At 42.3% G+C, this 63,469-nt stretch overlaps 1 protein-coding gene across 2 annotated transcripts; it reads left to right on the top strand.

Moving 5' to 3' along the window:
- The first annotated feature begins 44,208 nt into the window (after window positions 1–44,208).
- pwwp2a (PWWP domain containing 2A) lies at window positions 44,209–62,996 on the top strand. Of its 2 annotated transcripts, XM_068043364.1 has the most exons (4): window positions 44,436–44,524; window positions 45,481–45,599; window positions 55,761–57,437; window positions 62,910–62,996. In XM_068043364.1, the coding sequence occupies exons 2-3, from the start codon at window positions 45,553–45,555 to the stop codon at window positions 57,421–57,423; spliced, it is 1,710 nt and encodes a 569-aa protein (XP_067899465.1). In that variant the 5' UTR covers window positions 44,436–44,524; window positions 45,481–45,552; the 3' UTR covers window positions 57,424–57,437; window positions 62,910–62,996. The 2 variants fall into 2 exon arrangements, with proteins under 2 accessions (XP_067899464.1, XP_067899465.1); XM_068043363.1 differs by lacking the exon at window positions 45,481–45,599 and having other exon boundaries at window positions 44,209–44,524.
- Window positions 62,997–63,469: the final 473 nt, after the last annotated feature.

Below are 63,469 nucleotides of genomic sequence, written 5' to 3'. Positions count from 1 at the left end.
GGATAAAATAAGACACCAAGATTGTGAGTATTGTGGTTCAACCTGAGTCAGTGCCAGTTATCGAGATGAGCTAACAAATTGTTTTTCTTTCAATCCTCTGGGGAACCAACTTCAATGCCTAGTGTCACATACATTGGAAGTGCAATGATGCAACAATCATAGACTAACTCTGAAGAGTTATGAAAAACAGACTTTGTCTATTAAAACTGAACCTTTATTTTAAAGAGTCAACAATGGTCCAAAATGGTTGCTGAAGGGAAAGAGATTGGCCATTTGTATATTCAAACTGCCTGACAAAGACAAAGGACAATTCTTCAAAGCTAAGAGGTGTCAATTGAACCCATCCTATACCCATTCTAAAACATTCCAGAATTGAATGTCTTCTTCTGCAACAAAGAAGATGTGAAGTAACCACGTCGTGGACCATTGTGTGATCAAGATACCAAAGTGCCTCCTAACAGGAGGTGAGCAATAACAGCTTTACCTTAAAAAAAACAGCCAGAGAAAGAGTGGAACAACATTCTAACAGCATATGTTCCAGCCAAGCCAGAAAGCACATGCCCTGCTGCAGAATCCGACATCTACATTATACAGGATGACGAGGCATCCTCCTCTGGGCAATGGGACCTGAATTAACATATGCAAATGAATAAAATTAATAAATTAACATGCACTTACCTGGGCCCTTACAGGCCCGTCACGATCTTCAGAGCGAAGGCTGGCACTCTCACGCCTTCGGATTCCTTCTGGGGAAATGAGGCACAACACCAGTGGGGAGGGGTAGGAGGTAGGTTTATCAATGCAGGGTGGGGGAGACGGGGTCAAATTAACATCATGGGTGTAGAGGATGGTAGGAAGGGTTGTGGTTTAAACTTTGTGCAGTTTGTGGGGGAGAAGGTCAGATGGTAAAGTTAAGTGTTTTGAGGGAGGGGAAAGGGAAAATAATTAATTTAATTGTTATGGGGGGGAGGGGCAAAAGAAATGTGTTTATGTAATTTTATTGAATAATTCTTTAAATATTTAAATAAACCGGTAGGGCTGACAGCCCTTTAAAAATAACATCAGCGCCTGTGCACAGGCAGCTGACACCATTGACGGGGATGGACAGCCTGCCCCCGCCACACGATTGGGGGGAAGGGCGGCCCGCCGGGCTATTTAAATGAGCTGTCGCGCTTGAAATCGTTGCGGCTCTTTGGCGTGCAGCCCGTGAGGGCTCGCCGCTGTTATAATGAGACATTTTCCTAGCAAGGAGGAGTTGAAGCCACATATAAACTGTGTGGTGGAAATTCATCCTTCTGAGGATGTAGTGCTAATTGAGCAACATTGAATTGGCAGCCTGTTTAACATTTCTTTTAACATTTAACATTTTCTTTTCCTATGACGAAAATTACTCTACCATTCAAGACAAATTTCTAGCCCTGTATCTTCAAACTACCTTTTTATATATTGAAACATAAGAACACAAGAACGGAAGAAATAGGAGCTGGAGCAGGCCATTTGGCCCTTCATGCCTGCTCCACCATTCATCGAGATCATAGAGTCATAGAGAGATACAGCACCGAAACAGGCCCTTCGGCCCACCAAGTCTGTGCCAACCATCAACCCACCCATTTATACTAATCCTACATTAATCCCATTTTTCCCTCTCACATCCCCACCTTCCCTCAATTCTCCTACCACCTGCCTACACTAAGGGCAATTTTTTTTTACAATGGCCAATTTATCTATCAACCTATCATGGCTGATCTTCGACCTCAGCTCCACCTTCCCCAGATCCACCTTCACGCACTATCCCCATATTGTTTAATTCCCTTAGTACCCAAAAATCTATTGACCTCTTTCTTGAATATACTCAATATCTGAGCATCCACAGCTCTCCTGGATACAGAATTCCAAAGATTCACATCCTTTTGAGTGAAGAAATGTCTCCTCATCTCAGTCCTAAATAGCTGACCCCTTATTCTGAGACTGTGACCCTTTGTTTTAGATTCCCCAGCCAGGGGAAACATTTTCTCATTATCTATCCTGCCATCCACTTAAGAACTTTATATGTTTCATTTAAATAACCTTTCAATCTTCTAAACTCCAGAGAATAAAGGCCTAGTTTACATTCTAATTAATAAATAAACTTAATAATTGAATTTTTTTTGCCAGTTTTCTGATTTCCCCCCTTTTCTGAAGAAGTTGACCCCTTGCTCGGACTTGGTTCTGATGTTGCTGATAGTCCAAGAGTACCTTATCAAAATTGCCATTATAACGCATAAGCCTTCTCAATGAGTGTTGGCAGGTAATTCAAATGGAGGGGGCATCGTAGCCTACCACAATTCTGACCTTGCCTAACATCCACAGAAATCCACTTCCACCAGGGATTGCTGGGTCACAATTAGAAGCAGAAACCCAGGTCAGTTTCGTCTCTCCAAACTCTGAGGTATTGTGTAACTATTTTTAGCAGCCCTACCACTGCTCTCGCTTAATGTTTAATGATTTAAAAGATTATGCAAACTTTTCCTATTGCCATCTTGAATAAGATAATTTTTGGTCTGCGACACAATTTTTTAGGGGAGGGTTAAATTGAATGCATTTTGATTTGAGTATTATTTTCTTGAATCCCGCTTTTGCACAAAGAACCAGCCACGGTTTTGGGGGCCAAATCATACAAGCACATAGGAGGTGGTAATGTGACTACAGACAGATGGAAAGCTGCTGTTGCAATTTATAAATATACTGAAAATCTGGAAAAAAAATTAGATTTTTTCCCACACATAGCATGGTACAGTGAAAAGTAGAACCATACTCTCTAACCAACATAATGTGCTTTAAATAGGAATATCTTATACCGAGCTGAGTTATCAACATACCCAGTTCATATTAAGTATCATCTCGTCTCAGTGGTAGCAAATGCAGCAGCCAATTTGCTAGTCCCCGCTGCCACTCCCTCTACACTCCTCCCACCCACATTCCCACCCCCCCAACAACTGGTCTACTCTTGGGCCACTATCAGAAGGGCAAATGGCCTGACCTTGATCTTCTTCAAATGGGTGAGCTGCCTGTGGAAGCATGACAGACATGGGTAGCTCACCCAAATGATATTAGTGAGGCCCGAGGCCAAATTTTAGACTGGTCTCAGGCTTCCTGTTTGGAGGCGCATGCCCTATGACTGGTACCACAGCTACAGTAATTGTTTATCTTTATAGACCAGAGTTACCACAGAGTTGCCAATTATATTTATGGTTGTTGTGTGTTGCAAATCTAGGTAAATTTCTGTGCGAGGAAATTCAAATGAAGTAATAATCCAATAGTTTCTTAAAATGCAGATCGTATTATATTCATATCAAATAGAGTGATAAAATGTATGTGTTTTGACAAATATTTAATTAATTGCACCTGGTCTTTCTCAATACTGCAAGAGGTTTAAAACAAAGAGCAAATTATCTGAAATACAACAGGACACAAACCAAAGGCCTGAATAAACTTGAAATACTCGTATATAGTGAAAGGATCAGTATTTGTGTTCCAGCAAAATTCAGGATTCCCACCATCATTATAATTATTTATTCCCTTCCTTTGTAGAACCATTGCTAGGTATGAGTTCAAGTTCAGGACGTCTATGTTTCCCTTCCTCCACACCCTCCAAGAATATTAATAGTATGGAAAAAGTAAATTCTCAAAATTACTGTAATTTAAACTGTGTAAATAGAAAAAGAAAGAAAATCTTGCACATATATAGCACCTTTCATGACCTCTGGGCTTGATAGGGTAGATGCTGAGAGGCTGTTTCCCCTGGTTGGTGAATCTAGAACTAGGGAGTCATAGCACAGGATAAGATGTAATCATTTCGGACTGAGATTAGGAGATATTTCTTCACAGAGAGTGTGAATCCTTAGAATTCTCTACACTGGAGGGCTGTGAATGCTAAGTGTCATGGTCCTGCAGTTTTTTTTTTCTGGGAATATGCGGTTTGCCTTTAAGGCTTGCAAAGGATCAGTATTGCTTTAAGAACCGGCAAGCCTTAGAAGTTAAAGGAAGGTGCATTTTCGTTGCTTTTGGAACAGCCATTTGGAGACTGCGATTCAAAGGGCGCATTCTTGATACCATAGAAACAGCTACTGGGAGTGAGTCTCATGCGATATATTTGTTACAATTCAGTTTTTGAACTGGCTATGGTTGACGACATTTTGTTCTAACAGACAGACACAGATACAGCTGTGGTGTCAGCACCTGGAAAAAGAGCTTTCAGCCATTTAAACTGAGGGAATAGGAATTTTAGTCTGTTTATTATTATCTCTCAAAATTCTAAAAAAGTCAAGCCAAATCAGAGATCTCTGGTAATTTAAATTGATGAAAGGGAAGTTAGACTGTGACAATCTTTTATCCCTCAAAAGCTCTAAAGTCAGATTTATTCTATCGAAAGTGTTCGCAAGTTGTTAATTGTTGAAACTCATCACTGAAGAAGGAAGCATCACCTGCTGCTGAAGTTAGACTACGGACTGTTCTATGTGGAAGAATTTTTTTTCCCCATCAGATGGCTGCGAGGACTTTGAGCAACATTCTGTGAGGACTTCAAGCAACATTGGACTGTAAACATTGGTCTTTTTCCGAATGGCAGGCAGTGACTAGTGGGGTACCGCAGGGATTGGTGCTAGGACCCCAGCTATTCACAATATATATTAATGATTTAGATGAGGGAACTAAATCTAATATCTCCAAATTTGCAGATGACACAAAACTGGGTGGGACGGTGAGTTGTGAGGAGGATGCAGAGAGGCTTCAGGGTGATTTGGACAAGTTAAGTGAGTGGGCTAATGCATGGCAGATGTAGTATAATGTGGATAAATGTGAGGTTATCCACTTTTGTAGCAAAAACAGGAAGGCAGATCTGAACGGCTATAAACTGAGAGAGGGGAATATGCAACGAGACCTGGGTGTTCTCGTACACCAGTCGCTGAAGGTAAGCATGCAGGTACAATAGGTGGTAAAAAAGGCAAATGATATGTTGGCCTTCATAGCGAGAGGATTCGAGTACAGGAGCAGGGGTGTCTTGCTGCAACTATACAGGGCCTTGGTGAGGCCATACCTGGAATATTGTGTGCAGTTTTGGTCTCCTTATCTGAGGATGGATGCTCTTGCTATACCGGGAGTGCAGTGAAGATTTACCAGACCGATTCCTGGGATGGCGGGACTGACAGATGAGGAGAGATTGAGTCAGTTAGGATTATATTTGCTGGAGTTCAGAAGAGTGAGGGGGGATCTCATAGAAACCTATAAAATTCTACCAGGACGTGACAGGGTAGATGCAGGAAGGATGTTCCCAGTGGTGGGGGAGTCCAGAACCAGGGGTCATAGTCTAAGGATACGGGGTAAACCTTTCAGGACTGAGATGAGGAGAAATTTCTTCACCCAGAGAGTGGTGAGCCTGTGGAATTCGCTACCACAGAAAGCAGTTGAGGCCAAAACATTGTATGTTTTCAAGAAAGAGTTAGATATAGTTCTTGGGGCGAAAGGGATCAAAGGATATGGGGAGAAAGCGGGAATAGGTTATTGAGTTGGATGATCAGCCATGATCATAATGAATGGCAGAGCAGGCTCGAAGGGCCGAATGGCCTACTCCTGCTCCTATTTTCTATGTTTCTATGTAAATTTGCAAGGACTCTAATTTTTTCTATTTTAAATGATATTTATATCTTCATAGTGTTTAAGAATTTGGTTCTTCTAATTCAAGGGTAAATTTGTTGATTTAAAGACACCTGGTTTGGTTAGCCTCATTTGGGAGATGGTACAATTTTGCTGGGTCTTTCTCTAATTTGGAAAGTTTTAAATGATATGTTAGGTGATGTGTGGAGCAACAGGATTGAATTATCAGAGCATTTCTGCCACCACAATCAGAATCAGATATTTTGATTGGGGGCTTCAACTGGAGCAGTCGGTCGTAACATAAGTTGTTCAGTATGTTCAAGACTGAGATTGATAGATTTTTGGGAACTAAGGGAATCAAGGGATATGGGGAAAGGGAGAGAAAGTGGAGTTGATGTAGAAGATCAGCCATGAATTTATTTAAAGGTGGAGCAGGCTTGAAGGGCAGTATGGCTTACTTCTGTTCCTATTTCTTTTGTTCTCAGGACATCACAACACGGTTTACAGCCAATGAAGTACTTCTGAAGCATAGTCACAGTAGTAATGTAAAAACACAGCAGCCAATTTACACAAATCACATAAATAGCAATGTGATAATGACTAGATAATCTTCTTTGGCAATGTTTGTTGAGGGATAAATATTGGCTAGGACACTGGGGAGAACTCCCCTGCTTTTCTTTGAAATAGTGCCAGATAGAATAGTGAAAGCAGAAATCCTGGAACTAATAACAACTTGGATTTATATAGTGCCTTTAATGTAGAAAAACGTTCCAAGGTGCTTCACCGAGGTGGAAAAAAAGGTACCTGAGCCAAAGAAGAATTTAGAAGGGTGACCACAATTTTGGCCAAAGAGGTGGGTTTTAAAGAACTACTAACTATTTAAGAACCAATTTAATGCTGCAACGAGGAGACTTTAGGGTTATTCGAGATAGATGAAATGGGCCAAATGACCTTCCTCATCTGTAATTGTCTTCTGATCTTCAGGTTCATTTTTTGTGTCATTAAGGGTTACTGATCTATGTAGAAGGGCAAGAAAGCATTGTTTATGAGGGTTTTTGAAGTTGAATTTGCCCATTGTGGCTGAAATCAGTCATGGCAAATGACCACCTGATCATGTGCTGATCTTCAGAAACTTAACCATGCGGAAATCCTCTCTTGGTGGTACTACAGCTTTAAGAAGACTACAAATCCACCATGGGAAGTAGGGGGAGGAAAGTATCTTTATGATTGTGTTAAAAAAAAACACAATGAAGGGCTTGGGAAGTGACAAAGAACAAACAAATAAATGGATTATTTCCAAATTAAAGAAATGTTGGAAATCCAGTGTGTAGTAGAGAAAAACAATAAATATTTGCTCATGTAGCTATCTGGGAATAATACATTTTGATGAGGGGTACACAAAGTTGTCTGCATCATAGGCATGTTTTGTACAGTGGTAGGCAAATGCTATCTCAAACATTTTAGCTGCACCTATATCTTTCAGCATCAGTAAGCTATGTAATAATTTTACTTCATTAATCGTGTGATATCTTGTCTTACAGCCATGGAGGAATTGCAGTTGCATTTAAGCTGCATTGGGACTGTGGTAAACATCAGAAATTACATTCCAAGTCCTGTGAGCAACATCACAGATAATTTAGCGATTAATTTTAATTATGCTGCATGAATCATTAATTACAAAGCTGTAAATGAAATGAAGGGCAGTAGCAATAACAATAAAAGGGTTTTTAATGCACAGCTGTTTTAACCAGAACAGATTTTATTTATTTTTTTATTTAGAGATACAGCACTGAAACAAGCCCTTCAGCCCACCGAGTCTGTGCCGACCATCAACCACCCATTTATACTAATCCTACACTAATTCCATATTCATACCACATCCCCACCTGTCCCTATATTACCCTACCACCTACCTATACTAGGGGCAATTTATAATGGCCAATTTACCTATCAACCTGCAAGTCTTTGGCATGTGGGAGGAAACCGGAGCACCCGGAGGAAACCCACACAGGCACAGGGAGAACTTGCAAACTCCACACAGGCAGTACCCAGAATTGAACCCGGGTCGCTGGAGCTGTGAGGCTGCGGTGCTAACCACTGCGCCACTGTGCCGCCCAGATCTGTCTGTGCCATCTCAGACAGATGCCAAAATACCTGGAACACATATGTTACCGAGTTAATATATTACACATGCCACTGTTAATGGGACATGATATTAAAAATAACATTCAAATTATTAAGATAAAAATATGCCATTAATAAAAAGCAAAACATATCTATCAGATTATACCACTGTACCATTGAAGTATTACAGATTCTTCCACTACCTCGTGATGCAGGTACTAAGTATAAAGAAAGCACAAGAATGCAAAGCAGCTCCAGCAACCAAGGTACTGTGAAGACTGACCTGTTACATCCATTTCCAAAGTACTGCCAAGATTGAACTGTCATATTCCCTTACTATCAATAGTGCCAACAACAATTTGTTTGTGCAAAGCAGATTAAATTACTCATTCTGTTAAGAACATTTTCTAGTTTTTATATAAAAGAAAAACCTGATTTGATAACTTCTGAATAACTGTTCTACTAAATATTCTTAGTGCAAAAGAGGTCTTTATAAAGCAACAATTCATTATTTTGATCCCCCCGCCCTCCGTTAATCTGCTTCCATGATCCCTCAGCTAAGATAGCAGTTACAGGTTCCGAAGAAGGGTCACTGACCCGAAACGTTAACTCTGCTTCTCTTTCCACAGATGCTGCCAGACCTGCTGAGTGGCTCCAGCATTTCTTGTTTTTATAGCAGTAACATGACTTGCTTCAAGGCCTCCGGGACAGTCAACGGTTCAGAGAAGGGGATGGTTCAGTGTGTGGGAAATGTCCAGTAGGAACGGATGACACTTTTTTTGGGGTTCAGAGGAGCACTCCTGTCTCTCCTGGTCACACAACAGAAAGTGTTAAATGTGCCTTACAGAAAAATTCACTGCCATTGGTGCAGCCCTCATTTCAAACTGTTTTCTAAAAGGGTATCTTCCATGTTATGTTAATGAAATCCATTGTATTCTGCACTTTACTTATCATCTGCTCAATCTCTGCTGACAAAGCATCTCCCCTAGCCAAGGCATAAAGCTGGTATCTGATGTCTTGTTTCACCGACACAGTACACATTTGCGGGCAATCAGTAGACCCAACATAAACAGCCTTATTTTGACATTTGGGCAATAGATAAGGACCAGATCATCCATAATACCTGAAATTAGTTATATGAGGCAGAATATTTTAAAATTAAGATGCCAAAAAACACCTCTCATTTAACCCAGAACTTTCTCACCCTTGGGTATTTCTATAGATTTTAAGTCAATAGTCTTTAATGTATGCACTATTCCTGTTAAACATTAATCAGCTTGCACTTCCAAATCTGCAGGCTTAGACCTGTTTTTAAATTTCTCTGGAGCTCAGTTTGATCAGTTACCATTGACTGAGGGAAGAGCTGATTCATCACTGGTGCTACAGCGTCAGCAGTTTATTCCTGTGCCTGTGTGGCTCTAAGCTAATGAGTCATTTTGTTGCAGAGGAGCAGAGTACTGTATATGGAATCACAGAATCATTACAGTGCAGAAGAAGGCCATTCGGCCCACTGTGTCAGCACTGGCTCTCTATAAGAGCAATTCCCTCAGTTCCATTCCCCTGCCTTCTCCCCATAACCCTGCACAGTCTTCCTTTTCATATAACTGTCTAACTCTCTTTTGAATGCTTCAATTGAACCTACCTCCACTATGTTCTCAGGCAGTGCATTCCAGACCGCTGCGTGAAAACGTTTATCCTCATGCCACTTTTGCTTCTCTTACCAAATACTTTAAATCTGTGCCCTCTCGTTCTCAATCTTTTCACGGGTGGAAAAAGTTTCTCCCTATCAACTCTGTCCAGACCCCTCATGATTTTGAATATCTCTATCAAATCACCTCTCAGCCTTCTCCAAGAAAACAGTCTTAACTGCTCGAGGGGTCAAGTGGCCTACTCCTGCTCCTAATTCGTATGTTCGTATGTTCTCCAATCTATCTTCATAACTGAAATTCCTCATCCCTGGAACCATTCTCGTGAATCTTTTCTGTACTCTCTTCAATGTCCTCACGTCTTTCCTCAAGTGCGGTGCCAAGAACGGGATGCAATACTCCACCTGAGGCTGAACTAGTGTCTTATACAAGTTCAATATAACTTCCTTGCTCTTGTACTCTATGCCCCTATTAATAAAGCCCAGGACATTGTATGCTTTATTGACCGCTCTCTCAGCCTGTCCTGCCACCTTCGATGACTTATGCACATATACACCCAGGTCCCTCTGCTCCTGCACTCCCTTTTAGAATTGTACCCTTTATTCTATATTGTCTCTCCATGTTCTTCTGATCAAAATGAATCACTCCACATTTCTCTGCACTGAATTTCATCTGCCACCTGTCTGCCCATTCCAGCAATTTGTCTTTGTCCTTTTGAAGTTCTACACTATCCTCCTCACAGTTCACAATGCTTCCAAGTTTTGTATCATCTGCAAACTTTGAAATTGTGCCCTGTACACCAACGTCTAGGTCATTAATATATATCAGGAAAAGCACTGATTCCCGGGGAGCTCCTCTACAAACCTTCCTCCAGGCTCAAAAACATCCATTAACCACTATGGAGCAAGACTATACGTTAGTTTTCTCTGCACAGAACTGTACCCACAGCGACCATAAGGACAGCTGATGTTGGAAATGAGAATCTCATACTAGCACAGTATGGATGTCTTTCTAATTCTGGAGCTAAGACACAGAAATAACGATAGAGGAATTGTTAACTCTGCACTAGTTGGGTCACACTTGATTTGAGAATGCTTGATGCTGACTGTGAGTATCCAAAATAAAGTGTCCCATTTCTCCAAATCTGACATCAGCTATCTCGATGAGAACAGATCTATCACTAAAATTCACCCAAAACGTACTTAAACCAGATATAGACAAACAGAAGAAACCTCTCAGCTGATGTTATTTACTTTAATTGTGGCTAACGGAAAATGTAAGCATATAATTTTTAATATTCTCAAGCAAAGTATGACAACATTTTATTTGCTACTACTCAAACACTTCTATGATATGTCCATTGTGCACTTTATGGACTATGCAATACATTAACAGAAGTAGGCAAGCATGTCATTACATTGGCCAACTCTAATATGATCACAATCTGAATATGAACATTTCACTCAACTTTTTTTCTAGTGACAAGACATTGGAGTAGAATTTGACTTTGCACAAAATTGTAAATCAGGTTATACCAGATTTATAGCTGGTTTAACATCTCTCCCGATCATTGACTTCAATGGATAAATTCATTCTGGTCTTAAATTATTGTTTGGGCCACTTGCTATTTGCCATTTTTCTCCATTGACATTGGGTTGAATTCCACATCACCCCAAAGAGCAGGATGGTGGCAGGGTGGTGGGGGGGGGGGGGGAGGGGCTGGCGTAAAATGGAGTGGGAGGCTCCTGGAACCCTTCCCGACCCGCTCCCGCCTCCTCTGCCACTTTACGCAAGGCGGCGGTGGTGAAAAACGGCTCGCCTCCACACAGACAAAAGCAGGCAACTCACGAATGTCCCGGGGGGGCCCTCATGATCGGCCTGATGGAGGGCTGCACCCGCTACCCTAATCACCCCCAAAACCCAACATGCACCCCCCGTCCCCCCAACCAACCACCCTTGCCTCACTAGGGCCTGACCGATTACCCCGGCGAGGCAACCAAAACATACCTGCCTTCCAGACTCCACGGATCTTTACTTCTAGTTGGACTGTAATCCCAGCAGTGGCTACCGCTCCCTATGGTGCTGCTGGGTCTAGGAGCTGCCGTCCCGCTGATTGGCCGGCAGCTCCATTAGGCGGGACTTCCCCTACCTCAAGCGGGTGGAAGTCCCGTCTCAGAACAATTGAAGCCAAGGTACCTGCAAAATATGGGTTGGATCCCCAGGCGAGGCGGAAGCGGGTTTGCCATCAACTTATCAGTTGGTGGCCGGCTCCCATCCACCTCTGGTTAAATCCCGGCCATCGTATCATGCATGCCTGAATTTTTCTTTATATATCAGTAAGTTTACAGAACATTTCAGACAGATTTTGTGAGCAGTAAATTTATCAAAAATAAAAAAGGCAGTTATACAACATTAATTACCATTTACTGAAAGCACATCAGTATGCCGAGATAATCTTTTAATTGTAGGACTGCTTGTGAAGCGATTAAAATAGATTCTTGCTTCATAAAATACCCTGGTATAAGACACTGCTTGGCACATTCCCAACATGGTGCCCCACCAGTTCTTATTTATCAGTTATTCTACATTTGTATTTTTCAAGGTCAACATAACTTTACTGAGGTTCAGTGCCCAAAACGAAATGCAGTACTCCAAATAGGCACAGTAATGTAGTGGTTACATTACCGAATATAAGTGTTCCATTTCCCAGTGACAACATCCCTTACTTTGATGTGCCCAGAAGCTCACTGGGTTCTTTGTAGGAGATATCTTCAATGTCATGAGTCATTTTTATCGCTTGTAACAGGAGCTGCTCTGTTTGGAATTGTGCTTTACAGTTTTCTGTATCTGTTATTTGGAGGCCAGTGCCTGATTCGGGTTTAGATCAGAAAATGGAGATGTCTAAACTGAGGAAAGTTAAAGCCAGATAAGTAGCCAGCAGCAATGATCTGATCAAAGCTTTTCCAAGCTTAGAGCCTTCAAAGCAGTATCCTTGTGGTCCAAAACACCAACCTCTGTAGAGTGAATGGTACTGGCCCAAGACATCTGCAAGTCACCCCTGTAACTCACAACATTGGAGCAGCTCTGAGTGCAAATGCAAAATCAACTCAATGGGAAGAATAATAAAGGTGAATGAATCATCAGATTAAAGCTGTTCCCTGCAAGGCAAACGATGTTTTCAATTTTCTGTGTTATTTTTAAATAACACATGTACTTCTGCACTGAAGATGCACTCAGTGGAATTTCCTATTCCTAATAATGTAAATAGAAGCCAAAAAACATCAGCTGATGCTAATTGGTTCAAAATGTAGTATCATGCTCTGTATCTTCCCCTTCTCCACACTCTCTCATACACACATAGGGGGCAGGATTTTCAGGTCCCACTGAGGTCGAGAACGGAGGCGGACAGGGCCCGAAAATACCCATACTGGCCATTTTGAGGTAGGCAGGTTTGGGGCCCAGAAAGGCTGCTTGCCCCCATGTGGTGGGCAGCCAATTAGGTGCATTAAGATCCTTGTTAATGACAGTTAAAGGAGGCCAACTGGGGTTTTCCAGTCAGCCTTCAGTTTTCTGACATGATGGGGTTAGTTCAAATGCCTGGAGGCAGGCACTCAGCTGCAGAACAGGGTGCCAGCCTTCCAGGAAAGTCTACAGGCCCTTCCTGCCTACCTGGGTGCTGGTGCAGCCAAATATTGCCCCGGTAAACAAATTCTAACCTTCACCACCCCCACAGTGGTGGCCTGGTTGCTTTTTCTATTTTTGTTTGAATTTTTAAAAAAAGTTGATGAGAGGCCACCTTCATGTTGAACCACCCTCTTTACTGCAGCCGGCTGTTTCTCTGAAGCGGGAAGGCCTCCAGCTTCGAGAGCCCACCTGCCATCCTTAATTAGACAGGGAACCTGGCTCCATGCCAATTAAGGGGCTGCCCTGGTCAAAATCCTGAGCGACTATTTCCTCCTGGGGCAGATTTGGGAAACAGTCCTGGCTCCTGTATCCTAACCCTAAAGTGAAAATTCAGCCCAGAATTTTGACAGATTAGGGTGGAATATTACATATATTGTATGCTTGCCATGCACATTGGAGGTGCGATGATACAACATTCACGGACGACCTCTGAAGAGTTATTAAATAACAGACAATGTCTTTAAAAAAATTAGCCTTTATTTTAAAAAGTGCACAATGGTCCAAAATGGCCATCGAAGAAAAAGGGGATTAGCCTTTTGTGTATCCAAACAGTCTGAAAAAGACAAAGGGCAAATCTTCAAAGCCAAAAGGTGTTAATGAAACCATATTACACAGATCCTAAAAAAAAATTCCAGAATTGAATGTCTTCTTCTAAAATTAAGGAGGTGTGAAGTAGTCACGTCCTGGGCCATGCGTGATCACAATGGGAAAGAAAGCAAAGAGATTCCTCACTGGAGGTGAGAGGTGACACAGTTTTACCTTAAAACAAAGACAGCCAGAGAGACAGAGACTGACCAACAAGGTGAGGCTGCCTGTAACAGCTGGCATTCCAGTAAGCCAGAAAGCATATGGTCTGCTGAAAAAAATCCGACATCTACATTATACAGCAGAGAGAGCTGGAAGTGACTGATCCATGGTTATGACCAGGTGAGAAATGTGTCGAGAGGTCTTTTGCTATCTTCACCTGGTCTTATTGTAACAGGATTTAATTTTAAACACACTGTGTTTTGAGTTTCCCCTTTGTGAATCCTTGTTCACAGTTTTCTAATTATAAGGCAAAGAAATGAGCACAAACAGGCTTTCTTTGGTTTAAAGAAGAAAGATTAAATTTATTAAATCTTAAACTTAAATTCTAATACGGTTCACACCTACAGATATATGACACACCCACGCTAGCATGCACATGTGAAATAAACATGCAGATAGGGACAGAAAAGAGCAGAAGAAAAGATAAGTAGAACAGTTTGAGGCAATATCTTGTTACTGTTTCTCGAGCCCACTGTAGTCCTTGATTGAAGATATGGTCTTGCGTTTCATCGGGGCCCAGTAGTCTTCTTAAAACCTTGTTCACGTAGGAAACCTTTCTCTCTTTGAGTTCATGTGTTTTCACAAGATACAGTTCCGTGGGAAGAGATGAAGGCAGGCAGACAGGAGAGGAGATGTTCTCAGTCCATGAGCATATGGCGTTCTCTTCAAATCCTTTGTTGGGAGTTCAAATTCAAAAAACTCCAAGATTGCCCAGCAGGTTCATCATGTAACTAGCTCCTTATATGGAACAGTCTCTTCAAAATCCTTTGTTGGAAGTTCAAATTCTCTGCAACAGCCAGTTAGTCATGTGACTAAAACTGGTCTGACCACTTCTGTGTATTGGGGAAGTAACTGCTGGGTCCCCATTGTTTCAACGTTGTCTGATACTATGCAAATGTCCTTCCAGTCGGGGCTTGCAATTTTAAGTTTTTGTTCATGTAGCGAAATAATGTGTGCCTCAGTCTTGGCAGGTGGGGGGTTTGCCTTGTTGGCCAGGGGCTGCGAGAAATACAGAGTCTGTTACAAACTGCTGGATTGTTTGTGAACTATAGTAACCTGGAGCTCAGACACTGGCCTGTGCTGGTAAAAACTAGTTTGAACTAATTAATTTATGTGACAAGACAAAGGAGAGATCACAGGAAAAGAGCCTTATTTGGACACGGTGTGATACCGGGGTCTTCAGGCCTGGGCCAATAAGGAGAAGATACGAACGAGGTGAGCAGGCTTAAACCAACCGGAAAGAGACAGCATAGTTTTGAAGAGATAGAGAAAGAGAATAAGAATAGAGAATCTTGGGTATAGAGCCAGCGAGAAACTCCGGAGACCAACCATCGTGGAAGTGGAAGACCCTGCGTGAGCAACGCGGCGACGATGTAAAAGAGAGAGAGAACGGAACGCCTGGCCAGCGTCAGCTCTCCCCTTTTTCGGGTATTATCCTTTGTTTTCTGTGACTAGGTCAGGGAAAGGTCAGAGGAACGTAGTGGGTGTGTTTATCAATTCTAGCTAGCTTTGTTATTAACTGTATAACCCAGTTTGAGTTGCATGCTTTTGTCTAACTAAGTGTATAAGCCTTATTCTTACATTGTACAACAACGTGAATAAAGTAAATTGATAGTTAAAGAAAGGACTGAGTTTCCTCCTCTTTGTACTAAGCCATTAACTGTAGCCAGTGGATTAGGTGGAGGGTGGCTCTCCTGTAACCCGATATCCCAAACACCCAGCCTGAGCCTGAATTAAGAGGACTTAGTCCCACATGACGGCCAGGATCAAGTGGGTGAAGGGAATAAAGAGGCCAAGGGGGAGATGACTCTGCGCCACGGTTTACAGCCTGACACCCACCATCTTCAACAGAACCTTCAATCAAGAGAGAAATCTACAATCATATAAGGCCTGCAACCATCTAGAACTCGTGTCTCAAGAGAATTCAACAGGTTTATCGTAACCTTTCTCCACACTAAAAGTCACAGTCCTCTTTCCCTTCTCCATCTGTTTCTTCATGTGCGTGTGTGTGCGTGTGTGTGCGCGTGAACGAGTGTGTGTGTGTGTGTGTGTGTGTGTGTATGTGTGTGTGCGAGCGCGTGCATGCGCAAACAAAAGTGTGAGTGGATGTGGTTGCGACAATTTTGGGTTAAGGCGTATTGATCAATAAACAATTGACTTTCTGTTTATAAAACCTACAAGAAAACCTGTCGCTGTCTGTTTATTCGAAAAATAAAACAACAAGGGGCTAAACTTTTAATACAAATGCACTTGCTGCAGTCAGGTGGGGAGATGAACAGTGGGAACCACCCACGTCACATCACGTGGCCATAACAATGCCACTATTCCCTTGCTAAAGTAAATATTTTGCTTTGCAGTGAATCAAGAAATATTACTGTGCCTCAGGAGTATCTGCGTATGATTTTTCACAATTCTGGGTACTGCCTGTGTGGAGTTTGCACGTTCTCCCTGTGTCTGCGTGGGTTTTCTCCGGGTGCCCCGGTTTCCTCCCACACGCCAAAGACTTGCAGGTTGATAGGTAAATTGGCCATCATAAATTGCCCCTAGTATAGATAGGTGGTAGGGAAATATCGGGACAGGTGGGAATGTGGTAGGAATATGGAATTAGTGTAGGATTAGTATAAATGGGTGGTTGATGGTCGGCACAGACTCGGTGGGCCGAAGGGCCTGTTTCAGTGCTGTATCTCTAAAACTAAAAACTAAAAAACTAAAACTTGTAAACTTGTAATTCTATAGTGCATTTCATGATGGACTTCATCCTAGGGCCTTAAAAGAGGTGGCGAGTGAGATAGTTGATGTGTTGGTTTTGATTTTCCAAAATTCCCAAGATTCGGGAAAGGTTCCGTTAGATTGGAAAATAGCCAATGTAACTCCTTTATTCAAAAAGGGAGGAGATAGAAAGCAAGAAACTACAGGCCAGTTAGCTTAACAACTGTCATAGGGAAAATATTAGAAACTATTATTAAAGACCTTATAGCAGGGCACTTAGAAAAATTCAAGGTAATCAGACAGAGTCAGCATGGTTTTGTGAAAGGGAAATCATGTTTAACCAATTTATTGGAGTTCTTTGAAGAAGTAACATGTGCAGTAGGTAAAGGGGAACAGGTGGATGTATTGTACTTAGATTTCCAGAAGGTATTTGATAAGGTGCCACATCAAAGGTTATTGCGGAAAATAAAAGTTCATGGTGTAGGGGTAACATTTTGGCATGGATAGAAGATTGTCTAGCTAACAGGAAACAGAGAGTAGACATAAATGGGTCATTTTCTGATTGGCAAGATGTAACGAGTGGTGTGCCACAGGGATCAGTGCTGGGGCCTCAAATTGTACAATTTATATAAATGATTTGGATGAAGGGATCGAAGATATCGTTGCTAAATTTGCTGATGACACAAAGAAAGGTAGGAAAAAAAGTTGTGAAGAGGACATAAGGAGGCTACAAAGGGATACAGATAGGTTTAGTGAGCGGGCTAAGATCTGGCAAATGGAGTATAATGTGGGAAAATGTAAAATTGTCCATTTTGGCAGGAAGAATAAAAAAGAAGCATATTATCTAAATGGTGAGAGATTGCAGAGCTCTGAGATGCAGAGGGATCTGGGTGTCCTAGTGAATGAATCGCAAAGGTTAGTGTGCAGGTATCGCAAGTAATTAGGAAAGCTAATAGAATGTTATCGTTTATTGCAAGAGAAATTGAATATAAATGTAGGGAGGTTATGCTTCAGCTATACAGGGTGCTGGTGAGACCACATCTGGAGTACTGTGTACGGTATTGGTCTCATTATTTAACGCAGGAGGTAAATGCGTTGGAAGCAGTTCAGAGAATGTTTACTAGACTAATACCTGGAATGGGCGGGTTGTCTTTTGAGGAAAGGTTGAACATGCTAGGCTTATATCTGCTGGAGTTTAGAAGAGTAAGAGGCTACTTGATTGAAACATATAAGATTCTGAGGGGTCTTGACAAGGTGGATGTGGAAAGGATATTTCCTCATGTGGGAGAATCTAGAACTAGGGGTCACTGTTTAAAAATAAGGTGTCACCCATTTAAGACAGAGATGGAGAAATTTTTTCTCTCAGAGGTTGTGAGTTTTTGGAACTCTCTTCCTCAAAAGGCGGTTGAAGCAGAATCTTTGAATATTTTTAAGGCAGAGGTAGCTAGGTTCTTGATAAGCAAGGGGTGAAAGCTTATTGGGGGTAGGCGGGAATGTGGAGTTGAGGTTACAATCAGATCAGCCATGATCTTATTGAATGGCGGAGCAGACCCGAGGGGCTGAGTGGCCTACTCCTGCTCCTAATTTGTATGTTTGTATGTATGTTCATGACCTCAGGACATCCCAAAGTACTTCAGAGACAATGAAGTACTTTTGAAGTGGAGTCACTGTTGTAAATTAGGAAAGTGCAAGAACCAATTTGCACATAGCAAGGTCCCACAAACAGGAATAAGGTGAGTAGAAAATCTGTTTCACTGATGTTAGTTGAGAGATATATATTGGTCAGCACACTGGAAGAATTGCCCTGCTCTTCTCTTAATACTGCCATGGGATCTTTTACATACACCTGACTAAACAGATAGGACCTTAGTTAGCGTCTCATGAAAAAGACAACACCACCTCAATACTGCAATGAAGTGTCAGCCTAGATTATATGCTCAATCTCTGGAATAAGTTTGAACTCACAACTTTCTGACACAGAGGAACTGACGTAAGGTCAAAGGAACAGACAACAACAAAATATATTCATATAGCACCTATAACAGTCTCATGCGAAGCAGTTGAGAAGAATAGCTCGTTTCTGTGCTGTAAAATTCTATGTAAACTTTCATATTCAATATATCTTATAACAACAACTTGCATTGATACAGTCTTATACTATAGTAAAACCTTCCAAGGTTCTTCATAGGAGTGCTATGAAACAAAATTTGATACCAAACCACATAAGGAGATATTAGGGTAGATGACCAAATGCTTATTGAGAAAGGTAGGTTTTAGGACAGTGTTAAAGGAAGAAAGAGAAGTAGAGCAGCAGGGTGATTTAGGGAGGGAATTCCAGAGTCTAGGGTCCAGGCAGCTGAAGGCACAATCATAATGGTAGACTGATGAAAATCGGGGATGCTGAAAAGGCCAGCATTGGGGGAATGCAGAGATAATGGAGGGTTCTATGGCTGGAAGAGGTTACAATAATGCAGAGGGATGAGGCTATGGAGGGATTTTAAAACAAGGCTGAGATTTTTTTAAATGAGGCATTGGCAAATGGGGAGCCAATGTAGATCAGTAAGAACAAGAGTGATGGTTGAACATGACTTGGTGCGGGTTTTGGGTAAGTTCAAGTTTATGGAGGATGGAGAATGGGAGGCTGGTCAGAAGAGTATTGGAATTGTCAAGTCTGGAGGTAACAAAGGCATGGATGAGAATTTCAGCAGCAGATGAGCTGAGGCATGCATGGCGATGAGCAATGTTATGGAGGTGAAAGTAAGCAGTTTTGGTGATGTAATAGATGAGAAGCTCATCTCAGGGTCAACTAGGATGCCAAGGCTGCAAACGGTCTGATTCCGCTTCAGACAGTGACCAGGGAGAGAGATGAAATTGGTGGCTAGGGAACGGAGTTTGTGGTGGGGAACAAAGACAATGGGCTAAAAATTTGTCTGTTTAGTGCCCCTTTAAAGAAAGAAAAATTTGCATTTATATAGCGCCTTCCACAACCACTGGATATCTCAAAATGCTTTATAGCCAATGAAGTACTTCTTGAAGTGTAGTCATTGTTGTAATGCAGGAAACACAGCAGCCAGTACGCAAAGCAAACTCCCACAAACAGCAAAGTGATAATGACCAGATAATCTGTTTTTGTGGTGCTGATGGAGAGAAAAATATTGACCAGGACTCTGGGAATACCTGCCCTGCTTTGAAATAGTGCCATGGGATCTTTTATCTCCACCCAAGCAAACAGATGGGGCGTCAGTTTAACATCTCATCTGAAAGACGGCACCTCCGACAGTGCAGTGCTCCCTCAATACTGCACCAGAATGTCAGCCTTGAATTTTGCACTCAAGCCCTGGAGTGGGACTTGAACTCAGCACCTTGTAGCTCAGTGGTGAGAGTGCCACTAACTGAGCCACAGCTGACACTACAGTGCTATCTAGACTATGTCAATTCCCTGGGGGTAGACGGTGCTGCAGGCCATTACCTGCATGTTTCTCATTAATATAATTGAAGAAATCCATGTTTGCCCCCAGGAAATCTACATGGGTTATATGGAACCACTTTGAAGTTGCACTATGCAAATGAATTTTTAGCCCTAAGGCTTTGATCTTCCCAATATTTTATTGGAGAAAATTTCTGCTTATCTAGGACTGGATGTTGGACAAACAGCCTGATAAATCAGAGATAGTAGAGGGATCAAGAGGGGTAGTGGTGAGCTAGAGCTGGGAGATGTCAGCATATGACAACACCCATCTCAGAGACACAAGGGATTTAGAGGACACCATGTGCAAACAGTTCATTGGGTGCAATCATATTCAAGCATAATCAGGTCTGTTATTCTTTCTAGCCTATGAAAGTAGGGGGTGAGGAAGGAAGAATCATTACATTTTCAATTATGGCAGTTTGATTTGTGGCAGGTTTCCTGAGGAACAGACAGCAGACTCTATTTGGTCTGAAATGTCATTGTGTCATTGCATGTCAGATCACGTGATATCAACTCACTGTTTTGTTGTGATGAATAGCACATCTTGTATATAATGTTAAAATAATGGCTATATTCAGCAGTACAAACTGATCCTATTGTCTTGCGACATGACTACAGGCACTGTGAGATCAATTTGGGTTCCATTTATACATAATGACTAAAAGTTTTTGTTAATTATTATTTGTATTGCATTGCATTTGGCACTAAATGAGTGCTAAAATAGGGTTGCATATGTTACAGAATCTTCTTGTAAAATCATGCTAATTGGCATGCTAAAAATATATTATAGAGGCAATTAAAGGAGAACCTCTTAAAATAAACCCAGTAATTTACTCTGGATTCATTCTACGAGCACCACACACAAAGAATTAGCACAATTATTAGTTTGGCTGATTTGAATGTGTAGTTCACTTGACACAGTATTAATAAACTGATTATTTGACTTTCAACTGTATATGATCAGGACTGTATGCTTGCACATGGCTGGTCAGTCTTCTTGAAGTCAAGGAGACCCAGTGAATTTTATCAATATATTTTCTAGTGTTTTACATTGATTTGGGAATACAATGATAAATTCCATTGGACTGTCTGACATTGTAGAAATTTGTGGGCTCTGGATTGTTGTGTGTGTACACCTTTAAGAGGTGTGGCCACAAGATCATTTTAGTCCTGTAAGAGCTATGATGTAACACGCCATGTGATTCTGAGTGTTAGTCTTGAAGATACACCTGTACTGTAAACATCTCAATGTAATTGCTGCTTTCTCAGTAATCAATAAAGAACCCACAATATTGCATTACTGATCCCACCTTGAGTGATCAATCTTTGTGTAGACTGTACAAAAACAGAGATTTATGGAACACGCAACATGTTGGCATCAGTGAGATTCTGAAGACCCAAAGACAAAAATGGTGTTAAGATTCTGAAGAGAGCACTTTTCTTTTACTCTTGGAAGATCAGACCACGATGCAAGCTTTTTTTTCTCTCAAATCTGCTCAGCAATGATCTGGATCTCCAACCCCCCCACTCATCCAGCCTTCTTACCTTCGAAGCAGTTCAGTCAGCAGCATCTAAATAAGCTCCTTTTCATTTTAGACTGTGAGGTCAGGTAGCTGCAACTCCGGTTGACTCGATTGAAATGGAAATTCCCAGGTCAGTTTTTCACATCAGGAGCAACTTGAGAAAGTCAGGGTGAGCGAACGTTGTACAGGGGTGACAGACTGTGTTACTTTTGTGAGGTGCGTCAGACGGTTCAGCATCATCATGGCAGTAGGCCACTGGGTTGAGGACAGAATTGGTATATTTTCAGTACAGGGAGCACTGCGATCTGTCAGCAAACAGCGGAACAGGCGATAGTCAAGGCACAGAATGGAAGAAATTCCTTGGTTGTTGTTCCGTCAGGAACAATCGCTATTTCTATTTCTTGAGGGAAAATCGCCATTACACTTTTGGGCCTTTGATTTTTCTTCACACCAAATCCACCCTTCATCAGCGGGGCTAATCCAAAAGCGTGCAAATTTGGCAACAGCGCCACAGCCTCCAGGCCTGATCATCAGTGGTATTGCAACAAGTCTCCACAAGCAACTGACAGTACCACAATCTCCAAACCAGTGGAACCGCAACCACTTTTTTTCCCATTGCGAAAGACAGCACCACACCATCCAAGTCTGTTCAGAAGTGGTACTGCAAGTCTTTCTGTTATTTTCTTCTGTAGGTGCAACAACAGAGTCATTGCAATCATGGCAACACCCTTCCCTTCCATTAATTCACAGAATCACAGAATCATTACAGTGCAGAAGGAGGCCATTCGGCATCTCTCCACATCATCTCTCCGAAAGGAATTTACTCAGTTCCATTCCCCCGCCCTCTCCCGTAACCCTGCATATTCTTCCTTTTCATATAACAGTCTAATTCCCTTTTGAATGTTTTAATTGAACCTGCCTCCATCACACTCTCAGGCAGCACATTCCAAACCTGAATCACTCTCTGTGTGAAAACGTTTTTCCTCATGTCACTTTTGCTTCTCTTACCAAATACATTTAATCTGTACCCTCTCATTCTCAATCCTTTCACAAGTGGGAACAGTTTCTATCTATCTTCTCTGTCCAGACCCCTTGTGATTTTGAATACCTCTATCAAATCACCTCTCAGCCTTCTCTTCTCCAAGGAAAACAGCCCCAACTTCTCTAATCTATCTTCATAACTGAAGTTCCTCATCCCTGGAACCATTCTCGTGGATCTTTTCTGTACTCTCTCCGATGTCCTCATGTCTTTCCTAAAGTGCAACACCCAGAACTGGAAGCAATACTCCAGCTGAGGCTGAATTAGTGTCTTATACTAATATATAATTGGAAAGCATCTGACCTGCTTTCAGAATTTCTTCTTTTCAAGCAGAGAGTTAAGCTTTGTTTCGACAATTTAGCTATTATTGATCCACAGAAGCAAGCAATTGGCAATGAAGGTCTATATCGTCTCAACATATCTGGTCTTAATGATGAAGAGCAGAAGGATACCATAAAGATTTGGTCCACTCTAGAAAACCAATTACACCTCAGGCTCAATTATTGAGTGTACCGACTCGAATTCATGTCTTTCAGACAACAGCCTAGCGAATCCATAGAACAGTTTGTCAGTTGTTGTTGTGCAAAAGGCTGAGAGTGTGGCTTTACTGACACCAAACTGATCACATCATCGAGCTTGTCATTGCATCCACACCCATGGAACTGAACCAACAGGATCTTTTGGACAAACCCAAAGATTACACAGTTGACGCCTTATTGAAGGATGTCTGCAAATTTGAGTCCATCATCGTGGGTCAGCAAAGCCTTCAATCTTTATGTGTTACGAAGACCATCAGTGCATTGAACAGGATTTCCAAATCCAAGTCACCATGCGCAAGGTGCGGACTTTTACATTCGCCTAAAGCCTGTCCAGCACTTAAATCCATATACAAAGCATACTGTGTCAGAGTCTACTGGAAGAGTCAATGTCACAAAGTCAAGACAGTCACTGTGGACAAGAGTCATGAACACAAATAGTCAAACTGCAGGACAGCTCCCCGCCCTGACAAGGTCGCAATTCTCTCTCACAACACAACCAATTTATCCACAAAGATTGGGGTGACACTAACACTACTGACCCTGAAGATCAGGGCATAAGCACAAGACAGCTCGCAGAACAGACATTCCATGTTGTCGGTGTTTCTGAGCACATTGATTTGATTTTTACTCTGCTAGAAGCATTTGCATCCATTCGTATTTCTGGAAAAGAGGGCACACACTTGCTCCAGGCAAAAGTAGACACAGTTGCTAGTGGAAACATTTTACACATAGGCATCTTAAAATGCATGCATCCAGGTAAATGGCATTCCAAGTTAACTCCAACCAACACTCAGCTAAATGCTTACAATGGGTCTGCAATCCCATTACTTAGATCCATTACGATTAAGTGCTGTTTTAATGATTCTGATTGGATACCCAACTCTCCGATGTTGTTCAAACAAATGGACCTGCTATTGCTGGACTACAGACATGCAGGGATCTGACCCTGGTGACTATCCATGATATTGGCCACTGCCCGAGACTGAACCAACTCTGAAAGATGCAGCAATTCTGTACATTGAAGATCTTATGTCGATGTACCCCGACTGCTTTGACAAAATAGGCAGCTTCAAAGGGGATGCTACACTGCACCTCCGAGAGGACGCTACACCCACAATTGACCTGCCCCAGAAGTGTAGCATCCATATACAGGCCAAGCTCCAGACTGAATTAGACAAGATGGAGGCAGATGGCATCATCCATCATGTCCAAGACCACACTGACTGGTGCAGCTCCCTCACCTGTGTGGTGAAAAAGGGACGGCCCCTAACATGTGTGCCTGGACCCCCACTGGCTGAATCGTGCCCTGAAAAGGTGCCAGCACAAGATTCCGAGCCTTGAGCAGCTGAACCCCCAATTTGCAGGTACCCGCTTTTTCTCTAAACTTGACGCGAAGAATGGCTAATGGTACATTCTCCCAGGAAATCACTACCTTCCGTACTCCTGTCGGCAGGTACTGTTTTCAACGCCTTCCCTTTGGCTTATCCATTAGCCTGGATGTGTTCCAACAGCACATGGACTATTATCACGGGTCAGGTGCCTAGTTGCGTATGCATCGCTGATGACCTCACCATGCTGGGCAGGACCAGAGCGGAGCACGATCGCAACCTGCATGCCCTGCTGCGTGCAGAGCGAAGGGAGGGCCTGGTTTACAACAGTCAAAAGTGTCCGATTCATGTCTATCAAATTAACATTTACAGCTCCATCTACTCCGACCAGGGCATCTGACCAGATTCTGGCAAATTGGACGATGTCCGCGTGATGCCTGTTCCACAAGACAAAGAGGGCCTCCAGTGATGCTTAGGTCTCTTCAATATCCTCTCCCCATTTATTGCAGGGTTTGCACAAAAGGCGGAACCACTAAGACATCTCCTGAAGAAGGACACCCCCTTTCTCTGGCATGAAGTCCATTAATACGCCTTTGGCCAACTGAAGACCTCATTGACTGAGAGTACTTCAATTCTGCAGTTCTATGACCCCGCACAGATCACCACGCTGGAGGTGGATGCCTCACAGAAGGGCTTGGGTGCCTGCTTACTTCAGAAGGGGCGACCAGTCACCTTCGCATCCAAAGCCTTGTCACAAGCCCAAGCCAACAATTCAAATACTGAGAGGGAGACTCTGACCCTTGTTTTCATCATCACACGCTTCTATATGTACCTTTTCAGCAAATGCTTTGTGGTGGAAACTGACCACAAGGCTTGAGAGATGATCTGACGTAAGCCATTGATGAGAGCACCCCCACGTATCCAGCAACTTCTGTGAAGATACAAGGCTACAACTGTGAAGTGAAACACAAACCAGGCAAACTGATGAATACCTCTGACACACTGAAACGGCTGCTCAACCCGGAAAATACTGAAGATGCTTCAGTTGAATTGCAAGTCAACTTTGTCACCACCAAGTTACAGGATGTAAAGTCTATCGACCTAATCCACTTCGCACAGTGGAAGTATGACCACCTGCGAGCAGAAACGGCGGCAGACCCCATCTTCCAGGAGCTCTGGAAAACCATTATGCAAGGCTGGCCGGACTCCACTCAAGACGTTGTCGAGTCCATTAGGTCATTCTGGGGGCCTTCAGGGATGAGCTGGGCATCGCACATGGTGTCATCTTCAAGGGCAGTCAAGTCCTGATCCCCATGTCACTACGTGCAGATATCCTCCAGCAGTTTCACCAGTCGCACAAGGGCATTGAACGCACCAGGCAATTGGCCAGGGACACTGTGTATTGGCCAGGGCTTCACAATGACATCACATCCACTGTCCAAGCCTACCAGCTGTATCAGACTCACCAGCCAAGGCAGCGTAGAGAGCCCCTCATCCCCCACGAGGTTCCTGCAGCCCCATGGGTCAAGATCGCCACCAATTTGTTCCATGTTCACACCACTGACTACCTTGCTGTTACGGATTACTTCTTCAAATATCCAATCGTCTGCTGCCTACATGACTCATCGAGCTCCATGGTCGTGAGCACTCCCAGTGCTACTTTCAGTCTGTTTGGAGAACCAGAGGAGATGATCTCCAATAATGGCGCTTAGTACACTGGTGGACTGTTCCATGACATATGCCTGAAATAGGGTGTTAAGCACATTGTATTATCACTCCACTACCCACGCTCTAATAGCCTTGCAGGAACATATGATCCACACTGTCATCATTAATTCACAAGTGCCAGTAGATGGGTCAGGATCTACCTATTGCCATGCTCCAGCTCCATGCTGCTCCGCTGAGCTCTATCCTTCCGTCCCCCGCTGAACTCATGTTTGGGCGGCAGGTTCATACAGATATTCCTAGTTTTCACCGATCTGTATATCCTGAAGATAGAAATGTTCTTCTACAGCAAGGAAGGAAAATGAAAGAAATGCATGACAATCACGCTGGAAGTGAGCTTCCCAAATTAGCTATATGTCGCGTGTTCCTTGAACTTCTGTGTTTGTATGGACTGTACACAAAGGCTGAGCACTCAAAATGGGATCAATAATGCAATATTATGGGCTCTTTATCGATTACTGATAGAGCAGCAATTACATTGAGATGGTAACTGTACAGGTGTATCTTCAAGCCTGACTGACACTCAGAATCACATGGTGTGTTACATCATAGCTCTTACATGACTAAAATGATCTTGTGGCCACACCTCTTAAAGGTGTACACACAAAACATGGACAACCTGTGGCAAGTACACAGCCCGAATATGATCATTATTACACATTAGAAATAATCAATACAATTTGAGCATTTTATCAATCACAAACATAGGATTGATGTTTAGAAACAATTTTGTCAAAAAATTGCATTTAATTTTTTTTAACTACTGCTTGCCAAATCAGCCCCAAATCTTGGAATTCTGGCAAAATTGGCACTGCACTTGCTCATAGTGAAGTTCACAAGGTATTTTGCAATAATGAAGCCATCTTATAACTTGAACAGGTTACAAGCACAGGAAAATCTTTCCCAAAGAGCTTAGCCTGTAAGATGCTTTGCTAGAGACGCAAAATCCAGTGAGGTAGCACCTCTGAAAGGCCTACAGCTTGCCATAAAATGGGGCACTGTGATAGTGGCAGAAAAGTGGAGGTGGACAACATGACTCTCTTTGATGTTGACCAGCTGCTACAGAAAGTGTACCAACTAAGGGGGCTCCATTGTAGGTCCAGATAATTCACTGCTGTAAAAGCAAAGGTGCTAACTGAAAAGAGGGAAGTCACCGTCTGATTCAATGCAGTCATCCAGCTCCCAGAGGGATGGCATTGGTAGCTAAAGAATAAAGTTTGTGTCAGGGATCAAAGATAATGACTTTGATCTTCCCAATATTTTGTTGGAGGAAATGTCTGCTTATCGAGGACTGGATGTCAGACAATCAGCATAATAAATCAGAGACAGTGAAGGAGTCGAGAGAGGCGGTGGTGAGATAGAGTTGTGTGTTGTCAGCATAGGACAACACCCAGATTACAGTGTGTCTCAGTAGTGGCTGTAAATGAGGAAGACGTGTGCTGTAATCAAAAGCTATGTGAAGGTTAGTGTGCACATTTCTTGTGAGGCCCAACAAGCAAGGTGCAACACACATGGGAAGTACTGCATCTTCTATGAGGCGGCTTCAGAGGTGGTGACGTGAGGAAATTTGGAAAGATGCGTGCCAGGTTGTCTCTCTGATGCATTCCTGCCTCTGAGCACTATTCCCAGAGGTGGACTAGTGGGTTTGACAGCAACCTGCCTGATAGCGGTGGGAGTACAATTAAGGATGATAATGAGCCACTCATTTTCAATTTTCCAGGCTGCAAGAGATTTTCCCAATGGCATACAAGCCCTCTGCTGTGTCAATAGTCTGAAAATGGATCAGGGGTGGCTTTGCAGTGGGAAGTCTGAGCTGCAATTCATTTGAGGGCTTAAATTTATTTGTCAGCAGTATTGAACAAAGGTGGTCTAACCCCAGGCAGCAGGCATGCCCTTGCAGTCACTTCATGGAGACTGATGCCTCCACTAATGCTCACCCTGCTTCAATGGCAGACGCTTCCCTCCCACTGAAGGCGTCTCCATGCGCGGCTGCTGCTCCCGCTGATGGCCAGGCATTGCGCATACTGCAAATGTGACCGCTGGCCCTACCCACTGGCCACACTGATTGGACCTTCTGACACTGGAACCTGGCCAACATCCTTCATTGGGTAGACTCTCTGGAGGCAGCTTCCCAATTGGCCGCCTCAGGGAAAATTGCATCCATCGTTCCGCAATGGCCACTTTCGAGTTCCCGACTCAGCGTTCATTCTGGCATTGGGATTGTGACCCAACTGGAAAAATTCATCCCACCATTTCATGCATTATGCCCTTTCACACAGGGTAGCCTCGTTCTCATAAGACTCATTTGCCCAATATTTGTTTCCTTCAAATAATATTTGTACCATGGAATGCAGCACAATGGAGGTATAATGATAACTTACTGGTTAAGGACAACTGGCAGTCATGATGATGTTTGTGGTTAGATATCATGTAAACATTAACTTTATCTTCATGAGGCCATGGGGTTGTTATTAAGTGCCCTGATGCCCATGCCAGACTGCAGTGGTTCAAGAAGGTGGCTCACCACCAGCTACACAAGGGCAATTAGAGATGGGCAATAAATGCTTGCCTTGCCAGTGACACCCACATCCAAAGAACGAATAATAAAAAAACATGTGGGCACCATTCTTTACACTCGAGGGAAACATGCCACCCAGTGAAAGCTATTTTTCCAGTCCATTTGATGCCACCTATCCACAGGAAATGTGATGGAAGTGTTGCCACTTGCAAACATAGTGATACACTTCCATGATACATGCATGCAGACTGCCTGATATGGCAAATATCTCCTGGGGATGTATTTTAGAATTCAATATCATTAAAGCTTCATGCTATGGTAACCTTTACTCCAATGCAATAGCGTCCCAGTTTCAGATGTTATGCATAAATCATTGTGCAGCAGATGGCACAATTCTTTTTGAACCTGTGAAGTGGAGGTAGCAAAAACAGAACCATTCTGATATATGTCCAATTCCCAGCATACTGACAGGTATGGGAAAAACACTTTAAAAGTTGCTGCACCTGCATTGGTTTGCAGCTCCCAAATTTATCTTCCTCATCTCAGTTTTGCAATGAATTTGGAATCCCAAAAGGATTATGCAGTACATTTGGAACCCCCATTCCTAACTCTTTGTAAAGTACCTATCCAAAGCAAAGAGAATCAAGAATAATGAAAAAACATTTCGGCAGGGGAAGAAACCCGTAGAATCAAAAATGAAGGCCTACCCAGTGAATCCAGCTAACGAATGGAAAAGGGACCATGGAACCTCCAAATGGAAAAATCTTCACATCGCTGCAGGAGTTCCTCAGGGTAGTGTTCTTTAGCTGTTTCATCAGTGACCTTCCCTCCATCACAAGGTCAGAAGTGGGACTGTTTGCTGATGATTGCATAAAGTTCAGTGCCATTCATGACTCTTCAGATACTCAGATACAACATTCAGGTTTGAGCTAAAAAGTGGCAAGTAACATTCGCACCACACAAGTGCCAAGCAATGACCATCCCTAACAAGAGAGAATCTAAACATCTCCTGTTGACATTCAATGGCATTACCATCACTGAATCCACCAGCATTAACGTCCTTGGGGTCATCATTGACCAGAAACGTAATGGACCAGCCATATAAATACTGTGGCTACAAAAGCAGGTCAAAGGCTGGGAACGCTACAGTGACTAAGCCACCCCCTGATTCCCCAGAGCCTGTCGACCATCTACAAGGCACAGGTCAGGAATGTGATGTCATACTGTACACTAGCCTCGTTGAGTGCAACTCTAACAGTACTCAAGAACACCATCCAGGACAAAGCAGACCACTTGATCAGCAGCCCATCCGCTACTTTAAACATTCACTTCCTCTATCACTGGCGCACAATGACAGAACATAAGAACATAAAAAACAGCAGCAAGAGTAGATCACATGGCCTGGTCAATCCTGCCCCATCATTCAATATGATCATGGCTGATCTTGGGCTTCAACTCCGCTTTCCTGCCCACTACCCATATCCCTTGATTCCCTGAGAGACCAAAAGTTTGTCTATTCCAACCTTAAATACATTCAACGATGGAGCATCCGCAACCCTCTGTGGTAGAGAATTCCAAATATTCACAACCTGTTGCGTGAAGAAATTTCTCCTCATCTCAGTCCTAAATGATCGTTCCCTTAACCTGAGACTGTGCCCCTATCTTTTAGATTCCCCAGGAGGGGAAACAATCTCTCAGTGTATACCCTGTCAAGAATCTTGTAAGTTTCAACCTTCTGAACTCGAGATGATAGGCCCAATTAACTCAGCCTCTCATCATTGGACAACCCTCACATCTCAGGATTCCGTCTAGTGAACCTTCATTGTACTGCCTTCAATGCAAGTATATCCTTCCTTTAAAGGGATGGGGATCCGGGCTCCAGGCTGTTAATTGCCCGAACACTGTTGAATCGCATCGGGGGGAGCTCCGAATGGCCGAGACGGGATTCCCACCACTTTTTCAGCCCGGCGCTGGGAGCCCTCCAGCTTCATTAATTTCTGCTCAGTATTCCACATGTGGTCTCACCAAAGCCCTGTACAATTGTTGCGAGACTTCTTTATTCTTGTACTCAAATCTCCTTGTAATATAGGCCAACATGCAATTTGCCTTCCTAATTGCTTGCTGTACCTGCATGCTAATTTTCTGTGTTCCTTGTACGAACACACCCAAGTCTCTCTGCACATCAACATTTATACGTTGCACACCTTTTAAAAAAATTCTGCTCTTCTATTCTTATGACCAAAGTGAATAACCGCATGCTTCCCCACATTATATTCCACCTGCCACCTTGTTGTCCATTCACTTAACCTGTCTATATCTCTTTGCAGCCTCTCTATGTCCTCCTCACAACTTGTATTTCCACATACCTTTGTATCATCAGTAAACTGAGATACATTACTGTCTGTCTCTTTGTCCAAGTCATTAATATAGATTGTAAATAGCTGAGTCCCTAGCACTGATCCTTGAGGCACTCCATATTGTGTACCATCTACAAGATGAACTGCAGCAACTCGCCAAGGCCCCTTCAACAACACCTGCCAAACCTGTGACTTCTATGACCTAGACGAACATGGGCAGCAGAATCATGAGACCACCACCACCTGCAAGTTCCCCTCCAAGTCTCACACCATCCTGACTTGGAACTATATCGCCATTCCGTCACCGACACTGGATCAAAATCCTGGAACTCTCTCCCGAACAGCACTGGGTGCAGTGGTTCAAGAATTTGGCTCATCACTGCCTTCTCAAGGGCAATAAGTGATAGGTCTTTCCAGCGACGCTCACGTCCCATGAAAGAATAAAAGAAAGACAAGCTACCTTTTCCTTTTAGGTGGCCTGTTTTAGTGGGTGAGCTTCCAGAGCTCTTGTTGCATTAAGTCTTTACAGAGGAAGCTCATGCTGTTGGTAGAATTTCCCCAAAACTTCACACAATTTGACAAATCAATATTGTATTTTAATATTATGAGGAAATGTGGCCTCATTAACTGGCCCCAAATTTCACCTTGCAAATTGCATTGCATAGCGACTTCAATTTGCAGGATGCAAGGCTCCTCTGAAAGCTAAGGGCTTTGTAAAATTCATGCCAATGCCAGAGACTTATGTCAGGCAAACCCCCCCACCTGCCAAGACTGAGGCACACATAATTTCACCACATGAACATTAAAACTTAAAATTGCAAGCCCCTGGCAGAAAGGACATTTGCATATTACCAGACAGTATTGAAACAAATGAACCAGTCCCCGCCCCAATACACAGAAGAGGCCTGGTCAAACCAGTTGGTCACGTGACCACCTGCTGGCCAACTAGGGGAGTTTTAAACTGGAAAAACAGAATTTGAACTCAGAACGCCGTGCGGTCCTGGAACTGAAGCAAGAATTACCTCCTCTCCTGTCTGCCTGCTCATCTCTCAGGGAACTGAATCTTGTGAAGACACGTGAACCTCAAAGAGAGAAAAGTTTCCTACGTGAATAAGGTTTAAGCAGAATACTGGGCCCCAACGAAACGCAAGAATTACCTACAAAGGACTATACTGTGAGCAAAGCACAGTAACAAGATATTGCCTCAAACTGTTCCACTTTATCTTTTCATCTCTTTTCTGTCCCTATCAGCATGTGTATATCATGTGTGCTAGCGTGGGCGCGTTCTATATCTGTAGGTGTGAACCGTATTAGAGTTTGAGTAAGTTTAATAAATTTCACTTTTCTACTTTAAACCAAAGAAAGCCTGTTTGTGCTCATTTTTTTCCCCTTATAATTGGAAAGCTGTGAACAAGAATTCTCAAAACACAACGTATTTAAAATTAAACCCGATTACAATAAGACCAGGTGAAAATAGTAACAGACCCCTAGACACATTTCTCACCTGGTCGTAAAACTTAATATGTTGCTTTTTAAAACTTCTGCTCATAAATTTATGCTTTTTTCAGAGAGCTTCACTGATAAATTTAGAGCTTGAACCATTAGTAAATGCTCTCCAAGTACTTTCATATTTCTGATACAATGTAGATTTCAGCTTTACATCAGTACAGAATTGACGTGGCAATGTTTGTTTTGAGTTTTGCTCTTTTAACCAATCATATTCTCCCTGACATGAAATTCAGAACAAGTGCATAAGTGAAGCAGGGCAAAGTAAGATTTCCAAAATGTATTAACAGTTTTACTACAAGGGAAATTAATATTAAAAAGTTGCAATTATTTATCTAAGTACAGATTCTACAAAAGGTCAAAAAAGATTAGGTATGTCAAGAGACCTGGAAAGGGACACAACAGCAGATGAAAAACATTATAAATACTTTCAGCAAGATAATAGCAAGAGGATAGTTATCATCTGAAGCTAAAACCCCAAGAGATTTTTATGAGGTTGAATATGAGGATGAAATGAAGACACCAGATAAACTTTTTGAAGGTTTTTAACCAAGAAAGTCATTAACAATTGACTGTCCAACTTCAAATATATATTGCATTTGCTCTGGAATTTTGGCTTCAGTGAAGCCAAGGTTTTAGATTCACTCAAGAGACTGAAAACCATAAACTTCACTGAATGGATTAACTAAAGCTGAGAGAGTGAAGAGAAAAGATCTGTGAAGCACTGACGATCATTTTGAGGGAGTCAATGAACACTGCTTTGACAGACTGGAAACAGGCACATACAGTTCCCATATTCAGGAAGTACGTTAAAGCTGTATCTGACAACTCGAGAACCATTAATCTGATCTTGATAACTCAAACACAAATTCGACAAATTTTTAGAAGAAAACTGTGGGTCTTTCTGGTACCACAGTGCTGGCAGGGTTTCATGGGGTCACACACCTTCCCACCTGAGTGTACCTACTTATCTGGAGATTGCTTTTCTGTAAAATAAAAGCAAAATACTGTGTATTCTGGAAATGTGAAATAAAAACAGAAAGTGCTGTAAATACTCAGCAGGTCTGGCAGCATCTGTGGAGAGAGAAGCTGTGTTACGTTTCAGGACAGTGACCTTTCATCAGTTCTGATGAAAAATTGCTTTCCTGGGCTTCAGGAACTGTACAGTCATTGGATTCTTTCAGACCCAAGGCTTCTCTTCAGCCCGCAGGATGGTCCTATTTGGTCTTCGGACCTCAGTCTGTTGCACCATCTGAATCGCTTTCTCGAGGAGGAAGTAATCTTTTGACTGTAATAAAGAGTCATGAGCCATTCCCATTACTATTCGGTCCCTTATCAACTCAGACTTCAGTTCTCCATACTCATATCTCTCAGCCAATCTGTACAAATCACAAATGAAAGTGTCCATTGATTCTCACAGCTTCAGGATCATTTTATTAAACTTTGCTCTTTCCAGGATCTTATTGTTCCTTACATTATACGCAGCGTTTGCTGACAATGCAACCACTATGTGGCGCAGTACTGGCACATGTGCAAATGCAGCCTCATTGACTGAAACGTCACTGCAACGTCTCAGGCAGCTGCCAGTAATAAAGATGGCACTGCTCAATTTGTCACAAAATGAATTAAACTCAAATCCTCTCAATGTCTGCGATCGCCACCCCCATCCCACTCCCAACAGTATCCCACTCCCTACCGCGCCCCTGCCTTGCCGCTGCCTCCCCTCAGCCACTAAGTCCCCATCTCGCCACTTCCACCACCCCCAACAACCCCCTGCCCCCCCACCCCACCACCGGCTGCTCACTCCCGATCGGACGAGTGAGGGAAGCGTTGTGCAAGTGGCTGAAGCAGCAATGCAGGGACTGACTGGTCGAGGGGGGGGAAGTAGCGAGGCTGGGAGCAAGCAGCCAAAGCGGGGTACTGTTGGGAGGAATGGAGGCAGCAAATGCAGCCATTGAGGGGTGAGGCAAGCTCGGACGTCCTTACGTCTGGCGTTATTGTGTGGTGATGTCAACGCGCATACGTACAGATTCATACTGGCAAGCTGGGAAATGTTCAGACACTGATGACATCGGCCATCGCTCTGCACATGCTCTGCATTGTCAGGAAACACTCCATAAATTAAAGTATTTATTGAAGGCTTGAATAACATCAACAAACCTGTCTGAAGTCTCATTGATGCCTTGACTCACGATCACGTCATCCACAATTGCACCCATGGAGTATCGTGGAGTATTTTCTTGCTGCGCTTCAGATTTGCTGTGTAGCTGAGAAACTATTCTAAATCTTAGAAATCTTTTTCTCCACATAGACCAATTCTGTATCTGTTCGGGCCCTTCTGAATTCCGAAAGTTTTCAGGCATCGTGTATTTTGAATCCATCCTTTGCTAAACTCTTTTTTTCCCTTAATATTTAGAAATTTTAGTTGCTTTAATTGAGGTATTCCTGCTCTTTTCAGAAGTTTTCCACTCTTTTCAGGAGTTCTCCGGCTTTTCAGAGGTTTTCCACTCTTTCGCAGTGTGCTCGAGTAATGGCCGCCAACTCCAGACCTGCCCTTCATGAGGGATCAGCTTTTCTCCTCATTTTGCCTGCCCAATGTGCAGTTAGACAATGTTTCTACCTATTCAAAAGGTTTCTGACCTGATTCCCAATCATTGCTCGGCTCTGTGACTCGCAGCGTGTGATCACTGGACCTAAATTCGTCTCACAGACCACCACGCTTCTGTTGTGCAGCCTGAAATGCTTGTGCGGCTGACTCACCCACTGTCCATGTCTTCCTTCGGCTACAGGGCAGTTCTGGAGCTATTCACAGTCTCCTGACGAGATTTGCCATCTTCTTGCCGCTACTGTACCAGGTTAGGTCTTTCAATATTCTGTGGGTGTGTTCACTGCTGCCACCAAATTGTATATTGTTCATAGCATTTAAGATGTTAGATCGATCTTTGTCTACAGAACTCTCAGAGTCTGTGTAGGCCTAAACAATAACTTGTCTATTGTATTTACACATCTATATACGCACTCCTTAAGCATGCCTTGCTGGAACCTCTCATGATGCTTCTTGCTTCTTCTAAGCCTATTACCCATGTGACTATTACATCATCAACATCACTATAGTGGGAGGGGTTTCTCTCACTGTTTCAAACATTAACTCTTTCAGACCCTTATACTACAAAAACTGGAAGAGTATCTGAATGAAAGCAGGAAAATAAATGATAGCCAATATGGTTTATAAAGGATGGACTTTACCTCAACAACCTTGCATGCTTTTTAAGATGACATCCTAAAGAGCCAAATGGTAAATGCTTTAGGTTTTGGCTATTTGTTCTTTATAGTGAATTGTATTTGTTTCTTTCCTATATAACTGTGTCTGCGTGGGTTTTCTCCGGGTGCTCCGGTTTCCTCCCACAGCCAAAAGACTTGCAGGTTGGTAGGTAAATTGGACATTATAAATTGCCCCTAGTATAGGTAGGTGGTAGGGAAATATAGGGACAGGTGGGGATGTGGTAGGAATATGGGATCAGTGTAGGATTAGTATAAATGGGTGGTTGATGGTCAGCACAGACTCGGTGGGCCGAAGGGCCTGTTTCAGTGCTGTATCTCTAAACTAAACTAAACTAAGTTATAATTTTGCTATAAATACAGTGGAAATCTGCCCATTGCATGTTGTTGTTGCAGTGGAGCTAGGGTGTTGTAGATAGAGTCTAGGAGTCTAGATTAGGTCAACTAATAACTATTATGTATACATTACTATTTACACTCTCCTCAAGCCTCCTTAGCTAGCATCCTTTGTGCTGCTACTCTCTTCTTCCCAAAGCCCATTACCATGAGACTATTACATGAGGGATTGCTCTCAATGTCTCCAACATTAATCCTTACAAGTCCTTATACTACATTTCCCCCCAAGTCTTTATCCAACATTGTATTAAACATATATACATTCTTGACTTAACCTACTACCTTTCTCCCCTCAAGTCTCTGACTTCACAGATTTAGTCAGTTGAGGAAGCATCTCCTTGATTTTGTTCTAGTCTGAGTAGGATGATCAGTAGTCTTCTTTGTAATTTTGGATCGCTGACTTGGCTGATTTCTACTAAGGATTGTAGTATTCTGTTTGTTTTGGGTTTGTCCCCTTCATCTGGGTTTTCCAAATGAATGATTGACTGTTGCTTCTGGGAATGGGGATAATATTTCGCCTATTTCTATATATGCTCCCTTCTGTTGTGTGTACCTCATACAATCTCTGGTAGTTTTCATCTCTGTGGATTACAGTGCCTTCCCTTTCTAGATCATGTATCCATATTATTTGACCTTCATTCAGTTTTGGTAAGTCTCTGACACTAAATCCTTTGTTGTAATTTCGAGTTTGTTGCCTTCTAAGAATTTTCTCCCTCTCTTACTCTCGTAGTCCCAGACATTCAATCCTGGAAGCAATTTCTTAGGCAACATATAAAGTTGCATTTGTATCTTCCTGCCCATCAGTATCTCTGCAGGTGATAGTCCACACATCAGCAGTGTAGATCGATAAATTAGAAGTGAGGTTGGAAGATCTTCATTCTTCTTCAATAAGAACTTTATGGTTCTCACACCCTCTTTCCACTTCACCATTCGACTGTGGATATCGTGGTGAACTTGTGAGATGTTGAAATCCCATTCTTTTCACAAACTGTGTGAAATATTCAATTGCAAGCTGTAGTCCACTGCCTGACAGTACTTTGTCAGGGATACCATGTGTCGTAAAGATGTCTTGTAGAACCCTTAGAACGGCCTCAGTTATAGTTGAATATTCCCTCCCTAACAGCACTGTGGGTGTACCTACCCCGTATGGACTGCAGTAGTTCAAGTAGGCGGTTCACCACCACCTTCTCAAGGGCAATTAGGGATGGACAATAAATGCCGTCCTAGCCAGCGATGCCCACATGCCATGAATGAATAAAATATAACCTTTTCACTTCTATCCACTGTTAGAAGTAATCAATGATGATGATTATGTAGAACCTTCCATTGACCATGAATAAATCCATACCTAGATGTTGCCAAGGTCTGGTTGGAAATTGAGTAGTTAACAGACAATTCATGGTCTTTGAATTGCACAGATCTGACAGTTCTGGATCGCATTTTCGATGTCTTTGGATATTGCTAGCCACCACACTGATGATTGTGCTTTGCTCTGCACTTTGTTATTCCCAGATAGCCTTGATGTAGATGTTCTAAGATCTCCGAGCTCAGTGAATTAGGAATGACTAGTCTGTCATTATAAACTAGCAAAGAATCGATAAATATGAAGTATTTTCGATATTCATAGAAAGTTTTTATCGTTTTCCCACAAGGATGTTCTTGTGGCCACCCTTGTGTGCAATACTGCCTTATCCGAATACATTCTTCATCGCTTTTTTGGGCTTGACAAATTCCTTGCAATTTATTTATGCTTGCTGGTCAATTGGTGTGGTATACTGTGAATATGACTATATTTTATGCAGAAAATTCACATCTTGTTGTATCAGATGGTCTACCATTTCTCCTGATAGGGCACCAGCAGACGTTTGCATCTTTCCCTGGACATGTACTGTCTCATACGTATATCTCATCAATCTTAAATGAAATTTTTGGATTCTTGGAGGCTCTTTTGCAATTTCCTTTCCATCCAACAAAGAAACCAAAGGTTTATGTTCTGTTTCATTGATGACTCTCAATCTGACAATATAATCAGAAAATTTCTTACATACCCATGTGACGGCAATTGCTTCTTTTTCAACTACTGCATACCTTGTCACTGTATTGGACAAAGCTCTAGATGTGTAGAATATTGGCCTATGAGAACCATCAGGTTGCTCCTAGAAAAGGACTGCCCCTAACCCAGTTAAGGAGGCATTTGCTGCTATCGTCATTGGTAGTGTAGGGTTATAGGGTGCCACGATGTCTGGTGACATGAGCATATCTTTAATCTTCTGGAATGCTTATTCTTGTTGTGAACTAAAACACCATGCTTGATCTTTTCTGAGGAGCTGTCTTAACAGTTCTGTTACCTATGCTAAATGAGATAAAAACTTTGCTAATTGATTCACCATTCCCAGGAGTCTTTGGAGTTACTGAATGGAAGTAGGAGTAGGGAATTCTGTAATGGCTGGTGTCTTCTGTGGATCTGCCATTATACCTTTATTGCTTACTCTGTGTCCCAAGAAAGAAATGGAAGTTTTGGAAAATTCGCACGTCTCGTTCAAAGTTAGCCCTGCTTCTTGAAGTTGTTGTAGAACTGCTCGAACTCTTTGTCATGTTCCTTTACTGCCTGCCCATGTATCAAGATGTCATTCATGTGACAAATAACTCCTCTGAGCCCTTAAAAGATGTCATGCATAGATCTTTGGAAGATCTCTGGTGCGAAAGTTATTCCAAACGGTAACCACTTGAAACAAAACCTCACGAAAGGTGTTATAAATATGGTTCGCAATCTTGATGTCTCATCTAAGGGTACCTGCCAAAACCCACTATTGGCATCGAGTTTGGTAAAAATGGTGCTCTGAGACAATTTTGCCAAGCTGTCATTCACTGTGGACATTGGGTGAATCTCGTGCACCACAGCTTTGTTAAGCTGCGTTAAATCCACATTTTGTTCTGGGACAGGAACCATGGCTGAACACCACTCCATTGGTTGTGGAACCGGAGAAATGACTCCCCGTCCAGTCATCTCTTCCAACTGGTCTTGAACTTCATTCATCAACGGGTGTGGTATCTTTCTGGGTGTAAAGATACACACTGGCCCGGAATTGTCTTTAAGTACGATTTTATACTCTGTCTTGGGTCTTTCGAGACCTGTGAAAAGTTTCTGGTAGTCTGCTTGGAAGTGACTGTTTACCTGTTTGACTTTGTCAATCTTCTTGATCAGATGCAGGTCAAAGCATGCTTTTCCAATTAGCAAGGAAAATTCTTTGTTTTGCATGACGTAAAAGGGATCCATATTTTGTCTCCCTCTATTGCACTGCTGAACTACAAGAAAGCCCCCAGCGAGTTAACATCCGTAGCACTTAAAACAGCCAGAAGCACTGCACAAAGAACAGCCAGGCGCTGCGCAAATGACTACTATGTACCCATTACCATGTGACTATTACATCATTATCTCTACAGTGGGAGGGGTTGCTCTCACTGTCTCCAACATTAACCCTTACATGTCCTCATACTACACTGCCCTCAGTGGTGGGGATGGGGGTGGGTGAGGGGGGAGAGGTGACAGGAAGCTTTCCTAAACGAAATACTGCATGAGATTCCTTAACAAATTAAGATCACTGTGCAAGACCTGGGCAAAGGTAATAACTAGCTAAAGAGATAGAAGCAGAGGGTAGTTGGAGCTGATGTTAGGTTGAAATGATGGGGTGGATTTGAAGGAAGAAAATATGCCAGAGACGATAGGGCAGTGACAGGGGATAAAGGCCATGTGGCGCTGAGGCAGTTTTGGGGGGAGCAGAGAGTAGAATATAGCTAGGTAGGAAGGCTTTTTTACAGGACCACTCGTAAGCCAACTTTCAGTTAGATATCAGGATATCAATGCAATCATCCATAATATGGTCAGGGATGGCAAGAAACATGTTTGCAAGTGAGCAGGCATTCTGGAGGGAAATGCAGAGAGGATTGATGATGGTTGATCTGCTGGTACAGTCCAAGGGGATGGTGTTGAGCAGAGTGAGACAGCAAGAAAATTGGTGAGGTTAGCTCTCCCCGATAGGCATGCTGAGGGGGAAGCTAGGTGAGAGAGTTCGGGTGGTTGCAGTGTAAGACTGGAGATGTAAAGCCAGAGGAGTTTTTAAGAGTTGAGATAAAGCAAAAGAATGGTTGCATGTGTGTGTTCTGGGGGTGGGGGGTGGTGGTGGGTGGAACACATGGTGATTAGACTGTAAACAAGGATGAGGACTTTGAATTGACAGGATACCAGTGGAAGTCAATGGGAACAGATGCAATAAGTAAGCAATTAAATACAGAATAGGATTTGGATGGCAGAGTTCTGGATGAATTTGGTTTGTGTTGGGTGCAGCTCCCTACACAGTAAGCGCAGCAGTCAATTTTCAGAGAGACTCATTTTTTTTTCTCAGGAACACATTTCCCCCAGTGAGCAAAAGCACTAGCCAAGAGTAAAAGCAGGAGGAATTTATTCTCCACGGGTGGGATAGCACATGCCACAGGGAATTTAAGAGACTGAGGATGCTGGTTAACTAAATAATGGGAGGTGTCAATGAACAAAGTGATTAGGTTTCCAGGTTACATTACCAAATAAGTTGAGTGCCAAACCTCAGAAGTCATGCTGAAGCTATACAGCACACTAGTCAGGGGGCACCTGTAGCCAGCAGCGTTCTGGACAATGTCATATAATAGGCCCTTCAGGGGTTGATTGTATGATTGAACTATAAGGAACAGCTAGATGAGCTAGGGCTGCTCTACCTCGAAGAGATGCATGATAGGGGACTTAATTATTAAAATATATAACAAAGTAACTTGAATTTGTATAGTACCTTTAATGTAGTAAGAATGTGACAGGAGCCAAATAACGAGATCTGACAGGTGGCCACAAGCTTGGCCAAAGAGGCAGGTTTTAAAGAGCATCTTAAAGGAAAATAGAGAGACGTAGAGAGACCGAAAGGTATAGAGAGGGAATTCCAGAGTTTAGGGCTTAGGCAGTTGAAGTCATAGCCACCAATGGTGGAGGAATGAAAATCAGGATGTGAAAGAAACCAGAATTTGAGGAATGCAGAAATCTTTGAGAGTTGTCATATTGGAGAAGGTCCCAGAGACTGAGAGGAGCGTGACCATGAAGGGATTCAAACACAAGAATAAAGGAAATAAACATAGAACAATATAATCAGGTTATCATAGCAAACCAAGAAAGTTTGGGACTGTGAAGGGCAAAGTTTAGGACAGATGTCAGGAAGTATTTATTTAAAATGAGGGTGATCAACAACTGAATTATGTTGCCAGAGATGGGGATTGAGTCCAAGACACTAGACCCATTCAAGAATGTTAACATATTCTGAAGAATGAGATCAATTGGGCTGCAGGCTGTTCTTCAACTGAACTTAATCTAGCAGAAAAACAATTTCACTATATCATCCAATAAACACATAAGCAATAAATGTAGCATTGGACTTTTTCTTAATGGTTGAGTAGGAAGCATGGTTGAGTAGGAAGCATGGTTTTGGGTGTTTCTTGATACCTAATAATCTCACAAAATTTAATTACTATAATTTAATAGTTCTGGTACAGTAATACACTTTCTATAATTTTTATTGGGTGTTACGACCAGGTGAGAAGGGGTCTAGGGGGTCCCTCTCAGCCTTTGGCTAGTTTAACTGTAACAGGGTTTAATTTTAGAAAGATCGTGTTTTTAGCTCTCCCTTAGTGAATCCTTGTTCACTGCTCCAATTGTAGGCAAAGAAATCAAACAGGTTTCCTTAGATTTAAACAAGAAAGGTAGAAGTTTATTAATCTTAAACTCTAATCCGGTTAATAACTATGATTATGCGACGTGACCACGCTAGCATGCATACGCAATAAACATACACACGCAGATAGAGACAGAAAAGGTAGAAGGAATAAACGAGAAAAGTTTGAGGCAATATCTGGTAGTTACAGTCCTTTAACTTCAATGTGGAATACTTGGTTGCCGGTCAGTCTTGCAATTAGTTGGGGCCCAGTTCACGCTTCAACTTGTTCCGATGTACGAGTCTTTTCTCTCTTGAGATTTGCGTGTCTTCTGTGGGTCCGGTGGCTTGAGAGAGAAACAGCCAGGCGAGAGAGTTGCTTGTTTCAGCTTCAGTTGCACACTGCCTTCTGAATTCAAATTGTATGTGGCTAGTTCAAAAAAACCTGGACCAGCCAGTTAGTCATGTGACCAGCTGGTTTAACCAGTCCTGGCTCTGTGGATTGTATCATCTTAGCAGGGCCTGGAATGCACTTCCTGACACCTTCAACGTCTGGTGATCAAAATCCATTTGGGTTAATTGGAACAGGGAATCGCCCTTCGTCTCCACAAGCAGCGTCTCTTAGTATGCAAATGTCCTTCCAGCCCAGTGTCTGGTGATCTTCAAACAAGTCATTTCTTCACTCCAGCAACAACTTAAAAATCAGTGTTCATATGACAAAATCAATATGCCTCATTCTTGGCAGGTGGGGGTCTGTATGACATGGGTCAATCTTGTACTGGGTGTTTATGCATATGCAGTATGTTAACTGTATCAAACTCAGCAATCTGCTGAAGGAGCACAGTTGTAAGCATTTGCATTCCTAAATATCTTCAAGCACAAGACTGAGGTCGAGTCTGCACATTAAACGCGGTTTTTAAAGCAGCTGGATACACTTCCCCTCCCCCTTGCTGTCATATGCCCCCGACTCTGAACTGGAAATATTGCTGCTCAGTAAATCACGTGCTCAGATTCCTAACTGCAGCAGAAGCTTAATGAAGTGTTTTCTACCTATTTTAATGGTAACAGGTTTTAAATTAATAATTTTTAAGAGGTAATAAGTTGTCCCGGCTCCCCACTGCTTAAAGGGCAAGCACCAATAATTTGAAACAAGGGGTCTGTTGCCGAGGGGATGGGGTAGAAGTCGAAGTCAAAGCCATCCAACCTATCTAAGCCTGGCCATTTTAGAGATCTTTTCACTGTGTCGTATTAAACTAACTTTCTCACCAGTACTTAAACTACCAATAAATGTACTAAACCTTTCTCCTAAAGCTCACGCAATTCACCAACTACTGCATTTACCCCTCAACACCATTTTACTTAAAACAGTTCCCATGGAAAAGGGGGCAAATATGTGCTCGCATAATTTTCAGATGTATGGTACAATATTGCTAACAGCTATTGCTTGAAAGAAAAACCTTGGTTTCAACAATATATTTAATAAGTAGAACCACAAGAGTTGTTACAGTGCAGGAGGAGGCCGTTCGGCCCACCAGATCTCCGAATGAGCAAAACACGCCCGCCTTCTCTCCGTTACCCTGCGGATCGTTCCTTTTGAATGACTCAATTGGGCGGCCGAAGGACGTGCGGAGGGAGAGGGGGTAGCAACCGGCACTGTCCTGCTCAGGCTCCAGCAATTTCTGCAGCACCGAGCCTGACCGCAATTCGATGCATCATCACTCATCCCAACTTTTTGGTAATTTTGGAAATGGGGAGAAGGAATGTGAATATCCTGCTTAGATACTCCGCTTTCTAGGGTTTGTTGTTTCGTGCCCGTGACTGATGGCATCTAACTTTTTTAATTTAAGGCTCATTAACATCTCTTAAACAGTCAAATATTTTTAAGTGAAAAATAATTGTTAAAGTATCTATATTGATTCCCATCAATTGCATAGCAGCCAACACCCTATTTATAGTATGTCCATCGCGCCTGTGAGCTTTAAGGTTGAGGTTTTTGATTGACAGTCTGCCCCACCATTCAGAAATCTCCATTACTCATTGAGCGGTGCGGGTTCTCGTGGCAACGCTGCTGCAAATCCAGAATGGACAGTTCCTCCAACCAGTCCCAGGGCGTTTTCTGTCATTACGCTACTGGATTGACAGCTCAGTTCACCACTCGCCGCCTTCTCAGGACAATAGCAGCCCAAACAACGGATGACTGACAGTTCGAAGAGACGAATAAGAGGAAGATGATTGTGGACACGGACCAATACAGACGTAGTAAAGAGGCGGGAGATGCGTTAGCACCCGCCCCAGAGCCAGGCCGGAGAGCGGTGGAGTGGGTGCAGAAGAGAAACGGCGCTCAGGGACGGGGAGGAAGTAAAATGGCGGCTGTGGGTGTTGGCGTTGCTGCTGTGAAACTCCTGGCGGGCTGCGAAGTGAGGGTAATGGTGGATCAGGTCGTCGACGATGCGTTGGTTGTGTCTCTGCGCTTCGAGGAGAAGCTGTTCTCAGGGGTTCTAATGGATATTTCTAGAAGGTACAGAGAGAGAGAGAGAGAGAAAAATACAAAAAAAATAAAACGGAAAAAGAAACCTCCCTCACAAGAGGCGGGTGAGGCCCGGAGCTGCAGCTGGTTACCTGAAGGGCGGGGGCAGGTGAAGTGGGACTTCCGCGTAAACCTTAGAAGTGGCCGGCTGTGGGCCTAGCCTACAGAGGGAGGAGGAAGGCAGCTGATGGCGGTTTGCCGCTGAATGTGAAGCTGCGAAGGCACGCAGCGGCCGCAGGACGTGCAGAGAGAGAGGGGGTAGCGGCAGTAGCGCGGGCACTGTCCTGCTTAGGCTCCAGTAACTCCTGCAGCACCGAACCTGGCCGCAATTCAGTGCAGCATCACTCATCCCAACTTTGTAATTTTGGAAATGGGGAGAAGGAATGTGAATATCTCCTTGGATATCCTTCTCTCTAGGGTTTATTTTGTTTTGTGCCCGTGAGTGATGGCATCTAACTTTTTGAATCTAGGGCTCATTAGCATCTCAAACAGTCGAACAGCGAATGAAAGATCATAACGCCGTTTTGCAGATGAGCCAACTTCGTCTTCAAATTTGAAGAATGTGTTGTAGTTGAAGTACCTATAGCAGAGGGTCACATTATGTTTTACAGTAATTACATTTCAATTTCCATTATGTTACTTTAAAATGAATTTGAAGGAGTTTTTTTGTGGCAAGAAGAAAAGTGGTAAATCTGAACATTAGGCAGAATTTGTGCCTGTATCAAAACAGTGAACATGTTCCAGTGTTTATTCCATATAAGTAATTAGCCAGGCTGATAAAAGAAATAACTATTTATTCAGGTGTACTTGGAAATGTACATCTCTAAAAGCATAAATATTGGCTATACTCGTTTATAACAGAAGATTTTAAAATGTGTCTATACGTAGAGTCTACTGCTCATTCAGCCGAAGGTCTTGTGTGTCTCAAGGTTTTTTCTGGCCTCCAGATGTGCTTTTGAAGTCTACCCTCCTGCGTGTCCCCTTCTCTCAACCTGGTGAGAGCCCAAGATGCCCCCAACATGGTAGTGTGTGCTGTTCTTGGATCAAGAGTTGGGAAATTCTTCTGGTAGGTGGGGCAGCTCAAGCCTCCCATGCAATGTGAAACCAGTCTATTCCCAGGGAACAGAGCAATTTTGCTTACGTTTCCTGATACTAAGTTCAAGAGTCACGGTATTTTGTTTTGTTTTTGTGGAGATATATTTTTGGAAGGGAATTTTGTGTTTATGAACATAAAGGATGTTGATGCTGGGGAATTAAAGATGTATGTTTCAGGCATCTATTGTCTTAGATCACAGTTCTGCCATGGTTAGATAGAAGTAAGACACCTCAGCCCTAACCTCAAAAGAATAACCACCTACTTCTAGCAATATGACATTTGTCCATTTTGCATAGCATCCGTCCTGTGGCCTCAGTCAGATTGACCTGAGAGATTAATATGGGAAAACTAGATTGCGACTGCTCAGATTTATTTAGCATAAGACCTTGCATGCACCAGAGAGAGCATATGTTCATCTAGTCAGTCTAGCCTACATTGCAGCAATTGCTGTTATAAAAAAATTGACCCCCCAGTACATTTTTAATTTAAAGAAAAAATGTTGAAAGAATCCTTTTTAAAGTAACTTGCTCTGCTCTAATTAGTGAAACCATCTGTGTTACCAGGTGAGAGAGGTCTAGGGTTCCCTTTCAGCCATCACCTGATCTTACTGTAACAGGATTTAATTTTAAACACTGTTTTTAGCTCCCTCTTGGTGAATCCTTGTTCACTGCGTTCCAATTATAAGGCAAAGAAACCAGCACAAAGAGGCTTTCTTAGGTTTAAAGAAGAACGGATACATGCCGTGCCCCACGTTAGCATGCATACGCGATACGCACTTACAAACAGAGACAGCAAAGAGTAGAAGCAAATTAAAGTGGAAAGGTTTGAGGCAATATCTGAAGAGTTGTTACAGTTCTTCGAGCTCAGTGTGAGGTGATTCATTTTGGGAGGACTAACAAGGCAAGGGAATATGATTAGATTAGAGATACAGCACTGAAACAGGCCCTACGGCCCACCGAGTCTGTGCCGAACATCAACCACCCATTTATACTAATCCTACACTAATCCCATATTCCTACCAAACATCCCCACCTGTCCCTATATTTCCCTACCACCTACCTACACTAGTGACAATTTATAATGGCCAATTTACCTATCAACTTGCAAGTCTTTTGGCTTGTGGGAGGAAACCGGAGCACCCGGAGAAAACCCACGCAGACACAGGGAGAACTTGCAAACTCCACACAGGCAGTACCTGGAATCGAACCCGGGTCCCTGGAGCTGTGAGGCTGCGGTGCTAACCACTGCGCCACTGCAATATACAATGGATGGTAGCACCTTAGGAAGTACAGAGAGTCAGAGGTACCTTGGTGTACTTGTCCATAGATCACTGAAGGCAGCAGCACAGGTAGATAAGGTGGTTAGGAACACATCTGGGATACTTGCCTTTATTAGCCGAGGCACAGAATACAAGAGCAGGGAGGTTATGAACGAGCTGTATAAAACGCTTGTTCGGCTACAGTTGGAGTACTGTGTACAGTTCTGGGCACCATACTTTAGGAAGGATATAACTGCACTGGAGAGGGTGCAGAGAAGATTCACCAGGATGTTGCCTGGGCTGGAGCATTTCAACTATGAAGACAGGCTGGAAAGGCTAGGGTTGTTTTCCTTCGAGCAGAGAAGGCTGAGGGGGAACCTGATTGAGGTATACTAAATTATGATGGGTATCGATAGGTTAGATAGGAAGCAAGTTTTTCCCTTAGCGGAGGGGTCAATAACCAGGGGGCATAGATTTAAGGTAAGGGGCAGGAGGTTTAGAGGGGATTTGAGGAAAAATACTTTCACCCAGAGGGTGGTTGGAATCTGGACCACACGGCCTGAAGGGATGGTCGAGGCAAGAAGTATTTAGATGAGCGCTTGAAATGCCACATCATACAAGGTCAAGTGCTGGAAAATGGGATTAGAATGGTTAGGTGCTTGACGGCTGGCACAGACACGAAGGGCTGGTTTCTGTGCTGTATAACTCTGACTTGCTGTAGAGTCCTTGATTGTAGGTAGATCTTGCTTTTCATTGGGGGCCCAGTATTCTTCTTAAACCTTGTTTGCTGTAGGAGACTTTTCTCTCTTGGGGTTCATGTGTCTTCAGTGAATTCAGAGGCTTGTGAGAGAGAGATGGGAGCAGACAGGAGAGAGATCTTCAGTACAGGAGCAAACAGACTTTCTGCCCAAACTGTTTGTACAAATTCAAAAACTCAGGTTGCCCAGCAGGTTAGTCTTGTGACTAGCTGGATTGACCATGTCCATTTGTGTATTCGGCCATCTTAGTAGTCAACCTGGAATGCGAGCTCCCCCTCCTTCAATGTCTTGTGATCAAAAGTCCATTGTGGGTTGAATGTCAGGGAATGGCTGCTTTTTCTTTCCAAACACTGACTGCCCCTTCCAGCCATGGCCAATCTGTTCAAGTCCTCTCACACCCCCCCCACTCCAGTAACAGTTTAAATTCAATGTTCATGACAAAATTAATGTGCCTCGTTCTTGGCAGGTGGGGGTCGAGCATGACCCCCACCACACCCAGCGGAATGAAATGCGACTTGAAAAAAGATGCATTTCATTAAAAGGGTCGAGAAAAATGTAAGGTCTAGAAAAAAAGCATACATTTCTCTCATTCATTCCCATTCATTCATAAATCCTAAAACTTATTACAGCCTGTCTTCTCGCTGCCAGTGCTGCTTCAATTGCCCCCTTTCTGGCATCCCAATAAACTTGATTTTTTTTTTGGGAAGTTTCTTTTCCGTTTGCTTATTTCCATGGCTGCTGCGTTAATTTTTTTTTTTTGAAAAGTCAGTAGTGGGCAGGTCTATCCTGAACACTCCTTGCTTTGCTGAGTCATGCAAAGGCTTTTCACTTTAGGAGATGGGTGGTTTGCTTTCTTACTGACTGGGGGAGTGTCCCAGAGGACACTCCTGCCTGCAGGTATTTGTGCAGACTCTACTGAACTACTCTGTGGCACTTTGACTAGGTGATGCATCACCCTCACGGTTTCTCTGCCCCCTCGAGGTCTTTCTTTGTCTCTGCAGATTCCTGTAAATGCTGTTAACAACTCTGGTGGGGTGCTTCTAGTGTCTGCATTTACGTAGGAGGATGTGGGGTCTAACCGTTCACATTTTTTGGGTTTGGCTGACCGGACAGTTGAGGTTTTCATCCGGGATTCCTCCTGGACTTCCTTTAACCTGCCCTCTTGGTCACTTTTTCCCCTTCTCTGTCCAACCTTTTGCCAGCTTTCTGCCTGTCCCTTTTTGTTCTCGACTGGGATCCTTTACAGTTCACCAGCCCTCTGCTGGCGGGTCCTCCTAACACTGGTACAGGACTTGGGGGTGCAGCTTTCACTAAGTTGGGGTTTCCCCTCAACCTGGCACATGTGGCAACTCCTGCAGTACTCCTCCACATCTTTGTGGAGTTTTGGCCAGTCAAACTGCTGTCTTATGTGGGCTTTGGTCTTTCGTATACCGGCATGTGCAACCACTGTAGTCTCGTGGGCCCTTCTTAATGTTTCTCTCCAGTACCACTAACTGGTGAACTACTGTCCACTCCTTGCTCTCAGGTCTGTGAGGAGAACTCCATTTTCTCATCAGTACCTCATTCTTTAAATAGTAGCAGTCAGGGACTCCCTCTGTTTCACTTTCAGACTGGACAGCCTGTGCTAACTCTCGCAATACTGGGTCGGCTCAGAGTCTCAGCTAGGGAAAATCCATTTAATTCATTCCCTTGGTCTCCTAACTTTCCAAAGCAAGTCTCGGACAGACAAACCTGATGGTCTGCAGTGCCAATGCATTCTACTCTGGGGTAGCTGGTTTGATCATAGCCTGAGCCACTGCAGGCGTCTGTCTGCTGCCACTGCCCTGTCTCTCTGACTGCGGTCTTTCACTTCTTGGCGGGGGGGCTACCAGCTTCACTCCTGCCATATCATTACCTCGGAGCAGGTCAACCTGTCCACAGGCAAACTCGGGACAATCCCTACGGTCACTGGTCCCGGTGTACAGGTACAGGCATACTCTGCCCTCCAATACCATTCACCACCATTTTGGTGTTCACTGCACTCTGGGGGGGAAAGGTCAGGCCTTTTCCCAGTAAAAGGGATCTAGTGGCCCCAGTGTCCCTGAGAATCACTATGGGCTTGCTTGCTCCACTCGAGGGGTATGGGGTTACTGTCCGTTCAGACAGAAACCCTGATAATCTTCAGGAATCCTATTAAATTTTCCTGCACTTGCAGCGATAGCCTTCCTGGGTCTCACTCTTACTGTAGGTACAGCCACAGCTTCTTCACTGAGCGGGTGTGCCCCGATTATCCCTACAGGTTTTCCCTTTAGTTTCCAGCAGTCAGCTCATAAATTCCCTGCTTTATTGCAATGGAAGCACACGGGTCTCACTCTTGCTCACAGTATCTTCCTTTTTGGCTAGCGGGCCCCCTGTGTTTCCTGCTTTCCTTTCTCTCCCAGGACTGCTTGAGCTCCTATCACCTTCCCACTCTTTGTCCCTTTTGGATTTATGGGGGTAACTAGGAAAAGTTCTCCCCTGGAAAACCAACTCATACATTAACGCAAGATAAAGGCCCAGGAGGGCTGCTGCCGGGCTCCCTGGACCCGCTGCTCCTCTACATGGTCTTTATGGAGAGTGGGAGAGGGTGTTTAAATTTCTCTAGCAGAATTACTTCTGAGATTTTCATAGCTGAGTTGTATTTTAAGAGCCCTCAGCCACTGGTCAAAAGCCAGCTGCTTACTTCTTTCAAACTCCAGATAAGTTTGATTAGCTTGCTTCTTGAGGGTTCTAAACTTTTGATGATAGGCTTCGGGTACTAATTCATATGCCCCAAGGATAGCATTTTTTGTCAGTTCATAATTTAATGAACTCTCCTCTGGCAACAAGGAATAAACCTCATGGGCTTTTCCAGTTAGTTTGCTTTGGAGTAAAAGAGGTCAGGTCTCAGCTGGCCATTTTAGCTGCCTTGCCAGTTTCTCAAAGGACACAAAAATGCTTCTACATCCTCATTGAATTTTTGAATTCGTTGAGCAAGTTTTAACAATTTTGTACCCAACCCTGAATTATGCTCCTCCATATTGGCTATGCTTTCACTGGGGTTACTCTGTTGCCCCCTAGTTAACTCAAGCTGCTTCAACTTTCTCTCTCATTCCTTCTGAAATATTCTTTCTCTCTCCCACTCCTCAAATTCAAGTTTCCTCTGTTCCGATTGTATCTTTGCTAACAATACCCTGTTGGAGTCTGCTTCTAACCCTGTTTCTGCTTCAGATTCAAGGGAAAAATGGTTGGCCATTAGCCTTAGGAGTTCAGACATCCTAGCCTTGCCACGTACAGTGGTCCCACACTGCGCAGCCATTTTCCTCAACTCCTCCATAGACAGTGCTTTTAACTTATCACAAGTTACTTCACCCTGGCTTGGAGAGCTACTAGGTTCAGTCGCAAACATGTTGGCATTCAAGCACACACAACCACAAGAAAAGCTGTATTGAAATCTTGCTCTTTTTTGATTGGGAACAATTTGGCTTCCCACTTCCAATTTCTCTCGTTTGTCTGTGGGTAAAATCCAGGACGGTAGCACCCAAATTTCTGTTATGACCAGGTGAGAAAGAGGTCTAGGGGTTCCCTTTCAGGCTTCACCTGGTCTTACTGTAACAGGGTTCACTGCTTTCCAATTATAAGGCAAAGAAACCAGCATAAAACAGGCTTTCTTAGGTTTAAAGAAGAAAAGTTGAAATTTATTAAACTTAAATTCTAATTCGGTTAACAGCTTTGGATACACGCCGCACCCCACGCTAGCATGCATACACGATATGCACATACAAACAGACAGCAAAGAGCAAAAACAAAGTAAAGTGGAAAGATTTGAGGCAATATCTGAAGAGTTGTTGTCACGGTTCTTTGAGCTCACTGTAGAGTCCTTGATTGCAGGTAGATCTTGTTTTTCGTTGGGGCCCAGTATTCTTCTTCAACCTTGTTCGCTGTAGGAGATTTGGGGTTCATGTGTCCTCAGTGGATTCAGAGGCTTGTGACAGAGAGATGGGAGCAGACAGGAGAGATCTATTCAAGTCCTCCCCTCATTCCAGTAACAGTTTAAAATCAATGTTCATGACAAAATTAATGTGCCTCATTCTTGGCAGGTGGGGGCCTAGCATAGCAGTCTGTATATGGAATCTCTTTCACATTTATTTTTGTCACAGCTTAAAGTTGATTTTTTTCTGGCCATTCCTCACCATTATTGCCAGGATTGGTATTTTGGGAGCAGAACTAGCAAGTAATTTGGAGAACCAGGATGTAGTTGCTATAGTGCTACGGGGGTAACCAATATTTATATAATAAAACATGTCTCCACTTCTCTTGACTCCTCCACTGTTGCTAAATTATCAGACTGCTTATGACATCCAGTACTAGATGAGCAGAAATTTCCTCCAATTAAGTATTGGGAAGCCATTGTTTTTGGTCCCTGCTCCAAACTCCGCTCCCTAGCTACTGACTCCATCCCTCTCCCTGATAACAATCTGACATTAAGCCAATAAGAGCAAAATACTGCTGATGCTGGAACTCTGAAATGCGAACAGAAAATGCTTGAAATACTTGGGTCTGGCTGCATCTGTGTAGAGAGAAACAGTTAATGTTTTCAGATTTCATACACAGCTGTTCATTATTCCATTAGCACTCTCTCTGGACTCGTGCTTTGCTTTCACTACAACGATTTAGCACTCCATTTGCATTGTGTTCCATGACAGCTGTCATTTAATCTCTTCATTTCCTTCCCCTCTCCCCCCCCCCCCCCCCCCACCATCCTATCACAGACCTTCCCTCTTGTTGTTCGTTTCCCCCCCCCCCTTTCACTTTTGCTCAAAGACTGTTACATTTCTAACTTTTGCCAGTTCTGATGAAGGGTCACAGACCTGAAACGTTAACTCTGTTTCTCTCTACACAGATGCTGCCAGACCTGCTGAGATTAAGCCAGTCTGTTTGCAACCATAGTGTCACATTTGATCCCAAGATGAGCTTCTGAGCTCATTTATGCCATTGCTAACACTATTTCCACCTTCATAACATCGCCCGACTTCCTATTATCTCAGCTCAACTGTTAAAACCCACATTTATACCTTTGTTACCTTTTAGACTTTTCCAACGCACTCCCAGCTGGTCTCCCACATTCTACTCCCCGTAAACTTGAGGTCATCTAAAACTCTCATGCCTGTCTCTTAACTCTCCCCAAGTCTTGTTCCCCTGTTCTTACTGGCCAACGTTGACTTTCAGTCAAGCAATGTCTTGATTTTAAAATTCTTCTTTTTCAAATCCTTCCATGGCATCACCCCTCCCTATCTCTAATCTTCTCCGGCCCTCACAATCCTCCAAGGTATCTGCACTCCTCTAATTCTGGTCTCTTGTGCATCCCTGATTTTAATTGCTCCACCAGTGGTAGTTGTATCTTCAATTGCCTAGGTCCCAAGCTCTGGAATATCCTCTCTGCCCCTCTACCTAGCTTTCATCCTTTAAGATATTTCTTTGACCAAGCTGACCTAACCTCTTTTGTGGCTCAGTGTCATACTTTGTTTAAAATGCTCCTGTAAAGTGTTTTATTTCATTAAAGGTGCTATATAAATAAGTTGAGAAATGTAAATGGCTATAAGTAAGCATTTCAAGAATTCCTTTAGCCAAAAGACTTTAGATTGCATTTGTGGTATACAAAGGCAATGACTTTAGTCTTTATGTTGAATACAGCCTCTATTAATCTATTTACTTAGTTGGTCTAGTGTCAAAATAGTCACCTGCAGAATGGTAATGACGAAAGTGAAAAATTGCAGTGGAGATCCTCTTGGAAAGCTTGGAGAAAGTGAATCAAATTATATGCCTTTTACTAAATCGGTAAATTTTTGCTGCAAATGTTTGGGGTATCATTTGAACATGTGTATATTACATCTTTGTTCCAGCATTGATTTTCATTTATTTAATTTTGTTCTGTAATGAAGGCTTGATCTTCCAATGTCAAGCAATGTTTTATACCTGATTTATACTATTGAGCTATTTTTTTAATGTTCTGTATTTGGGATCTTGCTCTCCTTCTGACAGAACTTGCCTGTTAATAGTTGGTGTTCCACCAGCAATAGGATGAAAGCTGTGGTCCAAAGTTGGCTTCACTTTTGCTGCTGTCATTGATGCTATTTATTAAGCTTGAAAGATAAAGGTTTGAAATACCTGACTTTTGGACCAAAAAGGTGGAATTCTGAAAAGTCAACACATGCCATTTCTAGTAGCAGGTGGGAACTGCGTGATGGATTCATTTGGCTCATATTTGCTTCTACAAATAGGGAATGACTACAAAGCCTTAAGTAAAAATTGTAGGGCAAGTATCTGCTGACCTCATTTGTTAAAAATCATAGATCTGAGACTGCGTTGTTAAATATATTTACTGTATAATTTATAGAATCATTTGGAAACTGAAAAAAGCTTGCTGTGTGCATTTACTAGTTCACGGGATCAGTGTAGTTTAGAGTTCCATTAAATAGCCTAGCATGGGATTTAGTTAGCTTACTCCATTCACTGCATTGTAACTTTTTGTACAGCTTTCTCACAGCTGGGATGTGAGATATATAGTTTTTAAAAAAGGTATGTGTGAAGGAAAAATAAAGTGCTAATACTCAGTTTAATGAGATCAGTCCAGAAAAATCATAGGTGAGGTAGAAGGCTATCCTGAATGGGAACAAAAATACTGTATTTGAATTCTTTTGTTGGTCACCATCAGTAAGGATTCTTTTCATACCATGCATTAAATATGTTATTGTGTTACATAAGTTGGAAACATTAACACAGACAGTTAATTCTTCAGAGCACATCTGGAAGAAATAACAAACTTTAAAACTGCCTAATTTAGGTTCTCATCAGTTCATTTTGCTCAGTGTTGTAAAATTCTGGTACTAGTGCCCTTAAATTGGAACAACCTAGTGTGGTTTAAATGAATCCCATCCTCTAATCCTGGACAGATGTATGCCTTTTCGCTCATCATTGCTGAAATGTAGAAGTCGAAAGTGGATGTTTATTCGTCTTCACCTGGGAGAGGGTGAGTGTAAGCCTTAGCATTTGACATGTTGTGGGGTGGGTGGTGGCAGGACAGGAGAAAATGTGAAGATTAATTTGTATTCAAGTCTCTACCACCACAGTGGAAATTTTTTCATCTTTGTTAATTAAGAATTTGATTTTATGATGACAGGTGAAAAGAGACCAGAATACCACTTGCATGGCATCACAGTGGGAATAAGAATCTCCACCAGTTGCTTCCTTGATGTTCTGAATTAAACCTTCTGATTTTGAGATATGTTTAATGTAGGAACAAAATGGAATCAGGAAAGCCATATTTAAGTCATTTAAGCATTGCGCCAACAATGTACCTGTTTATTGCTGCATCTCCATTTTGGACTTCTGTAATTGCTAGCCAGGGCTCAGTATAAAAGCTTATTTACTGGAAGCCTTTATAAATCTCTTAATGGTAAACTCAAGAGTTGCTATTCTGCTGCAGTCACGTGCTTGTTAAACAGAAGGATCATTTACCAGGTAAGCAAGCACCCAGAAAGGCCATTTACTGCAACTTCTGGCAAATGGAAATTGTACGAATCTCTTTTTTTCTGGACTATATTGAGAGTGAATGGAATCTAACTTCATTCTGACTGACATCTTGTAGGTCTGTTAGGGAGATGACCTCAAACTAGAATGAACTTTTCACTTTAAAATCCACATTCTTGAGCTGTATCAGTTTATAACAAGGAGGCTTGATCATGGATTCCCCCCCCCCCCCCCCCAGGTTACAATGTAATTTGTATTTGCATGACAAAAGAATGACTGACTTCTGTTCAATTCTGCATTGAAGCTAGTCCCTCCTGTCCTTATTTAAAACAAATGTAGCTCTAGACTTTGTGTGGGTGGTATATTAACAGTAGTTTAATATTATTTGTGTCGTCACCAGTCAGCAATTTTTGTATTTTCAGCCTTTTTTGATCTAAAAGATATCTGAAGCACTGAAGAAAAAATAATTATGGGTAGCTTGGAGATGAGGGATTCTATTGAAGAGTGCATTTTTATTTTGATAGCAATTTTGGGGCAAAATGTGAAAACCTGATTTAAGACTGAACACATTGTGCTGTACCTTCTCAGGTTTGGGCCATATGGAATTCCTGTGACTGTGCTTCCAAAAAGGGAATACAAGGAAAAAGCTGACTTAGTGCAACCTCAGTGTGAACCATTCCAGCTGACCCAGCAAAATTCAAAATCTACAGGTACTTGTGAAGCAACATCTCTGGTATCCTCTGCACAACCTAGTGCGGCTGAAAGCCTGTGGACTGCCAAACCTGCACCGTTATTTTACGAAGGAGCACCTTACCCTCCTCCATTGTTCATCAGACATACGTATAACCAGTCTATACCTCAACCTCCTCCAAGAAGGATTAAGCGACCTAAAAAGAAAATGTTCAGAGAAGAGTCTACTTCAATAATGAACTCTATTAAACTCAGACCAAGACAAGTTCTTTGTGATCGATGCAAAAATAGTATTTCTACAGATAAAAAGGAGTTGCGAAGGGGTGGCAGCACAAATGACACTTCTCGAAATGAGGACAAGAAACGAAAAAATGACAGTATGCCTGCTATGTCAAAGAGACTGAAAACTGACCACAAATTGGAAGCGAAAACGCAGTATGATGGTCAGAAGCGAAATACTGTCATTAAAATTTCAAATCTATCTTCAGGCAAGGGCAAAGTAGTCAAAATTTCTTCTCAAGTACACAGTTCTAAAGTGCAGTTGAATCCCAAGAAAGTGCTACAGAACAAGAATGTAGATCACACAAAAGCCAGGGAAGTGTTGAAAATGGCCAAAGAGAAAGTTCAAAAAAAACAGCAGCAGGAAGTTTCGTCTTCTGATGATGCAATTCCAAAGGTTCATTATACACGGCGCTTTCAAACAACTAACTCTGGCGCTCTCCCTCCACGGATTCGCTTAAAGCCACAGAGATACAGGAATGAAGAAAATGATTCTGCTTACAAGGCTAAACTTGAGAGAATACGCAGCTGCAAGACAGCCTCCAAAGCGCCGCCTCGCTGCAACTCTTCCCGCTCACCAGGTGAGCAGCCTTCTGAAAAAGGTAGTCCCACAAAAGGGTTGGAACAGACCACTGATGAGAATAAAGACACCAGGGAAATAAAGTGGCCTTGTGAGCAGGATGAAAAACAATTGGGGAAAAGGGGCAGCAGAGGCAATATAACCGTTTATATGACCTACAGTCAAAATAAATCAGACTCTTCTGCCTTTTCAGTTTGTAGTAGTGATAGCGCAGATGATATAAAATCCTCCAACTCAGAATGTAGTTCTACTGAAACATTTGACTTTGCTCCTGGCAGCATGCATGTACCTTGCGCCTCCTCTTCAAAAGAAGAAAAACTCACTAATTCCTTGAAAGTGAAAATCTTTACCAAAAATGTCTCTAAGTGTGTGACTCCAGATGGCAAGACCATATGTGTAGGGGACATTGTTTGGGCCAAGATTTACGGCTTCCCCTGGTGGCCTGCCCGTATACTTACTATAACTGTAAGTCGGAAAGATAATGGCTTTTTAGTAAGACAGGAGGCCAGAATTTCATGGTTTGGGTCCCCAACAACATCTTTCCTGGCTCTTTCACAAGTCTCCCCGTTTTTAGAAAACTTCCAGTCACGGTTTAACAAGAAGAGAAAGGGCCTTTACCGTAAGGCCATCACAGAGGCAGCCAAGGCTGCAAAGCAGCTGACACCTGAGGTGCGGGCCCTGCTGACACAGTTTGAAACATGAAAACATCAAAGAAGGTAGGCAAGTCAAGTGGCTGGGGTTCCACTAAACTGATGCCCAAATTTAAATATGTATGACTAATTAATTGTAAAACTTTAAATTAGGCTCATTGGTTTAATGAGTACAATTCAACAGAAGTTAGTTTATGAGGACAGCTTACTGGCTATTATAACGTTGTGTTAAAAGGGGTGGGGGGGGGAACCTATTAGAATTTCAGTTTTCACTAGTCCAGCATAGAGGGCAGGAATTTTGTAGACAGTAAAAATAAAACATTCTTAAATCCAAGAAGGACTCCAATTTCTTTAGGCACAGTTGCCATGGAAACATTTCATTAGGTGTGTAGGAGCCATAGCCTCGAGGGCCTGTATGCTAACTATGGAACTGTATTGTGGGATGTGTTTCTAAGTTCTTGCCCTACCAATGTCCAGTTTTTAGAGAATGTTTTAAGATGAAATTTCTGCTTCTTGGCATCCACCAGGGAAAAGCTTATCAAAGTGTTGAAACAGCCCTTGTATGTTACTGTATCATTTCTAAAAAGCTTATTTTAGAAATTCTTTAAGGATCAAAATGAACCATGGAATTGATGGGCACATTTGTATCTTGGGCACCTATGGTTGTTACTGCTGTTATTTTGAATATGGTCTTGTTAAACTGCAGCAAGCTTATTGGTTCATCGATAATTATCTCTGCAATACCAATTGTGTGGATGCTTTACATAGATTTTCCTAGTTATGTTTCTTTCAAACAAATCACAATAGTTTGTTTACTAACTGGTGTATAAATCAGTAATTCATGCTGGATGCTTTATGTTGAACCGAGCCATTGTCAAAATATTTTCAGGTGGTTAGGCAAGAAATCACCATCTGTAGACCATCTACTTCCGATACGCTATGAAAATGTCATCAAGTTAAAATTAAGTTTATCCAGTCAATGGCTGAGCCATGCTACTACATACATTGGAGGAACAGTACTTCACAAAAAATAATCTGCTGTGGTGATTGAGTTACAGTTAAGCCATTAAACCAGGACCCCATCATCCTACAAAAAGCAAAATACTGTAGATGCTGGAAATACTTGGCAGGTCAGGCAGCATCTGCAGAGAGTGTGGAACAGGTAACATTTCAGTTCAGAATGGATGAAAGGTTATTGACTTGACACATTTAACACTTTCTTTTTCCACCAATGCTGCTTGACCTGCTAAGCATTTTCTGTTTAACCCCATCTTCCTATTCAGGTTATTATAAAAGATTCCATGACACTGTTGAGGGATGAACAGAGAGTTTGTCCAATGTCTGAGCCAGTGTTTCTTATGGGACCTTTTTTTTTCTGTAAAATTGACTGCACTTCAGAGGTAACTCATTTGTTTGTAAAGTGCATTGTGATGTTCTGAAGACTTAAAAGACACTTTATAAATGAAAGCTAGTTTACTTCCATTCTGTATAGCACTGGTTCCAGATGCAAATCTTCTGGTAATTTGACAACGTGTGAAGTGTCCAAATGAGGGAACTGAACATGTTTGTTTATTGACAGTGGTCACTTAGAGCATCACAGATGACAATGGAGATATACAGTCAATAGTTAATACCTAAATCCATTTTTTTTTTTTTTAAAGTTGGGAGCTTGTATTCCTGCTACCATCTTTGCTGGTGTCTTGCCCTCAAGGGTGGAACTCTTTCCAGTTCGGGTACCTAGAGTCAGCGTCAAGCATTGCCAAGTATTAGGACTGGGGCAACATTGGTAAGGCCATGTTAATTGCCCATTCCTAGTTGACCTGAACTTGCTCAACCACTGCAGAGAGCATCAAAAGTCAACCATATAGTTTTGAATCGCATGTTAACCACCTAGGGTAGTAGTGGCAGGTTCTCTTCCCCTGAAAAGACATGAGCCATCAGGGTTTTGCAGCAATCCTACATTAAAGTCCCTCTACTGCAACATAAACACAGCCTTAACCTCAGAGTAGCACTTTTACTGCACCAGTGTGAATTTTCCATGCCAGCCAGAGGCTGCATTGGGAGTTGGTGCTGTAGGCCCAAGCTCACCAGTTGCTAACTTGCGATTTCCCAAAATCATTTCACACAGGACACTTAGCAGACCAAGAATACTTTTCAGTTTGGGATTTGAGCAAATGAACTGTATCATCTAATCCCCTCACTGATTGTTTCTATATTTTATCTTTCTATGCATTATAGAGTTATACAACACAAAAACAGGCCCTTCGGCCCATCGTGTCTGTGCCGGCAATCAAGCAACTAACTATTCTAATCCCATTTTCCAGCACTTGGCCCGTAGCCTTATATGCGATGGCGTTTAAGTGCTTATCTAATTAAATACTTCTTAAATGTTGAGGTTTCCTGCCTCTACCACCTCCAGGCAGTGCACTTCAGATTCCAACCACCCTCCAAGTGAAATTTTTTTTACCTCCAATCCCCTCTAAACCTCCTGCCCCTTGGTTATTGACACCTCCGCTAAGGGGAAAAAGTTACTTCCTATCTAACCTATCAATGCCCCTCATAATTTTGTATACCTCAGTCATGTCCCCCTCGGCCTCCTCTAAGGAAAACAACCCTAGCCTTTTCAGTCACTCTTGATCGCTGAAATGCTCCAGCCCAGGCAACATCCTGGTGAATCTCCTCTGCACCCTCTCCAGGGCAATCACATCCTTCCTATAGTGTGTGTGTGTGTGTTGCAGCATACAAACTAAGCTTGAAATGTGTATAATGAATGGATTAGCCCTTCATTTGCAATGTAGAAGAAAAATAGTTTTTCTAGGTTTCCTTTGTAAAATACTGACATTTAACTGATTAAATGTGACAAATCTCTAAATGTGCAACTACCTTCCTGAATATTTTTGTACAAAACATGACTTTCAAAGTTAAGTCAGCATTAACTTGCAAACATTGTTTATTTTACTCCTGTATTTTAAAAGTTTTTTGAATTTTAAACTATATATCTCAGTTGTTTGGGGAACAAGATCTTTAATTTGTCTGCTGCTAAGCTTTTTTTCTCTGGGCTAGATGGTGATTGAGCTGATAATGAGCCTATTCCATCTGCCACAGTTCCACATGCAGCCTGGAAAATTGGGCCAGGTTGCAGGTAGGCCAGAACATGTAGACCTAGGTCTAATCCTAACATGGAGGTGAAGTGCTACTTTATTTTAATTTTCTTCCTCTAATAGTTGCAGTATTAAAGGTTGCATTGCTAATGGTCAGATTAAGAATGCTTGCTAAGAAGTGAAGGAATTTGGAGCTCAGTTGCATAACTGGCCAACCTTTAGGTAGTTCATTACATCGATGTTTGTTTGTACAGCTTTCATGTCTGGAGAAAAAAAAGCCTTAAAAATGCTCTTTCATTTTGATAACTTTTCATCAATATGTTGTGCTGAATTTATATGATCAGAGGGCTGCATTGGAACTGTTAGTTAGAAATGAAAAAGGATCAGCAAGACAAAATGCGTTGGTGTTACTCTTATAAATGTTGGATAATTGCAGTTACTTATTCATAACTCTCTATACCCTGCTGTTTAAACAGCTTTGAATATATGACCTGTTAGCACATGCAGACCAATCCTGAATTCTGCTAAATTTGTTTCATAGATGAGAGAAATGGATATTTATATATTGGCACTATTGTACTTTTACAAGTGAAAAACTTATCAAGCTACCAAATCAGCAATGTTACAAAGCTATGCTGCACAGCTATAATAATGAATATTAAGCACTAGAAGTAGGCCAAGACTAAAGATCTGGCACCAAGACCTCTTTCCATTCTTAGTTTAGCTTTATGTACAGTTCCTATACTCAATTTTTAAATTTGTAAATGAATTTTTAATTATATAATTAAAATAAGGAAGATTGGTAAAACTTTAATATTGGACACCCACTCCACCACTGCTTCCTGGGTTGTTTGGCAAATTACTTCTGTCATAGCATGTGGGTACTATACTATGTGGGCTGTGCACATTGTATTGCTAAAAATAATGTAAGCCTCAGGGAAAAATACTCTTGAAGCTTCCTTGGGTGTCAAAATGTAGTTTCTGTACCAGAATTCTCAAACAAAAACTGTTGTCTAGCTTGCGTGGTACTTAGAAACTGCTTCAGTTATGCTCAAGATGCAATGATGCATCACTTGCAACAGGAATATATTTCTCCAGGGCCTCAGTGGGTAAGTATATCACAACAAGATTAGAACGGTTCCAAGTTTGATTCCAGCCAGGCGTATAGGGCAATGAGCTTTTAAGTTTCCGCTGTAAGTGGATAAATGTAGGCATTGGAGTTGGGATAAAATGAGACTAAATGGTAGGGACCCCTATGAGTAAATAGCACATTTACATTCATTGTCTGGGTTCACAAACCAAAAATAACCTCTTGTCGACCCCATACTGTCCATTTAATTGTATACGAGAACAAATCACTTCTATCAGTTGAGAAATGGGGTTAAAGAGGAAAAAAGCAAACATTGTATTTATAGTGATATATGGCTGGCAAATTACATCTTTAAACATGAAACTTGTAGCTATCTGCTGTAACTTTTTAACTGAAAACTGAACAACAATAGAAGGCTTTGTTCTGTGTGGGGCTAGTATTTTCTACACCAGGGTGCAGATTCTCAGTTTCTTACATAAGAATATTTCTCCTCCTTCACTCTGCCCCACTACCATTGAAAGTAAAGAAAATTTGCAGTAATGTGCTATTACAATGCTGACCAAACATGGCACATGGTTTTCTAGTGATGGAGATGAAAACAAACTAATAGTAAAGATGACTTTTGTTCAATGATAATTGCCTTCTGCTGAATAGTGCCAGTAAATTAGAAAAAAAGTGTAATTTGTATTTGAAGAAGTTCAGACATTTACAATGCAGATTATAATGCTGCAGATTCTCATTGAACGTGCAAGTTTACTAGCCTGCTAACCAACCTGTCATTTTCAACTTTATTTCTGCAAGAAAGCATTTTGTGACCTAATCAATTTAACTGTATTTCTGTATACAAATTTATTGCTATTAAAACTTCAATGCCCCCCCCCCATTTTGCTTCCTTGATGTCAAATGTTGAGTAACCTGGGAAAAGCCAGTCACCCCCAAATGATTCTCCTGATCAAAAGAGGTGAAATTCTCAAGTTTTAGTGGAAGTTTGTGTCCTTTGTTACAAATCATACAATTCTACCTCTTTTGCAATTAAAGGCCATGTCTCCCAAGAAAAAAACAACCATGGGTTAATAATAATTAAAAAAAAAAATCAATAGTGTAATCTCAAACTGGCGCATACACGCGTTCCCAAGAAGTGACTTAAATTTGAAATAGCGATCTGAAGGAAAAAATATTAAACTGAACATAAAACAAAACATCAAGTGATCCGCACTTAAATTCAGTATCCTGAATAGATGAGTGGCAGCAGCAATGTCATAACATGAGATGTCTAATATTCCTGTTATAATGAATTATACTTGTAGTATTTGACTAATTTGTTTCTTTTCCTTTTTTACTTTTTAGCCTGACGACACTAAGGCTCTGGCTGCTGTTTCCCATGATGTCCACTACACTGCCATTTGTTGGGCTGCAACATGCAGACACCCAATACACCATCTTGTCCAGAGTTCAAATACTTTTTTTTGTGGGGGGGTGGGGGGTCCTTGGGGTAGGGTGTTGGAGAGAGAAAAATAAAAATATCTGACTAGTCATAATTAAAATAAACCTGACACTTGTACTTATTGTACATTGCTTTCTCACATGGAAAATGGAAGCTATTTTTTAAGAAGATTTTGCAATACTTAATGCATGTTGAGATTTTTCTGACATATACACAATATATATGACCCACTTGAAACGGCAAATTCTTAGAAACTCTCTTCATGTGATGTGCCCTGTTTAACTCTGGACTCATCCAGTGACCACATTTTAAAGAATCCAGACATTTCTTACAAGTACTGTAGTCCTTTTTTATTTTTTTACATAAATCCTGAGAGTTGGATTTTAATTATGAATTCAGTTTTAGAAATTGAACCATTTGTGTCAGGGATTTTTTTTTTACATTTAGTACTGTATTTGCTCTC

The sequence above is a fragment of the Heterodontus francisci genome, chromosome 12 (assembly GCF_036365525.1).
Source record: "Heterodontus francisci isolate sHetFra1 chromosome 12, sHetFra1.hap1, whole genome shotgun sequence".
NCBI lineage: Eukaryota > Metazoa > Chordata > Chondrichthyes > Heterodontiformes > Heterodontidae > Heterodontus > Heterodontus francisci.
The sequence above is the reverse complement of the archived record's forward strand: the minus strand, read 5'-3'. Positions and strand labels throughout refer to the sequence as shown.

Excerpts from the sequence above, each read along its gene's own strand:
- pwwp2a (XM_068043363.1), top strand. The coding sequence starts at position 44,235 with ATGATTGTGGACACGGACCAATACAGACGTAGTAAAGAGGCGGGAGAT. Across the intron at positions 44,525-55,760 it reads CTAATGGATATTTCTAGAAG|GTTTGGGCCATATGGAATTC; the intron begins GTACAGAGAGAG and ends GTACCTTCTCAG.